Source organism: Dromiciops gliroides, chromosome 3 (genome assembly GCF_019393635.1).
Source record: "Dromiciops gliroides isolate mDroGli1 chromosome 3, mDroGli1.pri, whole genome shotgun sequence".
Lineage (NCBI taxonomy): Eukaryota > Metazoa > Chordata > Mammalia > Microbiotheria > Microbiotheriidae > Dromiciops > Dromiciops gliroides.
Genome location: NC_057863.1, coordinates 591,671,592 through 591,743,363, shown reverse-complemented (window position 1 = coordinate 591,743,363; position 71,772 = coordinate 591,671,592). Strand labels below are relative to the sequence as shown.

Below are 71,772 nucleotides of genomic sequence, written 5' to 3'. Positions count from 1 at the left end.
GGCAAGTCACTTAACCCCAACTGCCTCACCCCCCCCCAAAAAAAATGTATGTATTGGGGGGCCGCTAGGTGGCGCAGTGGATAAAGCACCGGCCCTGGATTCAGGAGTATCTGAGTTCAAATCCAGCTTCAGACACTTGACTCTTACTAGCTGTGTGACCCTGGGCAAGTCACTTAACCCTCATTGCCCTGCCAAAGAAAAAAAAGTATGTATTTTGAGTATCCTATAATGGATTATTTGCCTTTCCAATAAGAGAGGAGGAGAGGAGGAGGAAGGGGGAAAAGGAGGGATAGGATTTTGGAACTCAAACATTTTAAAGTATGAATGTTAGAAATTGTTATTACATGTAACTGGGGGCAAATTATTAAATGGAAAAAATAAATATTTTCCTACTATAATCATAGGGTCATACATTTAGAGCTAGAAAGGACTTTGGAAGCTACTGAATGTTGTTGTCATTGTTCGTTTGTGTCTGGCTCTTTGTGAACCCCTTTGGGATTTTCTCGGCAAAGATACTGGAGTGTTTTTGCCATTTCCTTCTCCAGCTCATTTTGTAGATGAGGAAACTGAGGCAAACAGAGTGAAGTGACTTGCCCAGGGTCATATAGCTACTAAGTGTCTGAGGCCAGTTTTGGACCAAGTCTTTCTGACTCCAGGACAGGCACTCTACTTCATCACCTAGCTGCCCCTGTTATTAAATATAACTCTCTGATTTTAGGTGAATAAACTGAGTCTGAGACAAGTTAAATGACTTGCCCAGTGTCATGTGGCCAGTAAGTGTCTGAGGCAGAATTTAAACTCAGGTCTTCCAGGATATAAGTCCAGTAGTCTAGCCACATACATACTCATACACTCCCAGCCCCACACTGGATCAATCTCTTGTAATAAGGAAAAAATAAACAAAATCAAACAGAAAACATTCCTGTTAATCAATAAGCATTTATTGAGTGTCTGCTCTGTACCAAGGGCTGTGCTAAGTGTGGGGCATACCAAAAGAGGCAAAAGATAGTCCCTGCCTTCAAAGAGCTTGCAACCTAATGGGGAAGAAAATAAGTAAACAAATAAGTACAAATAAGTTATACTATAGGATAAGTAAGAAATAATAAACAAAGGGGAGACACTAGAATTAAAAGAGGTAGAGGCAGCTAGGTGGCGCAGTGGATAGAGTACTGGCCCTGGATTCAGGAAGACCTGAGTTCAAATCTGGCCTCAGATACTTGACATTTACTAGCTGTGTGACCCTGGGCAAGTCACTTAACTCCAATTGCCTCATCAAAAAAAAAAATTTAAAAGAGGTTGGAAAAGGGCTTTCTGTAGAAAATAGGATTTTAACTGGGATTTTTAAAGGAATCCAGGGAGGCCAGTAGGCTGAGATAAAGAGGGAGAGTATTCCAGGTATGGGGGACAGCGAATGAAAATTCCTGAAGCCAAAATGGGATGTTTTGTTCATGGAACAGCCAGGAGGCCAGGTTCACTGGATTGAAAAGTTTATGTTGAAGAGTAAGGTTAAAGAAGACTGGAAAGATTGGAGGGGGCTAAGTTATAAAGGACTTTTAATATCAAACAGAGGATTTTATATTAGATCCTGGAGACAATAGGGAGTGACTGGTGTTTATTGAGGTAGGGTGGTGACTTGGTCAGACCTGCATTTTAGGGGAAATCACTTTAGTGAATGAATGGAGGATGGCTTGGAGTGGGGAGAGTTTTGAGGCTGGTAGATCCACCAAAAGCTATTACAATAGTCCAGGTGTGAGGTGGTAAGGGTCTTATACCAAGATGGCAGCAGTGTGGCAGGGTGCTATTCAAGAGATGTTATTGGAGAAGCTAAATCAACAGGTCCTGACAACAGGTTGAATATTGGTAGAGAGAGGGTGCAGAGGAAGAGTGGGGATGACTGATAGTGAAGAGTCAAGGACAACACCCAGGTTTCAAACCAGAGGGACTGGGAGGATAGTGTTGCTCTCTATAGTCTGTGAATACATGTGACATTCCCAACATTCCCCTATGGTTCCCCCCACCTCTCTATCTAGAAGATATGGGTGTGTTACTGAATACCCAACATTATTCATTGCAATTAATCTAAATTTAGAGGCCCTTTTGTATTTTTTTATTTACATTATTTTATTCATTGCATAGACTGTTTTCCTGCTTCTGTTGACTTCACTCTTCATCAGTTGATAGGTTTTCCCATGTTTCTTTGAATTCCTCACACTCACCATTGCTTACAGAATAATAATATTCTGTTATGATCACGTATTACAATTTGTTCAACCATTCCCCAATATGTACCTCTTTTGTTTTCATGTTTATTTTTACTGCCACAAAAAATGTTCTGCTATGAATATTAAGGTATTTATGGAGGGGCAGCTAGGTGGCCCAGTGGATAGAGCACCAGCCCTGGAGTCAGGAGTACCTGAGTTCAAATCCGGCCTCAGACACTTAACACTTACTAGCTGTGTGACCCTGGGCAAGTCACTTAACCCCAATTGCCTCAGTAAAAAAAAAAAAAAAAAAAAAAAGGTATTTATGGGATATTTCTTCCTATCTTTGATCTCCTTGGGATATATGCCCAGCAAATAGTTTCTCTGAGTAAAAGGGTATGGACAGTTTAGTGACTTCCACCCCCCCCCCAATTCCAATTGTTTTAATGAAGGGTTGGATCAATTCATAGCTCCTACAAAAGTGAACAGTCATTCCAGCCCAGCCTCCACTCCTTAGTATCCATGTAAAAAGAAAGGATGCTTTAGATTTCTTTTAGGATTACTTTTATCCTTTGTTCCTTTAGCCTTTGTTTGGTCGATCAATAATTGCTTAACTATACACTAGCCATTGTGCTAAGTACTGGGGATAGGAAGACCTGAAAAGTCCCTCCTTCCATTCAGCTCTTTTAAAAAATGTTTTTTTAATGCTGTGACCTTTTATATTTAGGCCATATATACATTTGGAGCTTCTAACGTAAGCATATGCATATATATGTATATGTAAATGTGTGTGTGTATATATATATATATATATATATATATAATAAGATATGCATCTAAATGCTTGTTGTTACCATGTTGGTTATTGTCATGGTTGTTGTTAACCTAATTTTATTCAAGTTGCTTTCCAGTTTTTCCAGAAGTCCTTGTTAAATACAGAATCCTTCCCCCAGGGGTTCAGATTCTTGGTTTATCAAACACTTGGCTACTACGTTCAATTGGGATGCTGGCTCCTTTCCAAAGCCTTCTCTGATCCCCCTTATTCAGCTGTTAGTATTCACCCCTTACTGAAATTATTTTGGCTGACTTTGTAGAGTCTTTGTATTTGCTTCACTGAATATGTGTTGTATTTATAGGAGAGTGTAATAGTTAGCTTGGGCCATTTACAAAAGCAAGCACATTGGTCAGGGCTCATGAACTACAGTCTTGTCTGGGTAGTCTTTATCACTGGATTCACAAAGTTCTGGCTTTGCAGAAGTAAATTTTGCAAATGTCTCATAGTGGGAGATAGCAGCTGGTTTAGACCATAAACTTGTTTATAAACTCTTACAGAGGAGGCTGGTGGGAAATTTTGAGTAGAATGGATCCATAAACCAGCAAAAAGCAGTTGTGGGAAAAATTAAATTTATGGAAAATTTGTTAAGGGGTTAAATGAAATCAGATCATTGCAAGGGCATTTAAGGCCAAAACTGATAGTACAACAAAGATAAAAGATGGAAAAGATTGAGTCATATGCTGGCTGGGACAATCTCACTTTGGGATACTGCAGCATCAATAGGACTAGAAGGCTAGGAAGAAGTGGAGCTCAGCTCAGTCTCCAACCCCAGAATCCAGAATCACTATGATACAGTGGTCACCAGCACTCTACTATCCACCAGAGTATAATGCTTATCTTTTCAATCTTCATAGTCACTTCTGCAACAAGGTCCTATGAATTCAGTTGATGAGATCATCAGGCTCAGGGGCTTCTGGGTCTGTGATGGCCTGAAGATGTACTCTCTGGGCATTGTGAAGGGTGGAGAGCAGGTAGATATCACCAGCTGGTGCAAAGACTGAGTAGACAATACACAGAGAAGATAGAAATATGAGACAAAGAAAACCAAATTCTACTGGTCTCCAAACATTTTCTCACAGAAACAACATAAAAAAGAAGTCACAAAGAAATCAAGAGACATTCTTGCTATCAGTATCTGAATGAAGGAAAAAGCTCATGCAAAGCTGAATGAGAAATGGAAGAGTGGACAGAACCACCCCATTTGAAGCTACACAGGACCACAGAGCCAAAAGTCACCATCAGATACACAAACATCACCAGTAGAACACTGTCAATGAGGTAGTGCTACCTTCTTAGCTACTACTGTGGACTAGATGGCCACCAACATATAATGAGCGCTGTTAAGAAAAGCATCAGGCTTTAGTTGATCAAAAGTTGAATGGGACCTGACTACTTTGGGAACTGAGTCATGCATACCTGTAGAGGTAAATTTGGCAAATATCCTATGCAGAGAGATGACAACTGGTTTAGAATATAAGCTTGTTTATAGAATCTTACAGAAGAAACTGGTGGAAAATCTGGGGATTCAGGCAATGTCTTTTTCTTCTGTCTTTTGCCTCCTTCCTCAGAAGCACTAAGCCCACATGACTCATAAAATCTCTTCACACTGGTATGTATTGAGGAACTGAACATAGGTGAGCTGAGCTGTCTTTGTTCCATCTGTTCTTTGCAGGGGCATTCCAAGACAATGCCCCCCTTTATGCATGTTTCCTACAAATATCTTCTCCCCATGGATGATGGTGTGTGCATTTTTTCATATATCCACATTAGTCATGTTGTGAAAGAAAATTAGAACAAAAGGGGAAAACCACAAGAAAGAAAAGACAAACAAACAAAAAGTGAAAATAGTATGCCTCAATCTGCATTCAGACTCCATAGTTCTTTCTCTGGATGTGAAGAGCATTTCCCATCATGAATCTTTTGGAATTGTCTTGGATCATTATATTGATGTGAAAAGCTGTCTATCACAGTTGATCATCACACAATGTTGCTGTTACTGTGTACAATGTTCTCCTGGTTCTGCTCACTTCACTCAGCATCAATTCATGTAAGTCTTTCCAGGTTTTCTGAAATCCACCTGCTCATCATTTCTCATAGCATAATCGTATTCCATTAAATTCATATGCCACAGCTTGTTCAAGCATTCCTCAATTGATGGGCATCCAATCCTTTGCCACCACAAAATGAGCTATTACAAATATTTTTGTACATGTGGGTGTCCTTTTCCCTTTTTTATGATCTCTTTGGGATACAGACTTAGTAATGGTATTGCTGGGTCAAAGTGTATGCACAGTCTTACAGCCCTTTGGGCATAGTTCCAAAATGCTCTCCAGAATGGTTGGATCAGTTCACAACTCAGATGGTATATGGATTGGAGGGAGGGTGTGCCCAAGGTTAATGGAAGAAATGTTTTCTTGCTACTTTTCTATAAATGCTTTTCACCAAATGCTCATACTTTGTCTTACTTATTTTGAATTCATTGTGCTGCCTAATAAAAGAAATCCCATTGTTGGAGGCTCATGAGCTAAGAAGTTGAATGGATACAGGCCCATAGAGAGCTTGAACCTGGGGCAGCATATTTGGGAAGCACATATGGATGAGTTGAGAAAGGCCCCAAATGTCAAATATATTTACAGTTCCTCTTACTGCCTCCAACAAACCAACGACAGATACTTCCAGATACACCGCTTGTCAATTTCCCATAGGCACAATAAGCCCACATACATCTCTGTTATTCCCCACCCTCCTTTTCTTCTTTCTCTTGATCTCTAGAATGTCTAGGGTGTAGCCTTCTGACTAGATCTTCACCTGAGTCTGCTACACATTTGCAGGCTTTTGCATTCCTGCTAACTCAGAATTCTTTAAAACCTCACGACTATGATTCCTAATTCTTTCCTTTAAAAACAAACAAAACACAACTTCCCTATCTTTTCTTTTGCTTAACAAAATTTATTTCCCATCTCCCACTGCCCCACCTATTGAACAATAAATAAAATAAAATAAAGCTATCACAACAAACATGCCTTGTCCAATGAAATAAATTCCCCCATTGACCATGTCCAAAAATAGATGTCTTGTCCTGCATTTTAGGTCCAGGTAGGGAGCATGCATATTACTTATTACTGCATTGTTCAGCTTTGTCTTTCCTTTTAAAACTCTTTCTTTGTACCCATTTCTTGACCACTGTTTTGTGCACACACACACATCTTGGCCAAATGATTCTCAAAATCTTTGACTGTGGGACAGCATTGGAAAATAGATATGGCTAACATTTATTATATATTTTGGGCAGCTCTTTGGTACAGTGGATAGAGTGCCAGGCCTGGATTTAGGAAAACTCATCTTCCTGAGTTCAAATCTGTCCTCAGACACTTACTAGCTGTGTGACATTGGGCAAGTCATTTAACTTCTGTTTGCCTTGGTTCCTCCTCTGTAGAATGAGCTGGAGAAGGAAATGGCAAACCACTTCAGTATCTTTGCCAAGAAAACCTCTCAACATTTATTAACTCATAGTGGAGTGGGAGGTGGATTGGAGGCCATAGAACATCTGAGTCTGAGACTTGAAATTCATGATCTCTAAGAATTCTGAGTCCCAAGCAGCAGCAAATAATTACTATGATAATTTGGTGCTTAGATGTTGAGTTGAACTCACACTCAGTGGCATTCCTGCCATCCCATAATGGTAGATTAGGAAGCAAGCCCAGGAAACATCCTGGAAACAAGCACTCATGCCTCCTGCATCTTGGCTCCGCTATTTACTGGTTGTGTGATGTTGAGCAAAGTCTTTATCCTCTCTGGACCTCAGTTTCCTCATCTACAAAACAGGGGTAATATGTAATATGCACTATGAACCTACTGTAAAAATCTGTTGTAAAAATCAAATAACAGATAAAATGATGTATAAACATCAGATTTCTCTAATTATTATAACAATATCCTTTAGAGAGAGGTCATAGCTACTATTGCTCCTTTCCCTCCATTTTTATTTCTTTAAAAACAGAAACCTGAGTTTGGTGGCAGCAGAGTCAGAGGAGAAGAGGACACATCAGCACCCATGTGGAGGTGTACACATGTGAGGGGAGGAGTCCAGGATCAAGGGTCATGGAGCAAAAGCCCAGGATGTAGGAATAACTTGCTGCTGACATTTTTCTGGTGGGTCAGGGGAAGCAGGAACTGCTGAAGCCCATAGGTTCCAAGGATACCATGATCAACAACTGGGAAGGATCCTTGAACCCAGGGTTCCTGGTCTTTGCAAGTATAGGGAATCCTTTTAATGGCAAAAAAATTTCTCCAAACTCCACATGATAGTACCATTAGTACTAAGTGTACCATTAGTAGTTATTGATTGAGAAAATACATAATGGTGAAAAGCTACTATGAATTCAATGATGCTTTTAAATGAAGTTGTATTTTATCTAAGTGGCTTAATTGATAGAGCACTAGAATTGGAATCAGAAACACCTGAGTTCATATCCTGATTCAAGTACTTACTACACTTGTGACCTTAAGCAAAGTATTTAACCTCTCTGAAAAATAAAGGGATTGAGGGAGGGGGGGAGGAGAAAAGTCAAATTTTTACTTATTGAGAAAGTAAATAACTTTTTTGTTTATTTAAAATTTTAGTTTCCCCCAATTACATGTAAAAACAATTTTAACATCCATTTTTAAACTTTTGTGTTCCAAATTCTCTTCCTTCCTCCCTCCCTATCCCCTTTAAGAAGGTAAGCAATTCAATATAAGATATACATGTGTAGTCATGTAAAAACATAAAATAAATAACTTCTAATAACATTTAATTTTTTTCCAATTACATGTAAAGACAATTTTTGACATTCATTTTTAAGTTTCGAGTTCCGAATTTTCTCCCTTCCTCCCCTTCCTCCTCTTTTCCTTCTCTTCCCCCTCTATAAGATGGTAGGCAATTTGATGTAGGTTTTATATGTGCAACCATGTAAAAGAGAAAATTCATAATTAAAAAAAAAATAAAATAGGGGGCAGCTAGGTGATGCAGTGGATAAAGCACTGGCCCTGGATTCAGGAGGACCTGAGTTCAAATCTGACCTCAGACACTTGATGCTAGCTGTGTGACCCTGGGCAAATCACTTAACCCTCACTGCCCTGCAAAAAAAATAAAAATAAAAATAAAATAAAATAAAGGGGCTGGACTCAAAGACCTCTAAGGTCCCTGCCAGCTCTAAATCTTTGATCCTGTGATAATTACAACAGTATCTACATGCATTTGCAAAATAATAATATATGTTTATGGGAGACAATATTCATTCCACAAATCAGACATTTCCTTACTTATCATACTGTCTTGCTGCATATTTTGTTAATAACAAATAATGAAATAATTATGATTAAATCAGATATAGATGAACACCCTCCCCCAACCCTGAAATAACTCTGTAAGCCCACATTGGTCTGCAGCTCAGAGATACAGTGGATAGAGTGCTAGACCTGTAGGAAGGAAGACCTGAATTCAAATCCAGTCTCAGATACTTGGCTGTATGATCCTGGGCAAGTCACTTATCCTCAGTCTACCTCAGTTTCCTCAACCATAAAATGGGGATAATAATAGCATCTACCTCCCAGGGTGTATGTTTCACTCAGTCTCTCTGTCTCTGTCTGTCTGTCTGTCTCTCCCCCTCTAGCTTTGTCATTCTAAACCTAGCAAGCCTTCCAGCTAGTTTAGAGGAGGGTGGAACCAGGAGCAGTAGTCCACTGGAGCTCCAACCAAGAACAAGCCTACAGTTGTGTTCCCCAGACCCAAATTGGGGTCAGGAGCTTGCAAAGCTCAGACCTAAAGGGCAGCATTCAAACTTTGCCCTGGACCAGACATCTGAAAATTTGCAGGTACCCAGTCTAAGCTTCCCCTGAGATCTCTGAGGAACACAACACCTAATACCTGGAGAAAGCAAGTGTAGGACCTCAGAGAATACAAATTAGGATCAAACAAGGCCAGACATTCCCTCCAGAAGTTCACAGAGCCTATCCCCCATACAAAGTCCCAATTCAGGAAGTAAGGTCAGAAGAATGAGTAAGCAAAAAGACTCTCACCATAAAAAATCATGAGGATGACAGAGATACCCAAAACACAAATCCAGAAGAAAAAAATTATTCCAAAACATATATAAGCAAAGCCTACAAATTCAAATAGAATTCCTGGAAGAAATAAAGGAAGATTTTAAAATTTTACTTTATAAATGAAATCAATGCACTAGAGGAAAGATTTGGGAAAAAATAAAATTCGGAGGAAAGACATAGAATAGGTAATTAACTAATAGAATAACACAAAAAGTATGAAACCTTATCCAATCAACAAACTCCTTGAAAATTATAATGGACCAAACAGAAGTTAATGATCGCCTGATAGAACAAGAAACATTTTAAAAATCAAAATAACCACGGAGACAAAAGGTATCGATAAAGCCTCAATAATAAAAAAGAAAAAAAATGACTTTTCTTGAGCTAGGAAAAGTAGTTGATTTTTCTCTCTGTAAAATGAAGCAAATCAAAATTCTTGGTCAGTAATCTCTCTGTGGTTTGGGAACACAGGTATCTTACCCATCCCTTCCTCCCCATTCCAGGCTAAAGTCTTTGTCTAGAGCAGGATTCCATCCTCTGCCTAAGCCAGAATAGGAGCACAAGGAGTGAGAAAGCCCCTCTAAGACCCCAATGTCTTGCTGGATAGGATCTGCCCCCAAGGCAGGACTGACCCTTCTGACAGAAAGCTCTCACTTGCTGGGCATAATTTGAAATCTGGTTTCTGGATCTCACTTCCAGATCCTTTAAAGTCACATTATTCTCTGGAAACTCTCCAAGATATTTTGTTAAATATTTTTTAAAGTGTTTTCCTAAGGAAAGGGGTGGAGGGAGGTGGGCAGGAGTGCCAGGGGGTTAAAAAAATTATACAACAATTTAGTCTCACGGCTTAAAAATCAAAAGGATAGCTTGACAGATTAATATCAATTGTAATAAGAGACACACTGATACTGGGGAAGACAGCTTTGTGTGGCCCTCCAGCCCTAATACAAGCTTAAATAATTACCTACAATTTGGACCTCTTTTTCAAGTTCTCACATCAATGTGTATTCTGGACCGATTTTCCCAGGCCCAAGCCAGGAACCTTGGCTTACACAAACCAGACCCCAAATTAGAGAGCTTGCTAATAGCTCCTTGGAAACTCACATGTTGGGTCTTAGTATGTTCAGGAGGGCCACAGGGATTCTGAGATATCTCACAGTCAGTAAGACTGCTGCCGGTTATTTTGTCAGAATTTGATCTTAGGGATCTTTTTGAAGAGCTCCTTAGCTGTCATGCGAAGCAGGCCAAGACTAACAGAGACTATTTTTCTCCCAACTTCACAAGCCTTGACCAGACCAAATCATAACCTATGGGGGAAAAAAGTCTCAATAGTCCAGAGGTGAACTCTCCAGTGTGTCTTCCTCATAAGAAGTAGACGAGCGTCTCTGCAGCCTGCCATAGCCTTGGACACAAACACCCCAGTGGCGTGGAAAAACTCAGATGTCCTTGACAGAGAACCAAGAGATGCTGGCCCATGAAGCCCCAATTTACCAGCACCTTGTTATTCTTGTATCTGCTTGCAAATGTAAACTCTTGGCACTTAGTTTTCCTGACAAAGGTTTCTCCCCCTCTGTCCTCCTAGGGATGAGAAAGAGAAGGGAGGGAGAAAAGAGAGTCCTGAAAACAGATACTGAGAGTGAGCTTCTCAGCTCTGCCAGGGCCCCAGAGTCTCCTGCCATGGGGCTGGGAAAGTTTCTCAGGGGCATGACTCCAAGCCCCCAGTAGGAAGGGGTCAGTTTATCATCAATTTGCTAAAGGAGAACCATAAGGGGGATGGATACACTGTATGAGTCTAAGCTCCCAGCTCTACTGGAGATGTGCACACCCACAAGCTGTCCCTAATTAAGAACTAATGGCCTGATAGTGGAACGTTGCCCAGGGATAAAGGCCCTCTGGCTACAACATAAAGCCAAGACGTGTATTTTCAGAGGCCGCATGTATGTGTTTTAGCTACTACCACAGTCTTCCTCTCCAATGATCCCAAGACTCTCCTGGGAAAATTTATTAAAGTCCCTAATTTATTGTGCTACTTTTGGGTGCTTGAGTTATTAGAATTACCCAAGGGTTGCTTGTCATCCATTGCTGCTATTGCTGAAGAGTAACCCTGGCCACTCTGTTAGCAGTGGAGGGAATAATAGTAGGAGTAATAATGATGATGATAGCCACCATTTATAGAGGGGCAGTGAGGTGGTGCAGTGGATATAAAGTTGGGCCAGAGTCAGGAAGAGCTTAGTTCAAATCCAGCCTCAGATACTTACTAGCTGGGTGACCCTGGGCAAATCACTTAACCCTGTTTGCCTTGGTTTCCTCATCTGTAAAATGAGGATTCCTGGAGAAGGAATTGGCAAACTATTCCAGTATCTTTTGTGACCCAAATGGGGTCACAAAGAGTCACATACAACTGAAACGACTAAACAACAATAACATTTACATAGCATAAACCTTAAGGTTTTGTTTTTGTTTTTTTGTTTTTTGCCAGGCAATGACAGTTAAGTGACTTGCCCAGAGTCACACAGCTAGTAAGTGTAAGATGTCTGAGACTGGATTTGAACTCAGGTCCTCCTGAATCCAGGGCCAGTGCTTTATCTACTGTGCCACCTAGCTGCCCCCAACCTTAAGGTTTTTAAAGTGTTTTAGATATATAGCATTCCAGGAGCACATTAATTCTGATTCTCACTTGCAGATCATGTCTCTTGGAACTTGGCTACACCAGGTTCAAGGTATATTTCTATATCAACATTCCTCAAACTAGCTCAGGAGCCCCCATTGATGTGTTTACTATTCACTAATCAGTCAGAGGACATAATTATTTCAATACAAAGGCCTTTAATGAAATAACATAATCAGAAGATGTTACAGTAGAACATTATACCTGGAAACTTAGGGAGTATTCTCCCAAAAACTCACCCTGCAAGGAGAGTAGACAAATATAGAGATCATAAGTACACACAAATGAGAAATGTGCATGGCTTGGACATGGACAAGGAAAGGATACATATATCAGATTACCTGCTGTCTAGGGGAGAGGGGAGGGGAGGGGGAAAAATTTGACTTTGGAAATCTTATAAAAACAAATGTTGAAAACTATCTTTACATGTAACAGGAAAATAATAAAATACTTTAATTCAAAAAAAGAAAAGAAAAATTATTTTTAAAAAAAGACTCTCATTCTATCCAAAGAAGGTTAGGATTTAAAAAGTAATGACCTCGCATACATGCAAGCACATGTATGCTATGGCCAGGTGCTTCTACTACAAGATGCCATTGCTAGTAGTGGAAAGAAGAGAAAAATCCACTCCACTTTTTTTGTACCCTACAAAAGGCCCAAGAGAAAAGGTCAAGAGTGAATCCTCGATGACTCAGTTCTTCCAAAAGAGACTTGCTATCTCCTAAGCATAAGGATCTCAGATCCAGACACTTTGATGTCTGCCCTTTTCTCAAATCTCTCCACTAGACACTTACTAGCTGTGTGACCCTGGACAAGTCACTTAACCCTCATTGCCCCACAAAAAAAAAAAATCTCTCCACTAGGGTTGGTTCCCCTGTTTTTAAACTCTCTTTCTCCCATTAATCCACATAAAGGAGTAGTCAAAGAAAAGAAACCAAGTCAATCCATAACCAGGTTATAAATCTAGTTTCTGCCAACCATCTTGACCCTTATATATGCAAACACAATTACTCAAAGCCTGACAGCCTTAAAGCTACAAAGGAGCCGTTCAAGTGTGATGAAATAATGAGATTTAGCAGATACTCAAAGACCCACCTGGAGATTAATCTAGACTGATTGAATCAAGTGAGAGTGATTAACTGCTGATTAGCCTACTTCAAGTTAACTGGATTGTAATCACACCTTGAGAACACCTTCAGAACCAATGGATTTGGATGATGCCAACCAATCAGCTTGAAGCAGTATGTAAGGACCACCTCTGTTCCAGACCTATAAAAAGCTTCCACAATCAGTTTGCTGGAGAGAATTCATGATTGAAGCAGGCTTGTGGCAGAGGACTTGAGGAAGAACCAGACCAGGCTGGAACTCTAGGCTAAATAGGTTTTTTTTCTTAACTTTCTGAACTCGGGCAGCTAGGTGGTGCAGTGGATAGAGCACCGGCCCTGGAATCAGGAGTACCTGAGTTCAAATCTAGCCTCAGACACTTAACACTTACTAGCTGTGTGACCCTGGGCAAGTCACTTAACCCTAATTGCCTCACTAAAAAACAAAAAAAAACAAAAAAAACCTTCTGAACTCCATGGGAATATCTGTATGCTTTAATAAATGTTTAATGCCTAAGGACTTGTGCTAAAGCTTCTACTTTAAAGCAACCACAATTTAGATTTTAAACATCACACAAGGAATGGCAAAGCCTAAAGGAGGTTTTGCTCCAAACTCTTACATGATCTTACATATGTGATACTTGAACTCATTTTATCCTCATAAAATCCTGTGATATGGCTACCATTGAGATAGTATAAAGAGGACTGGATTCATAGTCAGAGGTTCGGGCGTTAAATACTGCCTCTGCCACTACCTAGATGACCTTTGGCAAGTCACTTTACCTCTGTAGGCCTCAATGTCTTCATCTGTAAAATGAGGGAACTGGGTAGCCTCTAAGGTCCCTTCCTGCCCCAAATCCATGGGGATAATCTATAATCATCCTCATTTTAGAGATGAGAACACTGAGGCCCTTAGAAGGTAAAAGATTTGCTCAGGGTTACACAATAATAACAAATGTCTGAGAGAGAATCTGACTCCAATTCCAGGGCTCAATGCACTATGGTACACTGAATAAGGTAAAAATGGTGCTATGGCCTTTGTAGAAATACCCCATGTTTGGCTCTGATAAACCTTTAGCTTTGGGTTTCCTCAAAAAGGTGGTAGCTCTATCTGGTTAAAGTTGAAGTCTTTTCACCCAGACTCTTTTTAATTCTATTAAATGTGGTCATCAGGCCAAAGTTAGGTGAGGGACTAAGAAGTGTGGAATATTGTAGATAACATTGGACTTTTGTCATGTGTCCATTGGTTTTGCTAGGTTGTTTCCTTTTCTTCTTCTTCCTTTTAGGAATTCCTTGTCATAAGAGGTGACTCTCTGGGAGGTGTGGGGAAAGACATTTAAGCAATATAAAAACCAAATATATTAATTATATGTGTGTATACATTTACAACTATAGTCATTTGGGACCAGATTACAGGAAATCAAGGAATTGGCATTAGGGTAAAAGGAAAGACTTTAGGGCAAGAATATATTAAAATATGAAAATAAATAGTTAGCAGCAGATAGAGTGCTGGGCCTGGAGTCAGGAAGACTCATCTTCCTGAGTTCAAATCCAGCCTCAGACACTTATTAGCTATGTGACCCTGGGCAAGTCTCTCAATCCTGTTTGCCTCAGTTTCCTCATCTGAAATGAGCTGGAGAAGGAAAAGGCACACTACTCCACTACCTCTGTAAAGAAATCCCAAATGGGGTCATGAAGAGTTGGGCATGACTGAAAAATGACTGAACCTGAAATTTTAGGTTTGCAAAGCCCTTTACACATATTATTTCATGTGATTCTCTCAACAAACCTGTTATCCCCATTTTACAGATGAGGAAAATGAGGCTGAAAGTGGTTTGGTGACTTGCCCAGTATCACACAGCTAGTACATTCATTCCTTGATGACATGCTCACAAGGTCATAAGAGCTACAATTGGAAGGAACCTTAGAGATTATTGTGTCACACTATGAAAGCCCAGAGCCAGGAAGGGATTTTACCATTGGTCACCAATGGAGTAGGTATCAAGAGTCTGGATTTCAACTGAGAACCATGCTTTGGACATTCAGACAACAGGAAATACTATCTGCATTTTTTTTTTAATTGTGTTTAGCAGAGGGCAGCTAGGTGGCACAGTGGATAAAGCACTAGCCCTGGATTCAGGAGGACCTGAGTTCAAATCCGACATCAGATACTTGACACTAGCTGAACAAGTCACTTAACCCTCATTGCCTAACAAAAAACAAACAAAAAAATTGTGTTTAGCTAAAAAAGTGGTTCAGGCCCTAAAGAATGGAAACTTCCTGAGGGCAGGGACTGCTTCATCTTTAGCTTTGTGTCCTAAGCACAGCTCCAGGAATAGAGTTGATACCTAATAAATGCTTGCTGATTAATTGATTGAGGAGAATAGGGGGCCAGGCCACAGCCACACCACAGATTGAGCCACCATTAATCATAGCTGATTGCTAACTCCAGTTCAAAATTGAAGACAATTCCTGGAGTTCAGAAGAGGCCATTGCAAAGGGCCGAGCACTATAAATAGAGGAGAAAGTTAATACGGTAAACCCAAGTGGAGTTCGAAAGAGGAGAGAAATAACCCGCCATATCATCTGGGAAAATGAAACTGCTTGGCAGGACTTCACAACAGCCTGATTCAAAATTTCATAATGAAATTATGTCTCTGATCAAAGACCATATGAGCTCACAAGCTGATTTTTGCCATCCGTGTTTATTCTGTTTTTGTACCAATTTGTAGCTTTGGACAGTACTTTAACCTTTCATCTCTCTGGGACTAATCTATTACAATTCTGATTCTAGGGGTCAAAAAGTGTTTTGGGGGAGCTTGAGAAAGTATCATCGATCCTTACAGACCATGAAGGAGTCCTCGCATTAGTTTTTTAAGGTCCTTACGATGTCAGCATTGGGGCTAGAACCTTTGGACTAGGGTTGAGTTTCATCTCAGCTCTGTCCTTGACCTTGGGAGAACAAGAGAAGAGAATATCTTTCCAGCTTATGTCTGGGATTTGGTCTGGTTTTGCTCTAAGAGGAATGTTTCCAGGCTCGGGTACTAGGTTTATTTGTTTTCTTTTGGACACAGGAAAACAAATAAAGCACCAAATCCCCCGAAATGAGGGTGCCTCCCTTCATAAAAAGTTATTTGTTTTTATTGAATAAGTGGTAACTTAGGCCCAAATTTGCCCTTATTCTGGCCCCGCACTCCTGCTCAACAACCTTTTCTCTGAGTCTACCCTGATGATACACAGGGGTTACTAAAAAGGTGGCTCAACTGGTGGAGGCAATCTTTCGTGTTTGGGATACAAAGAACAATGACATAATACTTTCTGAAGGAAAGGTAGATGGGAGTCAAACTGTAAAGGGCTTTAAATTCCAGACTGAGAACTGGAGGTGCCAGGGAGAAAATTCTGAGCCATCAACAGCTTCATCACATTTCACAGAATTTGGAACTGGAAGGGACCTGGTACAATGCCTCTTTTTACAGATGGGAAAACTGAGGCCCAGAAAATGAACATTTGCCTGTTTCCTAATTTCCTCTGAAACCTCAGATCAGTGGAGGCAGAATTCTGTTTTACACAGAAGGGGAATGGCCTGGTATTCTAGTATTCATGTAGTTCACTTGCCTTTTTCCAATTGAATTAAACAAGCATTTACTGAGTACTTATTATGTGCAAGGCACTGTGTTCTTACATTGGGAATACAATGACAAAACCAGTGACACAGTTTCTTCCCTTGAGAAACATATGGTCCATATTCTATTAATTGGGGGGCAGGGAGTAAGGTGAAGGGGGATACAAAGTGTATACGAGTAAATTCTAAGTAATAGGGCAGCTAGGCAGCGCAGTGAATAAAGCACCAGCCCTGGATTCAGGAGGACCTGAGTTCAAATTCGGCCTCAGACACTTGACACTTACTAGCTGTGTGACCCTGGGAGAGTCACTTAACTCTTACTGCCCTGCAAAAGAAATAGTTTTTTTAATTAAGTAATACAGTTATTTCCAGAGGCAGAAGGTGCTAATATTAGAGGAGGGGTAAGAACTGGAAAGGCGTTGTATAGGCAGTGGCAATCGTATTATGTTTTGAAGGAGGCTAAGGATTCAGAGGCAGAAGTAAGCACGGGGAGCATTCCCCATATAGGAGACCATTTGTGGCAAGAAGCAGGGAGATGGAATGTCAAGGACTGGAAAGAGTGATAAGTTGACTTTGACTAAAATGGAGAGTGTATGATAGGCAGGAAAAGCAAATAAGAATGAAAAGGTAAGTGGGAGCTAAATTGTGGATGGTTTTGAATATCAGCTGAAGATTTTGTATCTCCTCCTAGAGGCAGTAGGGAGTACTTTGCAGTGGTGTCATGGAAAGAATGTTGGATTTGAAACCTGGGTTTAAATCCTGATCCTACTACTTACTATTTGTCTCAGGCAAACCCTTTAACTTCAGTTTCCTTTGCTTCAGTTTCTTGTCTGTAAAATGAAGGAAGTACTTCACATTGGTAAAGGTGGTAAAAGTTGAAGATAATCAGTGTTATGCTGTGATAAGACAGGAACACTAAATACTATGTCATTGATGATATGACTTGATCCAGGCATTCTGAAGTCACTTGCAGTTATGCAGGAAAAGTTTCTAAACTATCTACATACTTTGTTCTACCTATCTTCATAGTAGGAATTTACTCACAAAGAGTTCAAGGTCAGAAAGAAAGTTTCTAGATATTCCAAAATATTCATAGACATTTTCTATAATTGCAAAAAACTGGAAACAAAGTAGTTGCTGATTGATGGGGGGAATGATGGTACAAAATGAATGTAATAGAATACTATTATACCTTAAGGAACGACAAATAAGAATTTCTAAAAACTTGTGGAATAATTTTATTACTTGATAAGAGTGAAGTAAACAGAACCAAGAGAACATCCAGTGCCTGGCACATAGTAGGTATTTAATGTTTATTGATTAACTAGTTGATCTACACAATAATGCAAATGAAAACAATACTAAAAGACAAAAGAATTTGGATCAAATACAATAAACAATGTTGGTCGTAGAATGGTGACTAATGTTAAAAACACATTTTTTAAAAGAAAAAAACACATTTTTGTCCTAAAACAGTGAATTAAAATGGGAATACTGCATGTTCTTTCAGTTACAAACAACATATCAGATAGTATTGTTTAACTTTTTTTTTTATGTGTGTGTTGTGAATGTCCTGGAAAGTGGTCTGTTTGTATCACAGGTGTTGGGTGTTAGGAAGAAACTGTTCTATAAAAACAAAATGCGTCAATGAAACATTTTTTTAAAAAAGGGATTGGGGGAAGGGGGTGGGGCAGCTAGGTGGCTCAGTGGATAAAGCACCAGTCCTGAATTCAGGAGGACCTCTGGAGTCATTCCCAACTCTGATATTCTATGTTGAGGACTCTCAGATCCCTTCCACTTTGTTGTTCTAAGTTTTGTGTTCAAAAGTCCCTACAAGTTAACATTCTAAGTTCAAAGGTTCCTTCCACTTCTGATAGTCTATATTTTTAGGTCTCTTCTACCTCTGGTGCCTCCCACCCCAGATCACCAGCTCAGCCCTCACAGCCACCATCCAGGGAAGCAGCTACTGTGGAGAAGAGGCCAGCCATCCCAACTGGTGGTCAGCTAACTGCAGCTCATGGGTAGGGGGGCAGGCCAGTTGAGGTGAAGGGTTGGGGGAAGCACTAGGGAGGAGAGAAAGGAGGCTGCATGTGCTAGGGAAGTCAAACCAATACCACCACCTTGACTCCCATCTCCCTGGACACCCTGATGAGGACAGCCCAGTATCCTGAGCCCCAAAGCCTTGGAATAGCAAACTGTGGAGATGCAGTCTGGCAACAGTTTCTGTAAGATGCTACAGGCATAGATATTAAATATTCAGAGAAGAACATTTTTACCAACCTTGGCATTGTCGAAGGGTTCTACATCAGCAATTGTTACAATTTACATTTGTGGAAATGCCATTAAAGAATATAACCATCAACTCTGCCACTGGAGAACCTTGAGATCTTTCCATCTGACTTGCAGCTGAAACCTCCCATAGTCTCCCTTTAGAATGTGAGCACCTTGAAAGCAGGGACTGACTTTGTTTTCTATTTGTATCTTGTGCATGGTCCGGTGCATTATCCATTTATTCATTCATTCTGAGGTCCTGTGTAGTTCTGATACTCTACACTCTCAAATCCTTCCTTGTTAGCTCTGACATTCTATGTTTTATGTTCTGAGTACCCTTGAAACTGGGATATGCTGGAGCCAGCTCCAACCATGAGCATTTAGACCTCAGAAATCAGTAAATGTTTCGAATCAAGGTTTGTTTTATTGTTTTGTGTTATGGGGTTAGGATTAATGTTTAAACTGGCCAGCTAGACTATAAAGAGACTCCGGTTTGGAGTAACTCTCCTTGAGAAGCTAAACTCAAGGACAAACACACCTTGAGAAGCAGGAGAGATAAGCCCATTAGGTATGGCTGCTGCTTGAGTGGCACCAGGGGCACAGAGATAGCTCCAGAGATGGGAGCAGCGACCCCTCACCCGATTTCTCCCAGCCCACCCCCAATAAGGGTTCAGGTGATCACCCCATGACCATCAATAAAAGACATAGCCTTTCTAGTGCTCCAAGAGATAGGTGTCTGTGCCATCTCCCCTCCAGGCTACTCTAGAGGTCTCCTTTCTTTGGTGTTTAAATTTTTTAAAAAATTGTATTCTAATTAGATTTGTGTATGAGAGGGTGTAATTCTTTGTTTGTTTGGTTTTTTTAGTGAAGCAATTGGGGTTAAGTGACTTGCCCAGGGTCACACAGCTAGTAAGTGTTAAGTGTCTGAGGCTGGATTTGAACCCAGGTACTCCTGACTCCAGGGCCGGTGCTCTATCCACTGCGCCACCTAGCTGCCCAGAGAGTGTAATTCTTTAAAGAGGAATTCCTAAGGACCCCCACTACCACCATTTTCCTGTGCCATTTTTATTGTTTAGATTTAAGAAAGATAGGGCAAATTGTTGATACTGCAGCTTAAGCTTAAAGGTGCATGGTGATAACATTTTTTTTCAGAGAGCTGGTTGCTAAATACTCACCAGCACAGGCATTCTGCATCCTAAAGGTCCTTGTCAGCTCCAGCATTCTCAGCTCTGAGGTCCCTTCCACTGATTATGTCCACCCTGTACCTCCCACTGTGCTGCCCACCTCTCCTAGCCTACGGTCTGAAGTCCCTTCCAGAGTTTTCCTTTTATGTCCCTTGTGCTCTAACTTTCTAGGTTCTGGGTTCTAAGGTCCCTTCCAGCCCTGATATTCAACCTCTAAGGCCAATTACTCCTTCATTGCTTCATTGATTCAGTGGGCATTTGTCAAATTCCTGGTATGCGTGAGTCCCTCAGCCAGGGTTTGGAGGTACAAAGCACAAGGACAAAGAGCAAAAAGCCACCCATGGGACCGGCCCTCGTGGGCTCGATGAGGGACCAGGGTGAGTACACAGACGCAGAAATACGGAAATGTGAGCAGAGGGAGTAGAAATGAAGGAGGGAGGGGCGCCCAAGGTCCTGTGCCTGATATAGTGAATGGGGGATTTTAGAGAAATGACAAACGTCGTGTCTCGATAAGAGGAAGGCTGTCCATGAGGTGGGAAAATGGCCACGGTGGGGTGGTGGCCGCCGGACGGAAGGCTACGCAGGCGTCACGTGCTGCGGAGCTGTGGCGCAGGGCCAAGAGGAGCGGGCCGCCCTGAAAGTGAGTGCGATCTGCGCATGCGCGCTGTCCGCCGGCCGGAAGTAATTGCGAGGAGGAGGAACGGAGGGGGAGGGAGTCGCGGGCACTCAGGAAGTGACGTCTTTCCCAGCGCGCTGGAACTGTCGTGGTAGTTGCTAAACTTTTCCGGAGGTCACCGGCTTAGGCCCGGACCCCGAAACTTGAGTCCCCTTCCCCACCAGGCTCCGGCCCCCGACCTGCCGACAGGATGGTGAAGCCCAAGTACAAAGGACGGAGCTCCATCAACCCGTCCAACTCCAGCACAAACCCGGGTACGGGAGCAAAGGGAGATTTGGGGAAGGGAGAGGGGCGGAGGAGGCATCTGGTGCTGGGGGCTCTGGGGAGAAGGGACGCTGAAGGGGGAGAGGTGAGGCCCCCCGACCCCTTGGCAAAAGGCTAGCCAAGTGTCCAGCCAGCGGTACAGCGAGAGCAGGTTCACGTGGTGTTTTGGGAAGGGCCCTGGGACTCCCGGATTGTCGACCCAGGACTTCGCCGGCAATTCGTGAGCTTCTTTGGACAAGTCACTTGCCACCGGAGGCGAATGGCGTGGGGATTCGGGAACCCGAGGCCCTGGTTTGGGCAAATAGCTCTCTGAGCCTCAGTTTCTTCCACTGTAAAATGGGAGGAATTCGGATTTGATGACTTTCAGGAGGCCTTTTCGGTCCTACATTTATGAACCTGTGCACATTTATTAGATGAGAGATCTTGGACTTGATGATCGCCAATTTTCTGTAGATGTAATGATATCTGACATTTATTATGTATTAAGGTTTCAATAATGGCTGTGGGGTGTTCGTGATTTCATCGGTGTGGGGAACTTGAAATTGTGGGTCCACCGTTACAGATTGCAACTAATCTGTAATTTGCAGCCTTACAGAATTGCTGCAGGGGGGCTCTTAGGGGCCAATTGACTCACCTGCTTTTACACAGTAATGTTTGGGAGGTGCGACTTTAGCCTGTTCTTGCTGACATCTGGCTCTAAAGAATTTTATTAAAACCTTAAATTTAGACTCTAGGTAGGTAAAAGTGGAAAGGCACATTTAAAGCATATTTGGACATCTCTAGGTTATGGACTGAGTAAAACTGCAGAGGGCTGGACTTTGGAAGCGGTAACTAAACTTCCTAAGTTTCATTTGATATAGTCATTTAAATTTCCAGCTGAAGGATTTGACAGCAGAAGTAGGAACAACGTGTGCAAATTGCAAAGACAGATTTTGGCTGGGTATAAGGAAAAACTTCCTAACAATCAGAGCTGCCCAAAATTAAAATAGCCTGCCTTAAAAGATAGCATTCTTCTTCAGTGGAGATTTAAAGAGACCTTGGATCAAAAAATTGAATGACTGTTTATTGGAGATGCTGCAGAACAAACTTTTCAGATACAGATTGAATTAGATGATTTCCGAGATTCCTTCCAATTCCAAGGTTCTCTGCTTTTGTGATTTATAATCTGTAAATTAGATGGGTATTATAATCTGCGAGTTAGATGGGCATAAAAGCAGGATACGGTGCTCATTAGGAAAAAATACAGTAGATCTAGTCCCTAGCATCATCTGCTTTTTTAGTACCCTTAAAAAAAACTCAGAAGTTACAGAGACATGGATCATTTAAAGCAAGAGATTATGATGTTTACTGTTGTAGTAAACTTGGTGGTTTTCACTTGTCATCTTAAATTTGTTTATTCTGAAGACTGTAGAAGTTGTAATTGCAACATGGCAGCCTCTTTGGAAGAGTTCATCCATAAGTGCAGCTTCATTTCAAGTCATAAAATCTTGAGTGAACACTGGAAAAGAACTTAGAGACCATGTAAATCCAACCACCTCATTTTTACAGACAGCTTAGACCCAGAGGTGGAAAGTGGCATAGACATTTTACAGTTATTGAGGACACCAGTCCTGTGCATAAAAATATGTCACTACGTTCTTTAAAATGTTGGCTTTGAGAAAAGCTGTATAATTTGGAACTGTGCCCTAAAAATTTCTAAACTGCATACCTCTTGACCTAGCAATGTCACTGCTAGGCCTATATTCCAAAGAAAAAGGGAAAGCCCTATATATACAAAAATATTTATAGTAGTGCTTTTTGTGGTGTTGGAGAACTAAAACTAAGAGGCATCCATCATCTGGAGAATGGCTGAACAAATTATGGTATATAAATGTAATGGTGTGCTGTAAGGAATGAGGAAAGACGACTTCAGTGAAACTTGGTAAGATTTATATGGACTGATGCAGAGTGAAGGGAACGGAAACAATAGAGCAGTTATAACATCAGCATTCTGTAAGAACTTTAATTAAAATGATTGATCATGATTCGAGTAGATCAATAATGAAGACCACTACCAACCTCCTGACAGGGAGTGCTGGGCAAATATACAGAAAAAGACACGATTTTGGACATCACCACTTTGGGAATTGCTTTGCTTGACTATACTTATTGATTTTTCTTTTTCTTTCTCATGAAAACGGATTAAAAAATGCTTGATATTGGAAGAAAAGGAAAATGTAATGAAAAAAAAAGTCTGTTTACTCAAAAAGTCCTTGAATAGCGTAAGAGAGATAATAAAGTATTTTTTTTCTGGGGATTTTATAGAAAATAGATGTTTTAATTTAAAAAATAACTGAAGGCAGGAAAATTAACATGGTGGCCTTTGATGGTTCATTCATTCAGAGTATTTTATTACTTTATAACACCAACAATACTTAGTAACTCTGAAAATCCCTGATTTCTCATTGTCTTGAGGAAGAAATGTAAGCTAGAGTTGACCAGACAGAAAATAGCACATTGAAGATATTGAAGTCAAAATTAAACCAGAAATAAACATTACTCTAAAGTGCTTAAAAGCAAATTAATCCCTTTGATTACATTAAACACTTTTGGGTGTTTTCATGAAATGTTAATAATGAGACCAGAGACATTGAATATTAGAGTATAAAGGGATCATAGAGATTGTATACCCCAACCCCCTCATTTCATAATTGAAAATAGAGATCTGCCAAAAACAATTTCAAAGAATTCGAGATAGAAAATGTTCTCCACATCCAGAAAAAAGAACTGTGGATTCTTCTTCTTCTTCTTTTCTTCTTCTTCTTCTTCTTCTTCTTCTTCTTCTTCTTCTTCTTCTTCTTCTTCTTCTCCTCCCTTCTTCTTCTTCTTCTTCTCCTCCCTTCTTCTTCTTCTTCTTCTTCTCCCTTCTCCCTTCTCCCTTCTCCCTTCTCCCGGCAGTTGGAGTTAAGTGACTTGCCTAGGATCACACAGCTAGTAAGTGTTAAGTGTCTCAGGCCAGATTTGAACTCAGGTCCTCCTGACTCCAAATACAGACTGAACCATACTGTTTCTACTTTTGAGCTGTTTTTTTTTCCTCCTTTTTTGAGGTTTTTCCCTTGTACTCTGATTCTTCTTTCACAATATGACAAATGCAGAAATATGTTTAATGTCTTGGGGGGAGGGAAGGGAGGGTGTGAGAAAAATTTGGAACTAAAAATCCTATGAAGACAAATGTTGAAAACTATCCTTACGTGTAACTGGAAAATAATAAAATACTTTTATAAAATTTTTTAAAAAGGAAAAGATCTGTTTAGGACAGACCTTCTTCTTCACCTTCTTTGTACCATGGTCCCCTTTGGCAGTCTGGTGAAACCTAGGGACCCTTGGGTAGAGTCATGTTGTATTTCTTTTTAATCCTAATAGAAGGAACTGTTAAATTTAAGTTAGAATTCAGTGAAAATAGATATGTAATTTTTTTCTATCCAGGTTCATAGTCCTCTTCTCCCCCCCCCCCCCTTTATATCTAGCAAATGATCAGTGTATCCCAAGTTAAAAAATCCATGACTGTGATTCAGGTGAACTAATTGATTTGCATGAGATTAGACAGCTAGTTAATAGGGAGAATGGGGAAGGGAAGGGAAGGAAATAAGCATTTCTACAGTGCCTACTATGTGCCAGGCACTATGCTAAACACTTTGCAAATATTATCTCATTTGATCCTCAAAACAGCCCTCCAATATAAGTGCTATTATTATCCCCATTTTGTAGTTGAGGAAACCGAGGCAAAAGTTAAGTGATATAGCAGAGCAATTAGAACTGACAGATCTTCTAACTTTAGTGCTCTTGAGGAATTTTCCTTAAATGCTATTGCATCCTTCAGTCTATAATTTTTGAATACAAGATCTGATGGGGTTTTTAGAGATGATTTAGGCCTACTTCTATTGAAAGGGGGTAAGAAGATGATTTAATACTAGAAGGAATGGAATTTAAGAATACCTAGAAAAGACCAAGCTGCATCAATTAGTGTAGTATTTTTAATTCATACCGTAAAGAAAAAGATTGTATGATGAAAATTTTTATTTCAAAGGAAAATTATATATGTGTGTGTATATGTATGTATTTATGTGTGTATATTTATTTTGATCAATTGATGTGCCTGGATGTTCTTGTGTAAGGCACAGAAATGATTGCCAAGCTGGCATTTCCCTTACTCATCAATACCTACTTTTTTAGTTAAGGAAACTGAGGGAGTAAATGGTAATGTATTAAATAACAGATCAAAGTTTGGAACAAAAGTTGTTTCATTTCATGAGGCTTTAAATAATGATCATTTCATAATAGTGTATTAATAGGCTAAAAGGAAAGCTAATCTTTTGAGGGGGTGAGGCTGCTGTTTCATAAAAGTATTCAGTTCACTTATCTGGTTGTCAGTCAGGTATAAGAAGTGACTTGTTAGTTGGATAGTAAACCATCTAACTTTTTTATGTCTTAGATCGAGTAAAGGGAGCTGGAGGGCAAAACATGAGGGACCGAGCCACAATCCGGCGCCTGAATATGTATCGGCAAAAAGAACGAAGGTGAGCTCTATGTGCTGCTATGTAGTATATCCTTACCAAATCTTAGTACTTTAAGTTAACCATGCTTTGACATAAATAAAATCTGTGACTTTTCAAGAATTACTTTGAAATCTTCTATGTTTAAACTATCATGGTATTAGGCTGAAAGGCATTAGATATTTTTGCTAATGTTAACAGATTGAAAATTGTTTTTCTTTTAACAGAGAATATGAAAAAAAAACAGATTATGGAAGCACTGTTTTAGAAAAGCCCAAAACTCCCTCTCCTTTCTACCCTCTTAATGTCAAATTTTAAAATGAAAAAATTCTGACACTTGGAAAATAGTGGCTGTGATTCTGCTGAGACAGCGTTTACTACAGTGACTTGCTGAGGGTGGCATTTTACTAGCTGGTCCTAATTTGTTTGGTAATTAGATTCTCTGTCCATTCTTAAAAAAATGCATTATAACCAAAATTTTGATTAAATCAGTCTGCTTTAGTCACTCATTTTGCAATTCGGTTTAGAATTTTGAATTTTAGCATAAGTCAGCCACTGCTTAAAATTTATTTAAACCATTCCAGCCCGGACCAGAAATATTCAAGTATGTGATCTTTTTCCCCTGCCATCCCCTCCAAGTGTGCACCCACGAGAAATCATTATTTCCTGCTTTCTCATAGTGTAAATGGCTTTTTGGCTAGCTGATTCTGCTGAATGGGACACTTTGAGATGACAGAAATCTTTGTTATTCATTTAGCTTTCAAAATCAAAGGTTCTTGGGTCATCAGTAAATCATGCTTTTTATTTGCCATTTGACTTTATATCACCAACCAAAATATATTTCTTCAATTTAGAAACTGTCGTGGTAAGGTAATAAAACCTCTACAGTATCAGTCATCAGTTGCTTCTGGCACAGTGGCAAGAGTGGAACCCAATATTAAATGGTTTGGTGAGTATTTGTATTGTCCACTTACTATTTCATTTGTTTTATGAATAATGCATTGAGTGCTGGATAAAGTAAAATATTCAAGGTCTCTGATAGCAGTAAGTGTCTAGTTAGATAGCATAGTTCAGGGACCCACAACTAGGAAGGACAGTGATATGATTGACTTTAAGGTATGATGGTAGTGTTTCATCTGCAACTTCTTATTTTAATACATGCTTGTTGCTAATTACTTAAGTCTTCTAAAAACACATCTTTAATGACATGAAAAGCCTTTTTAACCCTTTCTGGTTTTTGGTTGACTGGAGAAGTTGTTGCTGTAGGTCCATGGGAATAGTATTACTTTGACAAACAGACTTTGACCGTGTTAGTCAAAAAATGATTTAGTCTAAAGTTCCTTCAAAACACTTTCTTTTTCATTGGCTATATACAGACAGCATTGACAATAACAGATCCCAGTGATGACTTTCAGTGAAAGGATAGTCCAAGTCAAAGCTTCATACAGGTTCCATCTTGAAACAGATTCCAACTTGAAATTAACATACTTCCTGTCTTTTAAGCCATTACTAAGCCCATGGGGTTAGTAATTACTGCCCTAGCTAGACTTCCTCATGTGTGAAACAGAGCAAATTATCCCTGCTAATTCCCTGGCTTGAGGGCCAAGGACCCTTTCATTTGCCTTTAGAAGAATCTTGGCCTCTTGTAATGGGATGCCTCATAGCACTCTTTGCATGGCACAGCAAGCTGTATAAAATTCTTTTCTGGGACCTGAATTCTCTAGTTATACATTTACATTATAGAATATGGCTTAATTGCATAGATTCCTCAGAATTTAAAACTTAAATAATATCTGTCCAAAGGAAGTTTAATGTTTGTTTTATTCCCTTGCATGGATATATTGATTTAAAACATCCTGTTAACAGTACTTAGTCATTCTTTTTAGCCTTCCCATACTTGGGGATAGTAAACGTGACTTTGTACTGAACCTCTGTTTGTTTCATGCTTGTTGGCCTGCTTCTGATTGAGTGCCAGTTCACTTGCCAAATCTATCAGAAAGGAAGTGTGTCAACCCCAGCTCCATTCAAAAGGATGTTTATTTTCTAGTTTCATCCCCACTGATGTCTTCCTCTGATGCCTCATCATAGTGTGGAGGAGACCATAGGTTCTTGAAGGCTGTGCCAAGAGAATTCAAGTTCTGACAGGGTTTACTAACCTGGAAAGCCTTGTACGAGCCCAGTGACAGACTATTGCTCCAGAATTACCCTGGTCAGGAGAAGATCCGCTGGGAGGTTGGCCACCAGGTAATGAATGTTTTTGGCCATAGCAATTCAGGTTTCTAAACCATATGGTTGTAAGCCCAGTCAGTAGAGGAAGTATTCACAGGAGAGGAATTCCAGATCTTTTGAAATGTTGAGGTCAGGAGATTAAAACTCATCATTTGACCAAGTAATGGGTGAGCTGTTGTTAGTGGAGAAACGTCTTTTAAAGGAAACAAACTTTGTCTTCTTATGGCAAAAAGTAGAAGTAGATGGGCAATTTCTTCTTATTCCCGCATGTTTTTGCTTCTGGTCGGTGCTTCATACATAGTAATTTAGTTTATTGAATGGCAGATCTTTAAGGAGTGGGAAGTTTAAAATCTACCATTCGCAATAGCATAGTCATTATATTAAATTGAACCATCCTTCATTTGTAAAACAGGAAATACACGTGTGATTAAGCAGTCATCATTACAGAAATTCCAAGAAGAAATGGATAAAGTTATGAAGGATCCATACCAAGTTGTCATGAAACAAAGCAAATTACCAATGTCTCTCCTCCATGACCGAATCCAGCCTCATGTAAGAATGTGATCTGCACCTTATGTGGAAATGAATTAGGTCTGATAAATCCATCCTTCCAGATTCTTTTTCCTTGTAGAGGAAAAGGGAATTTGCTTTTGTAGTAGGAATATTTCCAGTCTTTTTTCTTCATCCCCCTCAGGACTAGGTTGTTTTGGTTTTGTGAGTGTGGTGTGTGGGGTTTTTTTGTTTTGGTTTGTTTTGGGGTTTTTGTCTTTTGTTTTTTGTTTTTTTTGGTCATTTCATGTTTGGGTGTAGGTATATGACCTTGTTTCATTTGGAAGATAATTCCATCAAATGTCCTGAAGTAGGTAGATAGAAGGTTGGTTTGGGTAGGATTTGGTTGGTTTGTTTGTTTGTTTTTAAAGAAAACAATTTGATGGAGAAAATTCTGTTGAGTTGGATTGGGTACTTTCAGGTTCATTAGGTTTTGAATTAGTGACTTGGGCTGTATTCAGATGAGGATCCTCTCTTTTAGATGGTAAGGTAATAGTCTACCGAAGTGGAGCACAGTGAAAGCCTAAGCTTGCACTTAGATGTAACTTGTCACTGACCCAGAGAAATGAACTAATATTTTCACATTTGTACCTGCTTTGAATAAACAGTTCATAGAAATTTAGTTAGTACCTACAGTTTCAATTCTACTATAGGTTGTGGGGAAGGGGGGACACAAGTATTCCAAAAAAGTGTCTCTTTTTAAACAAAATAAGAATCAAGGCTTGGTTATTCCTTCAGATTCAGCCAATTAATGGAATGACTTTCTTCAGAGAAACCTATCGGTGTAATTCATGAGCCATGGACAAGTTGCTAATTTCCCTTGTTCTATTTTCTGATATCCTAAAGGTAGTCATTTAAAATTAGATTGAATCTAGCTTATGGGGAAGAAACAAAGAGGTTGTATTATGGGCTAATGGCTTTTTCTCAAATCCTTGTCCTTGTAGCTTTTGACACTGCTGACTACCCCTATCTCTTGAAAAGTTATTCTTTAGGTTTTCATGATATTGTTCTTTCCTGATTTTTCTACCACTTGTCTGATGATTCCTTCTTATTCTTACTTTGAGTGAGTGTAATCCAGAGCTCTGTCCTCTTCTTTCCCATCACTCTTTTCTTTGAAATCTTATCAATCCCCATGGGTTCATTTATCATCTCTATGCAGATGGATCCCAAATCTATCCAGCCTACCGAGCTCTGGGCCCAAATCATGAACTGCTTCATGGACACTGTTGTCTGAATGACCCATAAGCATCTCAAACTTAGCATATCCAAAGTAGAGATTCATGATTCCCCGCCCCCCCTCCCCCCATTCACCCCCTTCCTAACTTTGCTATTTTTATCAAGGGCCACTCTGTAATCACTCTGGTTCACAACCTAGGAACCATTCTCAATCTCTTTACTTCTCTCATTGTCCACAGCCAAGTCTGTTAATTCTACCTACACAACATCTCTTGCATCTAGCTCCTTCTCTCAATTCAGACTCATTGGTCTACCACACTAGTTTGGGCCTTCACCTCTTGCCTGGGCTGTTATTGCAGTAACCTCCTGTTTGGTGTCCCTGCCTCCCCTCTCTCCCATCCAAGCTGCCCAGTTGATGTTCTTAAAGCACAAGTCTGCCCATTTCACCCTTCCTCCTGTTTAGAAGGCGTCAGTGGTTCCTGACAGTCTCTAGAATAAATGATAAAATCCTCTGTTGGCTATTTTTTTTTAAACATATAAAACACCAAGAAATTTTCATGTGCCAAAATGTGTCAACACTAAAATGAATTTTGGTATGTAGTTAAACAATACATCTACACTTACCGAAAAGAATTAAACAGTCAATAAATATCAGTCACATAAACTATTATTCCTTTGCAGGAAAAGTCATTTGTTATGAATTTGTAACATTTGTAAATGTTATTTACCTATTTGTGGTATGATACATAGAATTGAACTTAGAATTGAAATCCCACCTTTAATATTTACTAACCATGAGCAAATCATTTAACCTCTTAGCCTCAGTTTCCTCATATGCAAAATGGGGATAACTATAGTACCAGTTTCAAGGATTGTTACACAAATGAGATAATGGATACAAATTGCTTTGTAAACTTTACAGTCTGATATAAATATGTTATATGTAATACATGCAAATATCCTCATTACTATGTGTTGATCATAACAAGAATTCCTATTATTATGAAGCATATTATCATGCTTTAAGGTTTGCTGAGTGCCTCGACATGCAGAGGATCATAGATAAGTTCCCCGGAAGGGAACTTAGAGGTCTAATCCAACCCTTTTGAGGTCTAGAGCAATTAAGTGAATATTCCAAGACCATCCAGATCAACCCAGAATTCTTTCTATTACATTGTGTGACCATCTAAATTTTCCTCATAATAGCCCTGTGATGTATCTAGTACCATCTGCACCCACAGATGAGATGACTGAACTCAAAGAAATTAAATGATTTATTCTTAGTCCCAAAGCTATTAAGGGGGGACAGCTAGGTAGTGCTGTGGATAAGGCACCGGCCCTGGTTTCAGGAGGACCTGAGTTCAAATCCAGCCTCAGACACTTGACATGTTCTAGCTGTGTGACCCTGGGCAAGTCACTTAACCCTTATTGCCCTGCCAAAAAACAAAAACAAAAACAAAACAAGCAAAGCTATTATGGGACTGAGGTAGGAGCCACACTTTATGTAAAGTGGGTAGTATTTTTGTTTGTGCTTTTGAAATAAAATATTCATGATGCACATCAATCCCCTGACTTATTTCTCCAGTTCTATAATAGGCTTTCCCTCCTTCATTTTAGATCAATGGGAACTTAACCTGCATAATTTCGATTAGCTTATATAATAAAATATAGTTATATCAAAGATTTAGACACTAGATTGTGTCTATACACTCTGTTGGCTATTTAGAGCCCTTCCCAGTCTGGCTTCTACCTGTTTTTCTGGACTTGTAATTTCACATTACTCCCTGTTACATACTCTTACGTTCCAGCCTCCTTGTTATTCCTTGTGACATTCTGTATTACTATATTCTCGTGTTAATTCATTCTGTCTCCCCCAGTCCATAACTCCTCTCTGTGTGTATTTGTTTGTTGCGTTTTTCTGTGTATATGTTATTCACCCACAGCAGAACATAAATGCTTTGAAGAAGAAGCTGCTTTGATTTTTTCTTTACTTGCCCAGCCCTTAGCCCAGTGTCTGGCAAATAATAGGCAGCTATTAAATGCTTGTAGAATTGATTGAATTCTTCCCCATTCCAAATATTCTGTATTGCTAAAGCATTTGGCACATATATTTTGATACAAAAGAGTATCTAGTATGGGCACAACTGTTGGTTAGTGTACACTACTTTATCTTAGAAGCAGTCAGGAACCACTGCAGCTGCCTGAGCCGGAGGGAAGGTGAGGTGACCAGGCTTTTGTTTTAGGAGCAGTAGTTGGGCAGGTATGTGGAAAATGGATTGGATGGTAGAGGTGTGAAGTAGGGGCACCAAACAAGAGATTACTGCAGTAGCCTAGGCAAGAGGTGATGGAGGCCCAACCTAGGGTAGTCTGAGTTGGGAAAAGGAGACAGATACAAAATATGTTGTGGAGGTAGAATTGATCCCTTGGATAAGGGGCAGTGAGAGGAATGAAGAGATTGAGGCTGGCTCCTAGGCTACTGGAGGTCTGGATGATCTTATTGTAACCTAATAAACACCATTTTCTTATTTTTCTTTAAAAAAAAATAAACCAAAAAAGCCCTAAACCTATAATTCAACCATTTCAACAAATATTTATGAAGTACCTACCATATACAGACAGTTCTTACTTTATGTAAGTGGACCATTCCACAGGCCTCTACATAAAACAATTTTTACGTGATGTGAATTTGCCCTCAGATGTGGGAAGGGAGTGAGGGATGCAGGTAGGGGACAGACTGTATGCCAGCATGTGGTTCAAAGACATAGAGAGTCCAGGCACAAAGAAGTGAAAACAGGAGGGAGAACATTCAGGGACTGGGGCCAGAACCAAGAGGAAGAAGACACAGGAGGCAGATACATGGGGGTCAGACACAGACAGGAGAGGATGGATGACATGTGAGGGCTGGGAACAAATACATGGTACCTGAGCTCGGACACACAGGAGATAGACACATGGGGGCCAGACACACTGGTGGATGGAGCAGGGCAAAAATCTCTTCTCTCGGTGACAGAAGTCTCAAGTCAAGGCCCCCCAGTTCAGCGGCAACAGTGGTCTCTCCCTCCACATGTGCATTCTTCTGCTTTCCCTTGGAGGGGTTTGGTGGGGGGGATGGTGTGGAATGGATCACTGGGCCGAGGAGCAGGAGAGAACAGAAGGAGAGAAATGTGGATTTCTTTCAGAATTCTTTACATAAAGCGAAAATTAGCTGTATGAGAAACTGTGCTAGGCTTTGGGGATATAGCAATGAAATAAGACAGTCCATGCCTCAGGAAGCAGATTACTGTCTATGAAATGTTCTAATGCTTAAATTTCCAAATGATTACAATTAAGGAGCTAAAAATACCTTACAAGGTACCCTCACAATTTAGCAGTATTCTTTGTTTGGTGCTTATAAAAGAACTGGAAATGATGTGCAGAAGACAGTTTGCGAGGATATTTGCTGCCTGCTGCTAACATCCTGTTACGTGATAGATCCTTACCAAAACAGTCACTTTCATCCTGCTTCAAAAATTCCTATGCCTGTAACCCCTTTACAGGCACATCAAGTTTTAGTTAGTATCAGGTTTCTTTTATCACATCTAAACTATTATTTTGGACTTTTGCTAGATGTTTTTCATCTGAAAAACTTTCCATGTGTATTTAATAAAAATGTTACCTAAATTAGGGAAAATGTTATTTGAAACTAAAATGCATCTTACAAAACAAGCAATTCCTTTTAGCCATGAAAGAAATGAACTTCCAAGAAAAAGTTGGCATTTACAGTTGGTTTAAAAAAAAACCCACAAATTTGAGTATGATTGTCCTTGACAAAATCTGTGAATTTGGCGAGTTTCATGCACTTGTTTTCAACCCCCCCCCCAAAGTGATCAGAAAGATAAGTTAATTTTCATCATTGTAGCTTTAATTACATTTGACTAACGTTTATGATAAGTGAAATAAAGCAGAATTTTTGGCTGATCTTCCAAAACTATTCCTATTTGCTTTGATTATTTGTGTTACTTTGGTGTTTCTCCAATGAAACTTAGAGGACTTCAGGATGGAAGAACAAGTGTTCATTCTACTTAATTAAGCATTTCTGATGCGGAAAGCCCCTTCAAGGTAGATTGCAATTTTTTGCTCTTCCTTCCTACCTTCATAAGTTTTTACTATGATTTATTTATTTTTAGCATTCCAAAGTGCATATTCTTGACACAGAAACTTTTGAAACAACATTTGGCCCGAAGTCACAGAGGAAGAAACCCACTCTTTTTGTGAGTGACATGCAATCTCTCATAGAAAATGCGGAAGCCTCAACTGAGACCTATGACCAAAAGAAAGATCGGGACCTGGTAACAGAAGATACTGGTGAGAGGTAAGACACTGGATGAAGGATTAAAAGTGGGATCTAATGAATGTGGGTTCTTTTTTCTTTTTATTGAGTTCTAGAAGCTAGAGCAGTGCCACTTTGAAAATCTCATTTGCTTTTTTCAACACAAATTCACTACTCCTTGTCTTAAACCAATCTGCTTTTTAAAAAGTTTGGAAGTGCTAAACTTGGAATCCAGTACTCCCTGTAAACATTCGTTTTCCAATCCATAAAATGGAAATAATCCTGCAAAAACATCTTAGTGTAGTGTAAAGAACACTAGATTGGGAGCTAGCGATCTGGGGTTGAACCTCAGCTCTGCTACTTGTATGACTTCTTCTGTAACTTCTATAGCTTGTATAACACTTAAGCTCTCTTGGACCCATTTCTAAATTTCACTGTAAAATGAGGAGGCAGGGCTAGATAACTTTTAGGGTGTCTCAGTGCTCACACTGTCAGTGTACCATACAGGGTTGTTATGGCTCTGTTGCTATAGAACAGGACCAACCATTTTGTCACCAATGGGCTAGGAAGCCCTAGAGCCCTGGAAGTGACAGCATCCCCAGGGCACTCATCCTGCTTACATCTTTGGCCATATTCAAGGAAGCAACCCCTGGAAATGTGGCCTGGCCATTGTTCCTAAGGGTGCTACAGCCACAGCTATAGAAGACCCAGAAAGCTCTTGCCACCAAAGTCCTTGGCATTATCAGGTGGTTCTATATGAGAAACTGCTGGAATTTTATGACTGGAAATGACATTAAAGCTGATGTATTACTGTCTGCTTTGCCACTGTAACCTAAAGACCATGAGACCTTTCCATCTGACTTGGAGCTGAAACCTTCCATGTGTGTTGGCTCCCCCATAAGAATGTGAGCTTGAGAGCAGGGACTAGCTTTGTTTTCTATTTGTTGTATTCCCAGCATTTTAGCACAGTACTTTTTCTCTCTTTCTTTTTTTTTGGCGGGGCAATGAGGGTTAAGTGACTTGCCCAAGGTCACATAGCTAGTGTCAAATGTCTGAAGCCACATTTGAACTCAGGTCCTCCTGAATCCAGGGCCAGTGCTTTATCCATTGTGCCACCTAGCTGTCCCATAGCACAGTGCTTTTTACATAGTAAGTGCTTAATAAATGTTTTTCACTTATTCATAAACAGCCCATGTACTCCTTTGGTATGGACACAATGTCACATGTTCTAAAGGAAGGCCCCCAGCACCTCAGGTGGGCCCCAGGATAAGAAAGCATGGAAGGTGAGGGGCAGCTAGGTGGCACAGTGGGCAGAGCACCGGCCCTGGATTCAGGAGGACCTGAGTTCAAATTCAGCCTCAGAAACTTGACACTTACTAGCTGTGTGACCCTGGGCAAGTCACTTAACCCTCATTCCCCTGAAAGAAAAAAAAAAAACACATGGAAGGATTAATCCATTGGGAGTTATCCATAAAAGTATCTGATATCTGCCTCTATGTGCCTTCCCCCCCTTACTGTGAAGCTCAGATAATGATCACTCTAATCTGTATTATTCTCTACAAATACAGAGTACATTAGAAATATGTGGGTAAAGACTTAAATTCAGGCTCTGCCAATTTTATGTTTGCACTCAGCCCATCATCACTGATTGATGAACACCAGATCATTGTTTTTGATCTCTCTCCCCTCTGCTATGTAGTTGGCATGTCTTACATCATTTTCATTAAGTTTAGAACATTCTACTATTTCAGTTGCTGAGCTGTGTCCTTTTTTATTTAGGAGTGAAGCACAGGAGGAAATATTTAAAAAGGGACAGTCCAAACGAATCTGGGGAGAGCTCTATAAGGTAAGGCATTAATCTCAAAGCTTTCTCAGTGCTGGGTTTGACATACTAAAATCTTCTTTGAGAAAGGTGATTTTTAATTTATTGAAGCATTGCCAAGAGGAACATACCCTTCCCCTACCTATCTTCTGTACCCCCTTATGAGTTTGAATGCAGCTAAGTAAGTAAAATACATAATAACTGGTCCAGGCAAATGTAATTCTTTCTCGTTTTGGTGTTATGTTACTAGTAAATTGCTAACAGTCATTGTCTAGGAGAATTGGAGGTATTCTGTGGCCAAGATTTGATTGGAGTACCTGCGATAATGATACTTCTACTTAGATTTATCTGATCATGGAATCTTAGGTTAGAACTAGAAGGGATTTAGAGATTGTCTAATCCAGGCCCTTCATTACAGATGAATAAACTGAGTCCTGCAGATGTAAAGTGACTTGCCCAGTCTTACCCAGTGGTAAGACTTGAAGTCAGGGATCCTATTTTGATGGTTAAGTCCATCTTGCTTCTTACCCAGAAAGTGATGGTTTTATTTAAATCGCCACACACATGCACATTTATTTGTGTGTACATATATGTGTATATATATATGCACATATGGTCGTAGATTTGCATGTATTGGCATTTTCAAACAGACCTAGTGCATTATCTTAGAGCATACATGTTAGAAACCATTGTTGAATAACATGTGCTCCCTTAATTTAAACTTATAATTGAGGTTTATAGTGTCCTCAGGCTGAAATAAGAAATTAAGAAAAGGAGCTCTGTTTGGTATTGCACCAGAGTCATACTGTAAGACCAATTACAGACAGTGATCAATTTGCTTTTTTAAAACTCTGCTATTGATATTGTTTGTTTTTTATATCACCTTCATTTCCCTCCTCCCACCCTTCCCCAGAGAGCCATATATTGTAGCAAAGAGTAAAAAAAGATTAGTTTCTCAAAACTAACCAATTTATCCATTGTTTGACATTATATGAAGCGTTCCATAATTTTCAGAGAAAGCATTCAGTTTTTTGTTGTATTTTCCATTTACATTGTTGTGGTCATTGTGTCTATTGTTTTCCCTATTCTTTTACTTCAATTTGTATTAGATTAAATAATCCATTTTCATTAATCCCCAAAGACCTATTTATTAGATTGTAAAATGTGAAGACTCTTTAAGGTATTGTTTGGCCATGAGAATAGGCGTCAGTTATACGTCTACTTGTTACCCACCCTCTCTTCTCACAGTTAGTTTTACTTGTGGATGAAAAAATGTAACCTTTCCCCTGGGAAACTAATCCACTGTTGGTGGAGCTGTGAACTGATCTAACCATTCTGGAGAGCAGTTTGGAACTATGCCCAAAGGGCTATAAAACTTTGCATAGCCTTTGATCCTGCAATACAACTTCTAGGTCTATATCCCAGTGACATCAAAAGTGGTGGGGGTGGGGGTTTGGGGGAGGGACCTTATTGGTACAAAAATATTTCTAGCAGCTCTTTTTGTGGTGGCTAAGAATTAGAAATCAAAGAGATGCCCATCAACTGGAGATTGGCTAAACAAACTGGTATATGGTTGTAGTGGAATGTTCTATAAGAAATGACAAGCAGGGGCAGCTAGGTGGCGCAGTGGAAAAAGCACTGGCCCTTGATTCAGGAGGACCTGAGTTCAAATGCAGCTTCAGACACTTGACACTTAGTAGCTGTGTGACCCTGGGCAAATCACTTAACCCTCATTGCCCTGAAAAAGCAAAAAAAAAATTTAAAAAGAAAAGAAATGACAAGCAGGATGATTTCAGAAAAACCTGGACTTACATGAACATATAGTGAAGTGAACAGCACCAGGAAAACATTGTACACAATATTGTAGGATGAAGCAATTGTTGTAAACAATATTGTAGGATGAAGAACTGTGAATGACTGCTATTCTCAGCAATACAATGATCAAAACAATCCCAAAGGACTCATAATGAAGCATGCTATCCGCCTCCAGAGAAAGAACAGATACTGTTTGAATACAGACTGAAGCATACTATTTTTGACTTTCTTTCATTCTTTTTCTTTTATTCAAGTCATGTACAAAATGACTAATATGGAAATGTTTTACATGATTGCATGCATATAACTTGTATCTGAATCCTGAATTCTTGGGGTGGGGGGAGGGGGAGGGATAGAATTTGGACCTCAAAACTTTTTTAATGTTAAAAAATTATTTTAACATGTAATTGGGAAATTTGTTAATTTTTTTAAAATGTCACCATTCCTTATTGAATTTTGCCATCATTCTGTGGTGAGTTGTGTTTGCTTCTCTGAATTTGCAGGTGATCGACTCATCAGATGTTGTAGTACAGGTTCTTGATGCCAGAGATCCAATGGGCACACGCTCTCCTCACATTGAGACTTACCTCAAAAAGGAAAAACCCTGGAAACATCTCATTTTTGTTCTTAACAAATGTGACCTTGTCCCAACTTGGGCAACGGTAAGTATAACCAACTCACTATCCAGATTCCTTTATAGTGGCTCTTGCCCTAGCAATAAGGAATTTTTGAAGTGGCTCTGTGGTTTGGAGGCATTTGTTGGAAGTATTACTAGTTTACCATTTCTCTGTTCTCTCTTAGTAAGTGGAGTGACACTATTGTAAATATAACCAATTTGTGACTGGAGTCATAGAAGTGAGAATTGCACTGTTTCCCTGGGGTTTTAAGACTAGAAACAGTAAAAGAGTTACCACAATACCTTACATTGTCATATATCCATTCAGTGTTTTCAAAGCCAGGCAGTTCTGTGAATCATGAAAGTCAGATGCCTTCATTCCCATTTTGCATATGAGTAAACTGATGTTCAGAGAAGTTGTGACTTGCTTAAGCTCATACAACTACACTAGAAGTCCAGTCTCCTCACTCCTAATAATAGCTCCTTCCATCATCCCATGCTGTCTCTCTTGTGTGATGGGACAACTAATTCTGGTGCTCCCAGAGAGTGGTAGATATGCAGACTTTTTCAGGAGACAGCCATCATAATCACTGGTCTGTTTTATATTTTGTTAATTGCGTTTAGCTAACAATGAAGGTATTTCTAGAGATTTTATAAAACAATAGACAAAACTTAAACTGTATATTTGAAAAACAGTCCTGTAATTCAAGCTGTGATCTTGCCCTCTACTGTAAATAAACAAGTTAGAGTTTAGGGTTTTTGTGTGTCTGCTAATTTACCAACATATCTTTTCTCTTTAGAAACGGTGGGTTGCTGTCCTCTCCCAAGATTATCCAACACTTGCCTTTCATGCAAGTCTCACCAACCCTTTTGGCAAAGGAGCATTCATACAGCTTTTACGTCAGTTTGGAAAGGTATTAAGATGTGATCAGTTTCTCTTGGAGTCATTTTGTGTGATACCCCTTTGTTACGTTAAATTGAATATCTTTTGATGGTGCTCTTCATAGAAGAGTGGCTGTTACCACTGAGTATCTGGCAAGGAAGCAAGTATTCAGAGGTGAATGATGTACAAATGCTCTTTATCTAAATTTCTCAGATGTCGTTTGCCTTGAAAAAGGTAGTGTGTGGTCTAGAAATACTGAAGCTATTTGGAGTTATTTTTCTTTGGTGTGTGGGATCAGAGATGAATGTGTTAGGGACTGAGAGGGAGGTCTAGTGGGTTGGTGGTGGGATGGACATATGATTGCTTCTAAGGATTCTCTGTCAGGCCCAGTGAAATGTCAGTGGCTATTTCTCCCCATATGTTGATGACTAATCCTTTCTCTGTGGTGTCATATTGGATTTTTCAAAGTAAATTTTTAACTAACCATAAAGATTTCCTATTTATTCCTGGGTTTCACGACCTACATGTTTTTAAACTTAAGACATACATATAATATCACATAGAAGACAAAGGAAATTCTTTAAAATCTATGTTTCCATTTGGACATAACACAAATGGCTTTTTAGCCTGGCTGTCCTCTCTGATCCTGACCAGACTAATTTTATGAGTTCTTGTGGCAGAAAAATGCATCACCTGGTGGCCACACTCTGGTGATTTTCCTTCTCAGGGTTGTTTGAGCCTCTCTTATCTGACCTTTGTACTGTTGAGCTTTCTTAGCTTGGGGGAGGACCCTTCCTACTCCTTCCCTTTTATGTTTTATGTTTTATTTATAGTATCTGGGATCGAAAGCTGGAAGGGTCCTCCAAGGGCATTGAGTCCAGTTCCCTTATCACCTTTAGGAACCTTGTTTTACTTCTGTAGTGATAAAAGACTAGGATAGGTCTTTGGTAGAGCAGAAATAATAAGTAAAAATCACCTCTGTATTAAGGGTTTTTAAATTGTGTATATAATTGATTGTGTTTTTCTAACAGTTGCACACTGACAAGAAGCAAATCAGTGTGGGGTTCATTGGCTATCCAAATGTTGGCAAGAGTTCTGTGATAAATACTCTGCGTTCCAAGAAAGTCTGTAATGTGGCTCCCATTGCAGGAGAAACCAAGGTGGGTCTGTTTGGAAAAAGAGTCTTGTGGTTGTATATCTCTGCCACCAAAAAAAAAAAAGGAGATTGCCTAGATCCCTGGGGATTCCTATCATTTTCTAAATAAACCCACTTTGGAGGGTTTAGCCTTGTAGACTTAGTCTGGGAGCAAGAGATCTGGCTCGTTGGTGTGTTGTAAGTTTTTGCATACTTTGATAAAAGTTCAAGAACATTCTATAGACCAGTGTGAGGCTTTGGCATGAGCAGGCACATATACTATTCATATTTGCCTGGTTTTAATTTTTCTTAACTCTGCTTTCTACCTCAAACAGAATTTAGCCTAAGAAAATGTGATATCTCTATTTGAGAAGGAAAAGCGCTGTTATTCCTGTGTCTGGGTTCTGGCCATTGGGGGTACTGGTCTTATCACAGAGAGGGCAGGTTTGCTGTTAAGATTTCAGCAGTTTTAAAAAGCAGGTGAAGGTTTACTTCTGAAATGGTTAGAAATTTCTCTCAGCATCATTTTTATTCTCTTAAATTATAGAAATTGGTTTACTCCGTGAAAATGTCTTATACATGACATTGGTAAATGGGGCAGCTAGGTGGGATGGGAAAGCTAGGTGGTTTAATGGATAGAGTGCCTCTCTTGGAGACCAAAAGACTCCTCTTCCTAAGTTCAAATCCAGCCTTAGACACTAGTAGTGTGACCCTGAGCAAGTCACTTGACCCTATTTGCCTCGGTTTCCTCATCTGTAAAATGAGCTGGAGAAGGAAATGGCAAACCACTTCATTATCTTTGTCAAGAAAATCCCAAATGGGATCATGAAGAGTTGGACACAACTGAACAACAACAATAATTGGTAGATCTGTTACTCAAAAAGTTGCTATTCTTTGGGTCTCACATGAGGGTGTGGTGGATCAATTGCTTGTTAAGGACAGACTCTAAGTACTTGGGAGAAGGAAGATTCCTGACTTGTTGGTCTGTCTTCAGGTCTGGCAGTACATCACCTTGATGCGTCGGATATTCCTTATTGACTGTCCAGGTGTGGTTTATCCTTCTGGGGACTCTGAAACAGACATTGTTCTGAAAGGAGTGGTGAGTATTTTTTGGTCACATTCAATATGACCATTGGAGGGAACTCTTCTATGGGGAGTCCTTTGGATGACTTTTGCTTTACTCACACAGAAGTAGTTTGAGGTCTGTCAATAACACGATGCTGAGCAGGATAACCTCTCCACTCCATTTTTCCCTGTCTGGGGAGTGGGTGAAATCCTAGGCATCTCTGGCCAGCATCATCCCACAAAGGATTCCTTGGTTTATACAAAGGATCCAGAAAGAAGCCAGACCTGTGTTTACTCTGGGCCTCTGTTCATACTTGTGGGTTTGAAGAGTTGAGTCATTTTGAGGTCTAGCTGTATCCTTCCTTGTTCCTGACTATAACCAAAACCAGTAAGTGGTTCTTTTTAGCCTTGAAAGGTGTCCATAATTGTACATCCTGCCCCATTTTCAGCTACACCTTCCTCTTTAAACCACTGTGGCCCTGCTGGATTGGCAGATTGCAGGGGACTAGCAGGAGGCACCAAGGGGCTAAGCTGTGTGGGAGAGCCGTACAGCTAGAAGTTTGTAGCGGAAAACTCAGTTCATGGCTCTTAGTCCTTAGGGCAGCTCTCAGTAAAGTGGGCTCTCATTGGATGGGGCTGAAACCTTTTAGCAGCCTCAACATTGCATTGTGGTTGGAACCATGACAGGTCTCGCCTTTCCTTTTCCTTCACCTCTCTGCCATCCTTCCCACATTGCCATTCCTGACTTGTGGTTCTGTTCATACATCACGCCATTGCTTGGCACTCTTCAGTCCTCATTCTGTATTGAGTAAAGTTCAGACATCTTTGCCTAAAACTCAAAGGCCCCCCCAATATGGCACTACCTTAACCTCGACAGCTTTTTCCTCACATGACTAATCCCGCTGGGGGAGAGTGCTGGATTTGAAGGTAGAGGACTTGGGTTCAGATCCCAACTCAGCCATTCACTGGCTATGACCTTGGACAAGTCATAGTTTCTTTTTTTTCTTTTTTTTTTTTAGTGAGGCAATTGGGGTTAAGTGACTTGCCCAGGGTCACACAGCTAGTTAAGTATTAAGTGTCTGAGACTGGATTTGAACTCAGGTACTCCTGACTCCAGGGCCAGTGCTCTGTCCACTGCACCATCTAGCTGCCCCAAGTCATAGTTTCTTTATCTGTAAAATGAAAGGTTTGGACTAGGTGCCTGAAGTCTATAATCATATGTATTCTGCAATCCAAACTGTCTGATCTGCCACTGTGCTTAGAAAATAGCCTCCTGGTGTACCTGTTGAACTCTTATTCATCCTTTAAAACCCAATTTTAAAATCACCTCCAGAAAACTTTTCCTGACTTACTCGAGTTGGAGATAATTTCTTTGCACTTTGGACCTATTGAACATATGCTAATTACTATAAGCTCTATAAGTCAGATACTGTGTCTTATCTAAACTTCCCCTATGAGGCCTAGCACAGAGCTTATTCTATAGAGTCTGATGTTTGGGTTTTTAAAAAGTTTAACTGGGGGACAGCTAGGTGGTGCAGTAGATAAAGCACTGGCCCTGGATTCAGGAGGACCTGAGTTCAAATCCAGCCTCAGACACCTGACACTTAACTGGCTGTGTGACCCTGGGCAAGTTACTTAACCCTCATTGCCCTGCCCCCCCCCCCCAAAAAAAAAAGTTTAACTGTGTAATAATGTGTTTAAGAACTATGATGAAAGGGAAAAGGACCCACATGTACAAAAATAGTTATAGCCACTCTTTTTGTGGTAGTAAATAATTGGAAATTGAGGGAATGCCCATCAATTGGGGAATGGTTAAACAAGTTGTGGTATATAAATGTAATGGAATACTATTGTGCTGTAAGAAACATTGAGCAGGCAGATTTCAGAAAAACCTAGAAAGACTTACATGAACTGATGCTGAGTGAAATAAGTAGAACCAGGAGATCATTGTACACAGTATTAACAACATTGTGTGATGATCAACTGTGATAGACTTAACTCCTCTCAGCAACACAGTGATCTGAGATAATTCAAGAGGACTCATGATGGGAAATGCTCTCCACATCCAGAAGAAAAAAAAAACTGTGGAATCTGGATGCAGAATGAACCACACTGTTTCTTTTTTTGTTTTGTTTCTTGAGGTTTTTCCCTTTTGTTCCAATTTTTCTTTCACAATATGACTAATGCAGAAATATGTTTAATGTGATTGTACATATATAACCTATATCAGATTGCTTGCTGTGTTGGGGAAGGGGGAGAGAAAGGAAGGAAGGATAAAAATTTGCAGCTAGGTGGCGCAGTGGATAGAGCACTGGCCCTGGAGTCAGGAGTACCTGAGTTCAAATCCGGCCTCAGACACTTAACACTTACTAGCTGTGTGACCTTGGGCAAGTCACTTGACCCCAATTGCCTCACTTAAAAAAAAATTGCAACTAGAATCTTACAAACACAAATGTTGAAAACTATCTCTACATGTAACTGGAAAATAATAAAATACTTTTATGATTTAAAAAAAACTGAGATGAAGCTTGCAAGTATCAATTTCTTTATTATTTTCTAGGTTCAAGTTGAAAAAATTAGGAGCCCTGAAGACCATATAAGTGCTGTGCTTGAAAGGGCAAAGCCGGAATATATCAGTAAGACATATAAAATTGATTATTGGGAAAATGCTGAAGACTTCCTGGGAAAACTAGCCTTCAGGACTGGAAAGCTTTTAAAGGTAAGTAGGAACATCCCAAAGTATAATGTTCTATATGCTGATAAGACCAACTTTGATGTGCTTCACAGTGTAATATATGGCACCTGAAAAGTGATGTCTGTGTAGGGGAACTTCGTGATGTACTGCTATTCTGCAGGCTAGTTTTGTTCAGTACTCCTAATGGAAATCCGTTATTTGACTTTTTAGGGTGGAGAGCCCGACCTGCAGACTGTGGGCAAGATGGTTCTCAATGACTGGCAAAGGGGCCGAATTCCTTTCTTTGTCAAGCCACCCAATGCAGAGCCCCCATCAGCCTCTGAGGTAGGAGTGAAGTAGAGATAACATTGGGAAATCTTGATACTGTCTTAACAGGCGTTATTCACCTGATAGCATTTGATTTCTTGTTGTAATTGTACAACTTATGTCCTGCTGTAGCGTCCACTCATCTTTCCTAGTCCATTAGGCACTTAGCATTTGGAGTTAAACAAATAGCATGTGGATAAATTTGGATTGGGTCTTTAGGGATTATTCATGACAGGTATATACTGAAACTCTACATGTTAGGGAAAAAAACCCCAAACTGGCATTTATATACTGCTCCCAGGTTTGTAAGGTGTTTTGCATTTGTTATCTCATTTGAACCCCAAAATGACAGCATGAAATATGTACTATAGGCACCATCATCATTTTACAAGTGAGAAAACTTGTGAGGCTCAGATAGCATAAGGCACTCAGCTGTGGTCATAGAACTACTGAGTGGCAATGTGGAGGTTCTGACTGGAGTTTGACATTCCACTAACAGCTTTGCTTCCTCTGTTACACCCACTCTGCTTCAGTCATGGTGAGGATGTGAAAGCATCCAAATGTGTTGATATGACAGGTTCAGATGAAAAACCTTCTTTGACAGAAGACGGTGGAAGATGCCCTTGATGCTTTCTCTTGCTGAATTCTGAAGGACCTCTGCTCACATTTGTTTCCTTCCTCTTTCGACTCTTCATGGCCTCTCTTTCCATCAGCACTTTGCCCTTCAGACATGTACAAGTCTCCCCTGACCCTGTAAAAACTCTTGTTGCCTGAAGATAACATTGTATTTCTTTCTTGCCTTTTATTGCCACACCTGATTTAGGATTTTGTGCTGCCTCCCTTTTTGTACCTAATTCTATCTCCTAATCCCCTCCCTTCAGGCTGATGAATGTTCTGAGTTCTCACCAATAATCTCAGTTGCCAAGTCCATGTTAAAGGGACCCTTAGCTCTAGGTGGGGCGGCAGATAGGCAGACCTGAAATCAAGAAGACCTGAGTTCAGATCTGGCCTCACACACTTAGTAGCAGTATGACCCTGGGCAAGTCACTTAACCCTATTTTTGCCTCAGTTTCCTCATCTGTAAAATGAGCCAGAGAAGAAAGACTAATCAACATCCATGTATAGTGAAGTGAGCAGAGCTGGGAGGACATTGTGCATAGTGACAGCGGTATTGTTCAATGAGCAGTTGTGAATGACTTAACTACTCTCAGCAATGCAATGATTCAAGACAATCCCAAGGAACTAGTGAGGAAGCTTACTATGCACCCCTATAGAAAGAACTGATAAAAAGAACACTTGTGGATTGTACATATATAACCTGGTTGCAGTCTTGTGGAGGTGGGAGGAAAGGGAGGGAGGGAGAAAAATTTGGAACTCTAAATTTTATGAAAATGAATGTTGAAAAGTACCCTTACCTGTAACTGGAAAATAAAATAAATGTTTGTTGCTGAAAAGACTAAAAAAGGAAAAAAAAGAGCCAGAGAAGGAAATGGCAAATCACTCTAGTATCTTTGCCAATAAAACCTAAAATGGGGTCCTGGAGAGTCAGACATGACTGAAGAATAACATTCCATCTCCCCCCACACACAAAACACACACTTGCACTGTTTCCCTGTTTCCTCTTCTCACTTACTGAAAGCCTGAATTCTTGACCTTGTGTTCTTCTGAGATGCTACCTCTGAGACTGTATTCCATGTGTGGACAGCCTAGTTTTCATGTTGGTTTCAGTGTTGAACTCATGATCTGTATTAGAATATGAGCACCTTGAGAGTGAGCACCACGTTTTTGCCTTTCCACCCCTGGCACGTAGCACACTGCCTAGAACATAGTAAGCGCTTGATAAAGGCTTGTGGACTGGTCTTGGGTTAGACTGGTTCTGTGCTATAACTCTGGATTTAGAGAATTTATGGGGTCTTCAGTGTCCAGGGAAAAGGCAGGTTTTAGATAGAGACCTTGAAGGTACAGTCTGAGTTCTTAGACTTTGCTTTTCCTTTTTCAATAGTTCCCAGCACCTTCTACTGTTTCAACAGCATCACCCCATGAAACTAAGGAGGAAGAGGGGGAAACTGAAGGTCAAGAAGCTACACCTGTGGTTGAAACGAAAGAGGAAGAGAAAGATAGCAATGACACAAATGCTGAAATGAGAGAGCTCCTGGCACGTGTTCGACAGAACTTTGGCAGGATCAATGTTGTGCCTCAGTTTACTGGAGAAGATCTGGTCCCTGTGGAGATCTCAGACAGTGATGGAGAAGTTGATGACTCCTTTGACGAGGAGGAGGTGGAGGAGGAAGAACAGCCTAAGGAAGAGCATGAGGAGTTAAAGCAGGCCTCCCAAGGAGAAGTGGAAATCGGCACCAAAGCAGTTATTAAAGCTTTGGATGAAAAAATTGCTAAATACAAGAAGTTCTTAAACAAAGCTAAGACCAAAAAGTTTTCAGCAATCAGGTAATGTGTTGTTGCATCTGACAACTGCAGTTGGGGTGTAAGGTCTACTTTTTCTTCCCAGGTTACATGTTATAAGGTCCTGGGAAAATACATAAAGTTTACTGTTATCTCCAAATAACAACATATTAATAACATTCACTTAGTAAGCAGAGGCTTACTCATTTGGTTCTTCAAATATAGAAATGATTTAAGGTATTTCTCTTTGTTGACATCCGAGTTTTCCTGATGGGTTTTTCTTTAGCCAGATGAGATTGTGTATAGCATAAGATGTTATTGTCTTTGTTATACTATACAGTGAGAGGTTCTGGTCTCTGAGTCATTTCATTGCTTTCCTTTCTCTTCTAGAATTCCCAAAGGACTTAGTGAAAAAGTGTTTTCCAAATCTGAGCCCAAATCCAAAGAGCAGGATGATGTAGAAGAAAAAGGTAAAGTAAAAGCCATTTAAACATGGTTTCCAAATTGAACCTGGCCACGTAGAGTAATGGAAAAGGCATTGATTTTGTAGTGAGAAGGCATTCTTTGTCCTCTCTGGCTTTGACTTGTGGCAGAAGTATGGAAGTTTGAGTTAGGTATGATTTCCATGTAATAGTAAAGTTAGTCTCTGTTTTGTCACTGGATTTTTTTTTCCTTGTGCATGCTGAAATTTCCTTGAGTGTTTATAGCTTATATTGACCTTCTTGTCATCTAAGGATATTATCTCAACTTCAGTAGCATATTCACTGAGATGAAATGGAAAATGCAAAGAAAGTTTTCTGATTTCCTTCTTTGAGAAGAGTCCAGTGTTATTCCCAAGCCAGTCCTTTTGTAGTTTGTTCAAGTTACCATTCCTTTTTCAGGACATACCAAGAAAGGAAAAAAGAGAAAGGCACATGAAGAGGAGGAGCCTGCAAATAAGCCTCCAAAGCTTACATCAAAGGCAGTAAGTTTTCTTCATCTTCCTCTACCCCTGGTTCATGATTATAAAGACCATAGCCGAAGCCCTCCTAGCCTTAATGTGACATTTTGAAATTACTAGTCTGTCAGGGAGCCAGAGCCCTGTCTTGAATTTCCCTTAAAGGATGGATAAGCTTGGGGGTGATTAGCATGTCCTAAAAGTAGATGAAGTTGCCAAAACAAGGCATGATCACAGGACAGACTTCTGCACTAAACTCACATCATCTAGTAGCTATGGAAGGCTGCTCAGGAACACCCCACTGACCAGGAAGAGGTGTCCTTTTTGTTGTTTTCCTGGTTTGACTCTTGACCTCATTCCTTCTTGCAGCGAAGGCGAGCAGACCGACAGAAGAGAGCCAAAAAGGTTGGGGTTCGCTACTACGACACCCACAACGTGAAAAACAAGAATAGGAACAAAAAGAAGACAAATAACCCAGGAGAACAGAAGCATCAACACAAACAGTTCAAACGGAAATAGTAACTTGTTAATTGGTTTATTAAAATTTACTAAAATATACCATTAGTTGTGTTGCGTTTCCAAGACCACATCACTGTTGTTCTGAAATCACTCATGGGGCCTGGAGAAAACACACAAAGAGACACTGTATCTTGACTAGTTAAAGTCGTATTTAAGTGATGGAAACCTTTGAGATTTTCAGGGATACTTCCAATAACCCTCTGGGTACTGCCCATCACAGTACTTAGCTGGCAGATGCAGAGGAAGCAGGGCTGTCTAATCACTGTTTTGTTCGGTCAGACGCACAAGAGGCCTGCAAAGTAGACTTTCAAGAACTACCTCGTGGAGCCCAAACTTGAGATGCAGCAGCGGGAGGTGTTGGATGGCCAGTCCAGAATTTGGAATTCAGTTTTCAGTGAGTAGAGTGCGGCGGATCCTCAGAGCCCCTGCAGATTCTTGTAGAACTGTCTGGTGCTGGGGAGGCCCAATGCCTTTTCTGATGCCTGAGCGTGGTGAACAAGTAGTACCTGCCTTAATGGAAGCAGCGGTTCCTGCAGCAGATGGCCCTTTTTCAAGCAAATCTCCCTACCCGAATAGTAGTGAGCAGGATTCTGAGTGTCTCCTGCTGGCAGGAAGGCCCACTTCACTAGTGAGGTTTCTTCTCCTTTAGGGTCAGGAGCCTGTAGAGCCTGCTATGTTAAAGACCTCTTTGCCATGCAGCATGGGAGAACTGGTTTGAACAGCTTCCTCCAAAGACTAAACCCATCTGGCCCCAAATAGAAATAAGAGAGTTAGCTTTTTTTTCCCTCTTAGCTTCAATTTTCATTTACCAGGCAGTAAATAAAATAACCTTTAACAGATATGGTGCTACAAAAAACAAACCAAACCAAAAGATAACCAGGAAACCTGATTTGGATTTATTTTACTTTGACTTGAAAGTTTACCCTCCTGAGCAAGAGCAGTAGCCATCCGTGGTCAGTCCTCACTGATTGGTTTACCAGTTGTACTAAATCAAGGTTCCTTCCTGGGGTTTGATCAGCTTTGAATAATCAGGCATGGCTATTCAGGGGATAGATCCTCTTCCTGCAGTCTAAGAGCAAGCCCAACAACAGACACTTACTGAAGTAGGTTGCTTTGGCGTCTGTAAGTGGCCTCCTTGTGCTAGACATCCGTGACTTAGCTTTCTTTCTGGCAAATGCCTAGACAGATCCATTAATGTTAATAATCTTACTGACTTCTCCTGAAGAGGAACAACTGCTGCTGGCAGCTTGAGACAGCAGAGGCTGTAGTGGTTGATGGGCTAACTCAGAGCAAAGGATGAAAACAGTTGGGTGGGGAAGAACAGACCCCAGACAGGTGACCCTTTGGAGGAGAGTGGAAAAGGTAGCAAGTATTGGGAGAAGCACTGATGAAAGGATAAGAACTATGGAAAACTAAAGTTCAAGGGAGAAGGAGCTGCTTCCCTTGGATAGAGGAGGGAAGGTGCAACAGTGGCCACTTCAACCCCTGAGCTGGACAACCCTTGCTCAGGGGTCTACATGAAGCAATGCCAAGTGGGCTTTTAGCTAATTCCAAAACTGGCAAGCCAAGTATGGAAGATACCCGGGAGGCATGAATTCCCATTGTCCAACCTTGGGCATTATTACTACCAAATCTTGAGGTGTTTTCAGGGCATTTAGACAGAGGTGTGAATGTTGCATGGTGCTTTTTCTGGAGGCCACGGGCTTGGGCTGGTTCACTCACTAAACTGTAGCTTTTTATTACAGGGGACTGTTTATATAGGGATAGTTCTCACTGGGGCCCATGTAGAAATCTTCACTTCTTTGGTGCAATGATGCCTTCCAGCTGGGCCTGTAAAGCAAAAAGGGAAGCAGTTAATATTTCAGGTGGAGCCTTTCTCCCAGAGTTAAGCACCTGAGGTAAAAAAACATCCCTGAGAAGAGGTAGTTGCAATAGTTCAGAGAGACAGGCCCAAAGTTTTTCGGGCTTGGTTGTTTTTTTTTTCATTCCTAATGCCATATTTTCTAAATTTGTTTCTGGCTTGGCAGCGTGGCCTGACTGCATTAGGAGAAACCAGAGCTGCCCTGGATTCCATACGATGGCCAGGCTCAGGCTATAATGTAAAGCATTGAAGAGGAAATTTAATAAAAGTTGTTGAAACCGTGGTTTGGGGCCTCCCATTTCAAGCCTGACTATGTCTGCTAAATTAAACATTTAGCCCTCCGGTTTGGGAACTCGGGAGCTGTGTGCCAGGTGGGACACGGGGAGGTGGAATACCACATTTTCCATCACTGAGACAACTTGATGCCCAATTAAAGAAAACTGCTACTAGTGTATAGGCTGCCTCCATTTTGTAAGTCAAGCTGACTGCCTGAGAGATGCTTGTTCTGTAAGTACATCTATCTGCCGTGGGGGAGGCAGGCGGGCAGACAGTGCCTTTGAAGCAGGCCAGCTTTAAGCTCATAGAAATAATTCGTGTCTAAAGAATCCTTCATCCTGCTGGGGATTAGGTGGTTGCCAGGATGTGTTAGAAAGATGCCAAGGTAGCTTCCTTTGCTTTTGTTATTGCAAACACCCTGGCAGATTAAGGGATACCAAAAGTATCTGGGAAAGATGAGAATGAATGGGTTTACTCTCAAGACTACTTATTTGGCTGTGAAGATTTCTGGATTAATTTTTTTCTTCTTAAAAAGAATCATGTTAAAATAGCAAATCAATTTTCAGCAACAAAGACTGATGTCCCTCCATTAGCAGAAAGCATCACCTTTGTTTTCAGATTCTGAGTATGTTTGGTGTGTGGAAGCCTGTGTCCCTGCCATCCCCAGAGCTACAAGCTCCCACTAGGTCTTCCATTGAGAAGAGAGGAGAGGTAGTGGGAAGGTCCTTCTTCCTAGAGTGCCCTTGTCAGACAAAGCCCAGAAAGCCCTCACTCTAGAAGATAATGCAGCATTCTCCCAAGAGAGGTATCAGTGGTGGGCAGGGGAGGAGAAGTAGCAGCAATGGCTGTCCCATACTCTCACTAGATGACATCTCATCTGGCTGTGCTCCAATGTAAGCAGATAAAGGGACTACAAGGAAAGAAGCAGGGAAATAAACAAATGGCCGGTTCTTCTGACAGCATACCAGGTGGAGACTTAAGAGTTACAAAGGTTTGTCCTTGACCCTTTCCTCGCTAGGGTTTTCCCTGGCCCAAAGGGACCTGTCTCAGACATCTGTGTGCAGTTGAGGCCTGTCCCTTCCGAATGGGAGTCTATAACATCAGGATGAGAAAGTACAGTGACTTGCCAGGGAGGACTTCTGAGCTGTTATTCTGGGGGAATGCTGCCAAAACCAGAGGCTCAAAGATGTAAGTTGGGTTGGAATGGAAACCTTGCTTTCTCCAACATGACTCAGGGAACAGATTTCTCCTGAGGAGGGAGCTATCTGAACCCTGAGAAGTAGGAGGAGGGAGCCACACCAAGCTAGAAGGGACAATGTTAGGCTATGATTGAGAATGCACACCCAGTCCCCAAAGTGACTAGCCTTAGCCATCCTCACCTTCAGCTGCTGATTGGTCCGCTTCAGGAACTGAATCTCTTCATTGTGTTTCTTCTCTTCAACCTGCCTCCTCTCAATCTCCCGCTTCTCAGTGGCCTCACACTTAGCCTTCTGCTCATTCACTTGCCTCTCCAAATCTTTCTTCTCTGTTTCCAAATCTGCAATCTGAGCAAAGAGGACACATGATTTCCTGATGGGGAGGGAGCTAGGACAGGGTTGTACATGTATTAGAGAGAGACACACAGAGAGAAAGGCCAGAGACATCAAGACACAGACAGAGACAGACAGACAGACAGATTGAGAGGACGTGTGTATAATGGGTTGAGTTAAATCTAAGTTTATGAAACCAAGGAGAAAATCCCTTATTTCCAGAATCTTTACTGCCACCCAGTGGAATTCCAAATTGTTGACACTGAAAGCCTAGCAAAGCAACCAAAAGCAAACCCCACTGTATGTTTAGATGGCGATTGTGATTTAAAACCAAGTGTGACCTGTTGAAATGCCAATGATTAGATTTCTATTAGAGAGGATTATCTGGTATAAATGATGTGCTTCCTGGGAACAAGAGAAGTGTCCCAAGGGGACTTCAGCAGTCTGGAATGGAGGGGGATTTCTACTACCTAGACCTAAGTTGACCAGAGGGGCACAGGAGATGGAGGGGACAAACATCTGTAGGCTTGGCCATGTGGAGCAGAGAGTACATGCCAGTCCCCCCATGCCACTCACTTTCCTCTCCATGTCAGACTTCCCTTGCTCAGCTTGGAGTGCCTTCCTCATGCCAAAGGCCACACTGCTTTCATACAGGGTCTGATAGGCTGCAATGGTCATGCGGATCTCATCCCGGACACGAAGCAGCAGCAGGCCCCGCTCCGCACAATTGATGGTCACTTCTCTGATCAGCTCATCTTCCAAGACATGGAAATACACACACACACACACACACACACACACACACACACACACACACACACACGTCAATGAAGACAGCAGGCTGGAAAAGACAACTTGGGTATTTCCAACCATATTTTCTCCCTGAGGAGAATGCTGAGAAGGGCAATGGTCTCTCGACTGCTTTTGACTCAAACTGAGGATGTTGTCCAAGGTCAAAAAAACAATTCAGGGAAAACCGGGGTGGCACTGTCTCCCTCATGGGACAGAGGGGAAGGAATGTGATGACTCACAGAGTCCATTCCCACCAGACCAAGCACTTCTCTGAATGCCAAAACCAAGGTTTGTGGAGTACCAGGCAGTCAACCTAGGACAATGCCCTGACAGGAGGCCCGAGTTCACCAATCTGGGCAATTGAGGAATTTCAAGACATATTAAGGATATAAGCCCCAGGACTCAGTATAATTGTTATTCCCATATATATATATACCTTCCAGTTTTCAAGGCGCTTTTCTCACAAAGATAAAGGGAAATGGAGAGCCTCCCAGAGAAACTAAGTGACCTGCCTTCAGTTACATAGCAGTGTGACCCAGGAAGTGGCTGGGCTAGGACTTGAGCCTACGTCTTCTGCCTCCAAGTCCAAAGCTGATGACTTTGGGGCTGCCTGGGGCACTTTGTGTCCTCACACCCCTCCCTAATCAGTAGCAGAGAAGCAGATGCCAGAGAGCCAACAAATGTTACAGCTGAAAGGGCCCCAGGAGAGCAGCTCACAGAATTCCACCTCCAGTCTCCCCAACAAGCTGCCTCCAGCCTTTGCCTGAAGCCCTCCGGTGAGGAGAGCACACTGCAAACAGAGGCCACCCATTCCACTTTGGAAACTGTCAACATTTCTCTGGGGCTTACTGTGGGGCTTGTTCATTTGTTGCTTTGTGTCGGAATGCTCAGTTTCTTGATCCTCTCCTTTTCTGTTCTGTTACTATATGTTTTCAAAGGAAATTTTTCCTCTGAGAACCATGTGAACTCTATGTCCCCTCAATTTTGAATTTTAGTGTCTTTCTCTTTTACACGGTGGTTGGTAAATTTTATGATTTACTCTTTGATCCTCTCATTCTATGTTTAGATCTCTTTAATTGTGAGGAAGCTTTTCCTTACATTGAGCCTAAATCTTCCTCTTTCTCTCCTCTCCACTTAACTGTTCCTGGCTCTGTCCTCTGAGGTGAAGCAGAAAAGGTCTGATCCAGCTTCCAAATGGCAAATGCCAATTCCTATCGTGAATATCATATCCACTCCAAGTCTTCTCCTGGCTAAATGTTCCTAGTTTCTTCCATTGATCATTGTAAGGCCTTGAAACTAGTGAAATAGGGGGCAGCTAGGTGCCACAGCAGATAAAGCACAGGCCCTGGATTCAGGAGTACCTGAGTTCAAATGCGACCTCAGACACTTGACACTTTACTAGCTGTGTGACCCTGAGCAAGTCACTTAACCCCCATTACCTCTGGGAAAAAAAAAGAAAATAGTGAAATAAAACCCCCCTCATGTAACAGATGAGAAAACAGAGGCTCATCTCAGCAAAAGGAAATAACTTGCTCAGGTCATACAAAGAGTCAATGACAAAGCTGGGATCTGAACCCATACTCCTGACTCCCAGGCCAGTGCTCCTTCCACCACAATTCATCATATATTACCCATCTATAACTATCAAGCAGATGCTGTGCAAAAAGAATCCAATTCCATGGTGTTAGAAAGTCATCCAGTCATCCTGTATAAAACTGGGAAGGCATCCTGTATGACCCTGGGTGGGGATGCTGGGTATCCCAGTTCTTCTGGGATTCTGAGGATGGAACTAATAATCAGGACTGAACAGCAAGCACCCATCCAGACACAAAGCAGCTAGAAAGAGGACAAGAAGTTCAGTTTTTGAAGGAGGCCTCTTGTTGTAGCCTTTTGGCACCAGTCAGTTTATCAACTAGTAAGCAAATTAATCTCTGAAATAAGTTTCTGGACTGTGGTCTGAATGTGGTTGGACTGTATATTTTCAAATCACCAAAGAGTTCTCTTTCCCCATTCCAGGCAGCTTCTAAAGGCAAGCCATGACTCCAGTTGTAATGAGGATGCTGAGTGGTGAGCTGCAGGGAGGCCACAAGTAAGAGGGGTTAGTTATTTCATGAAAGCCTTGGTCTCAATTCGAGGGAAATGGCCACCTGAAGCTGCCCAGTAAGAGCACACCATGGGGAGGAGAGCCCCAGGGCTTCCAGGGGCCAAACATCTGAACACCAGTATTAAGTGGGGTTCCTATAAGGAGATTTATGTTCATCACATAAACAAAAAGTAACACCCTGGACATGGAGTTGGGAGATTCTACTAGTAGAGCTGGAGGTGACCTGGGCCTATCACTGTAAAAAAACACTATTTGTTCCACCTACAGAGTATGGGTATTTTTTATCAAACAAATGGAAGGAGTTGTTAAGGCACAAAATCAGTGACTGTTTATCCACAGATTTTTTAAAAAAAGCAATTTCGTGTAACAAAAATACTTATAAAGGTAAAGAAATAGACTGGGGGCAGCTAGGTGGCACAGTGGATAAAGCATCGGCCCTGGATTCAGGAGGACCTGAGTTCAAATCTGACCTCAGGCACTTAACACTTACTAGCTGTGTGACCTGGGCAAGTCACTTAACTCCAATTGCCTCACACCGCCCCCCCCCCAAAAAAAGGAAAGAAATAGAGTGGCAGAAAATATTTTCGGTGCCTATATCAGAAAAATGATTGGTATTTTGAATATATAAGAACCCAGGATTTGTCTATAAGTTTAATAACGCTTCTTGGTGGTCTTGCACCTCTTATCATTCACCCAGCTTCCAGCTCTCTGCCTTTTCCCTGGATGCCCCCTCCTCTCTCCTGCCTCCTGCCCCCGCCTAGAACATTCCCCCCCCACATACACACCTTCTTCCACCTCTACTTTCTGGTTTCCTTGGCTTCTTTCAAAACACAGCCCTCATTCTACTTTCTGCAAGAAGCTTTTCCCAGTCTTTACCATGCCCCCAGCCCACTGCTGGTGCCAGTGCCTGCCCTCAGAGATTCTTACTCATTTACATTATGTAGAGTTGTCTCCTCCATGAAAACATGAGCTCTTTGAAGACAGACTGTTTTTGCCTTTCTCCATGTGCCCATCTGTGCTCAGGGCCTAGCCTACATGGGGAGCTCTTTATGAATGCTTGCTGACTGACTGACAACCCCTCTGGGTTTCACTGTCGCCAACTGGAAGGGCCACAGTCCTCCCGCTAGATGACATCTTCATGGTCAGTGAGGCCAAACGGGGAAAGCCTTTGAACATTGCAGAGAATGAAGCCCAGCAAGTGCCAGGTGGCCATGACCGTGAGCCAAGCACCCCCTCCCGGCTCCTGAGTCCACCCTGTTCCCCATGGGCTCCCTCGATGCCCCCAGGAGCACTTACCGAAGCACTGGGAGTACAGCTCCCTGCGCACAGGGCAGATCCCAGTCTCTCGGGCCTGGCGCTGCTGCAGCTTCAAATCCAGCTGCTCCTGGAGATGCACCACGTCCATCCTGGTGCTGGGGGTGCTGGACACCTGCTGGATCCATAGCTGAGTATCTTCCACCCATTCTCTGTGACACAAATGCACAATGCAGGGGCAAAGTCAGGGGCAGGGGTGGCAGGCACGCAGTCACCGCAGCAGGCAGGGCCCAGGACTGCAGCAATCACAGAATCACAGACTAAGCACTGAAGAACATCAAAGCCGGCAGGAACCTCCGAGACTATCTACTCCAACCCTCTCCCCTCAAAGCTGAGGAGGAGTCAGACATCGAGGTGACTGAGCTCAGAAGGCCAGGGAGTCAGCTAATAAGCACTTATCAAGCACCTTCCATGTGTCAGGCACCTTGCCTTGCTAGAACTAGGCATCCAGAGAAAGGCGAAAGATGGTCCCTGCTTTCAAGGAGCTCATGGTATGATGGGAGAGACAACGTGCAAATAACTATGCAAAAATAAAACAGATGAAGGAAAAAGTAGAGCTAATCAACAGAGGGTAACTTGGAAAGGCTTCTTGTAAGGTAGAATTTTAGCTGGTGCTTGAAGGAAACCAGAGCGGCCAGGAGACAGGGCTGAGGAGGGAGAGATTCCCAGGCCTAGGAGACAGCCATGTGTGAGAAATAGCCAGGAGGACAGTGTCACTGATCATGGAGTCTGTGAAAGGCAGGAAGGTGAGAGAAGACAGTAAAGAGGCTGGGAGGGAAGGTGGAGAAAGTAATGACAAGCTTTGAATGCTGTTTAGAGGATTGTATTTTATACTGGAAGTGATAGGGAGCCACTGAAGTTTATTGAATGGGTGTGTGTGTGTGTGTGTGTGTGAGAGAGAGAGAGAGAGAGAGAGAGAGAGAGAGAGAGAGAGAGAGAGAGAGAGAGAGAGAGAGAGAGAGAGAGAGAGAGATTATCACACTTGTGCTTTTAGGAAGATCAATTTGACAGCTAAGTAGAAGATGCCCTGCAGTGGGGAGAGACGTGAGGCAGGCAGACCCACTTACCAGAAGGCTATTACAGTAATCCAGGCGTGAAGTGAGGAGGGCTTGTGCCAGGGCAGTGTCAGGGTCAGAGGGGAGAAGGGGATGTATACAAGAGATATTGTTAAAGAATCTCAGGCCCCATCACTGGGGGTTCCTGAGCAGTTTCATCTTCCACCCCTCCAACTAACTGCCCCTTTCTGGTAGCAACCAGGCTGAACCCAAGTCACAGCATAAAGGGGCAAAGTTTATTTGGGACCCTTTTCATGCTTCTTTCTTCCTTTCCTTTCCTCCTTCTATCCCTTTGGGTGTTCAGATGCCACATCCATTGGGGCCACAGACAAGTCTAATTTTTTCCACTCTCACTCCTTGGTTGTTGAATGTCACTAAAGAAAGTCATAAAACGGAGCTAATTTCACTCATTATAAATTCGTTGCCTATAACCTCTACTGGCCCTGATTGTTTCTTGACAGTCATTCTATTCTACTATCAGGATGTATGGGGTGTGCAGGGAGGACTAGCACCTCTGGTGTGAGGGCTTGCTGAGCCCTTTTTAGGGCTGCTCATCCACCTTTGGTTTTTATCTGTCACCCAGCTCTCACCTGTGGCTCCAAGAAGCTGGAGCATGCTCAGCTGCCAGACCCTGGTAAACTGTCTTGGCAGACAGGCTAAACCAGGTTGAAGGTAACAGGCCTCAAACCTGTCAGTGAGATCGGGGGTCTCTGCCCCAAGCAAGCGAAGACTTCCCCTGGCAGAATGGGAAGATGAGAACAATCAGTTCCAAAGACCATGAGGGCAGCTGAAGCAGGTGCTGTGGAGCCACTAGAGCTTCGTCAGACACTGAAGACTCCAAGATCATCCGCTGCATCCCAGCCATCACCAGTCGTTGAGATTTTTGTCTCGCCACTGGATGTCAATGACTCTGGAAGAGAGAGTGAGGCTGACAACTTTGTGCAACTCTGCCTCACTGAAATCCAATTCATGTACAAGTCAAGACATCACTCTGTAATGTCACTGGTCCTCTTTGAAAACAAGGGACAAACAACAACAACTCTACTATCATCTACCTTTAAATTTCATTCCTTATAGCAAATTTTCCTTCCTTTTTTCCTTAAGGTTTCTTTCTTTTAAAAAATGTTTTGCCAATGCTCTTTTCCCACTCTTCTTTCCCAATGATTCCCCTCCCCACAAATAAACCTTCTCTTGTAATAAAGAAATCTAGATAAGCAAAATGAATGTTATACAGAGGATTTTACTCTTCTTACTCAAATCAATACATTGACCATGTCTGATAATATATGCCTCAATCAGCCCTGTAGTCCATTGCTTCTCCAGTAAGAGAGAAGCATCACAGTCTACTTTTCCCAATCTTCTCTCCTCCAACCCCCAATTATAGCCATGCAGTACCACTGACCACCACCACCCGACAACACATAATCTAGCCTTTTATTGAGAAGAGCAGAGGAGATACAATATAAGTTTCTTCAGGCCCTCTCCTCTTCACTATTGCCCTCTTTCTCCCATTTCTTTCTCAACACGAAAGCAGAGAAATATCAAAATATAGTAAGATACCTCAACAGGCACCTTTGAGCCCAATCCCTTCGATCTCTTCCAGAATTGCTCCAAAAGCAATCCCCTTACTAACCACACCCCATCCCCATGCATCTTTAATCTCTCTCTATCCATTGGATCCTTTTCATCTGCTCAGCCTTCCCCACTCCTGAAAAAGCCTTCTTTTGACCCTTCTAGTTCATCTAGCTACTGTCCCATCTTACCTATCCACTTTTTCCTCAATCCCCTGCAGTTCCACTTTGCCTCATCACTCTATCAAAATGGTTCTCTCCAAGATCACCAAGTACCTCCTAATCACCAAAAACCAATGATCTGTTGTTGAGGCGGCTAAGTGGCTCAGTGGATAGAATGGGGTCAAGAAGACCTGAGTTCAAATCCAGCCTCAGACACTTTTACTAGTAACCCTGGGCAAGTCACTGGGTAATCCTGGACAAGCCTCTTAAGTTGCTTTACTCCACTGGAGAAGGAACTGGCAAACCATTTAAGTATCTTTGCCAAGAAAACCCCATGAACAGAATTGTGTGCTCTGGTTCATGGGGTCACGAAGACTTGGACATGGCTCAGCAACTTTCTGTAGCTTTTAATGGTGTCAAAAATTTGCCCCAACTTCTATCCCTGTGCTACTCAACACTGTCATTTCTGGGTTTCAGAAACACCACAATCTTTTGTGGTGATTTTTAAAAAATTACCAAAGAATTCTCTTCTCACTCCAAGCAACTTCTAACTAGACATGGTGACTCCAAATGTAATCAGAATGTTCACTGGTGAGCCAGGAAGAGTTAAGAATCAAGACTATTTTGCAAAAGTAAATTGACTCTCCTGATTCTCTAGCTGCTTCTCCTCTCACTTGGTCCTCTTCTGTGATCCCAAGGGTCAGTCTTTGGCCCTCTCTGTGTTTTTTCCTTTGACCATGTCATTCACTCTCTCGATATCACTTCCCATATCTAGGAAGAAGATGCCTAAGTCTATTATTTCAGCTCTGATCTTTCTTCTAAATCCTAGCTGTGCATTTAAACTCATGGATGGTCCACCAACATGTACAACTGAACATGTCCAAGGCCAAACTGTTTATCTTCCATGCCAAACCAGTTCCTTCTGTGGTACCACCATTCACTTGGGCTCCCATATTCATAATGTTAAGTTTCTCATTCAATCTTTCCTCTCCTTCATCTTCACATCCAATCAGTTCCAAATCTGGTGGATTCTACTTTTGCCACATCTCCCATCCTTCTCTTCCATTCTATTCCTACTACTACCACCTCATATAGGCAGTCATTGCCACCCACTGAGACTATTGCAATACCTTTCTAAAAAGTATTCCTGCCAATTCATTCTTCATATAATTTTAAGAGTAATCTTGCTAAAGCATAGATCATACCACTCCCTGCTTAAGTCCCTTTAGTGGATCCCTATTGCCTGCCCAGTAAAGTCCGGACTCCTCTGCCTGACATTTAAGGACCTCTGGTGTTATCCATCTTTCCTTCCCGGCCTTATCTCATACTCTCAGTGCTACCATGAACAGCTGAACACTCTATGTTCTAGCAACAATCACCATGCTCTCACACCAAGATGCCTTTGCTCACACCATCTCCTGTGCTGAGCTTCCTCTAGGAAGCTCTCCCTAATCACAACCCCCAATCAATTATTATATTCTCCCTTCAATCTTACATTGAACTTTGTGTAAATATAATTTGTTGTCGTTGTTGTTGTTGTTTGTCCTTTGTCATAGAAAAGGACTGTCTTGACTTACAAGCAAATAGGATTTAAGTGAGGCAGAGCCATGCAGTCATCAGCTTCATTCCCTCCTCCAGAGTCATCTGAGTCTAGTGGTGAGACATAGGTCAGGATGACTGGAAATGACTCCAGGTGTAGTGGGAGACCTTAGTCTTTTTAAGCTAAGGTCTTTCCCAGGTCTCAGTTTGTCTAAGGCAACACCTATTCAGTGATTTAAGGCTAGGTAAGTAAAGAGACAAAAGATGGTCTAGTTTGCCTTCTTTTGTTAAAAAAGCAAACTGGGAGGGAAAGACCTTCAGAGTTTCTGGCCAGAATAGAAACAACTGCTATTTATATTCACTCTGAGGCATCAAAACCCGAACAATGACCAAGTGAGGCTTGGACTTGGACCTATTATTGGCCAATCAGTGAGTGCCATAGTGATTTAAATTTAAGGCAAGGTCAAATATCCCTATTTGAATTCCAATGGGCTTTATCAAAGCCTGGTTTTCCAGATTTCCAGAATAAATCATTTCTGTTAAACAAAAATTAAGTCTCTACTATGCTATGCTAATCCACTTTTGATGTGATATTGCATATTATAGTTATTTGCATATGTTGGCCATATCCCTGTTCCTAAACTGTGAGCTCCATGAAAGCAGGGACTGTTCTCATCTAGATATTAAAGCTTCTCTAGAGCCTAACACTCTTTTCTGCTCACAGTAGTGTGATAAAATAATGGGATTTGGCAGACACCCAGGGCCCCCCCACCTGAAGATTGATTTGGAATTGATTGAATTGGGTGAGACTGAGAGACTGACTAAGAACCTACTTTAGGATGATTAGATCAAGACCACACCTGGCTGGCCCTGAGTGGGGTGTTGTTCTCAGAGGCTGTGGACTACCATCAACATGAGACCACCCTCAACCAATCAGCTTGAAGGACCTCCCCTTCCAGGGAGAGAGAGAGGAAGTAGGAAGGTGAGGCTGGCTCCCTGTATCAGCCCTTTTTGTGCCAGGACTTTGGGTTGGTGGCAGACAGAAAAAAAGGGAGAAAAGTAGATAGACTTTTCTGGTGTTACGGGACTACATGTGTTGTCTTTACTCTTTAATAAATACTTAAAAGCCTAAACTCCTGCTGAATTTATCAGTAAATCTTAGCTAGTTTCCCCCCAAAACTGGGGAGGGGAAGGTAAGGACACACATTAGATTTGTTTGTTTTGTTTTGTTTTGATGGGCAATGAAGGTTAAGTGACTTGCCCAGGGTCACACAGCTAGTAAGTGTCAAGTGTCTGAGGCTGGATTTGAACTCAGGTCCCCCTGAATCCAGGGCCTTGTGCTTTATCTACTGCACCACCTAGCTGCCCCCAACATATTAGATTTTTTTTTATTTTAGTGGGACAATGGGGGTTAAGTGACTTGCCCAGGGTCACATAGCTAGTAAGTGTCAAGTGTCTGAGGCTGGATTTGAACTCAGGTACTCCTGAATCCAGGGCCAGTGCTTTATCCACTGTGCCACCTAGCCACCCCCCACACATTAGATTTTAAACATCACAGTTGGCACTTGATAACTGTTTATAGGGCTATAGTCAATGCAGAAATGAGTCAGGCATGGCCACTGCCCTCAGGAACTCACAGTTCCTCAAAGGAGAAGAGTAAAAAAGTAAATAATTTATAGTCCAAGGCAATGATCAGTGCTGACCAAGCTATAGCTGAAAGAGGCCTAAATTACCAGGGGCTAGGCCTAATTAGGATAGGCTTCTTAGGGGAGGTGGGACTTGAGAAGGGAAGGAATAAGGATGAATAGAAAGTACAGTCAAATAAGACAGGAGAGGACACTCCAGACAGGTAGAAGTGGTCTAAGCAAAGATGTGGAAGATAGAAGACACCAGGGGTATGCAAGGCACTTAACTGGCTGGTCAACCTTTCGCTAGTTATTAGCCATTATCCACATCTGAATCAACCACATTGTGAATTATCCACAGATAATTTTTATCCCTAGGATTCCACTTCACTACTTGCACACCCAAAACCTAGCATCCTCTGAGGCTATCGACTCATGCTGTGCTTCTCATGCCTTCAAGAAATGCACATTAACACTGGATAATGTCACAGAGAAAGTTTCAGTACAAAAATATATATATATATAACAGCTCTTTTTGTGGTGGCAAAGAATTGGAAATTGAGGGGATTTCCATCAATTGGGGAATGGCTGAATAAGTTGTAGTCTATGAATGTAATGGAATACTACTGTGCTCTAAGAAATGATGAGCAGGTAGATTTCAGAAAAAATCTGGGAAGACTTACATGAACTGATACAAAGTAAAGTGAGTAAAACCAGGAGAACATTGTACACAGTAACAACAATGTGCAATAATCAGCTATGGGTAACAGCTCTTTTCAGCAATACAATGATCCACGACAATTCCAAAGGACTCATGATAGAAAACACTATCCATATCCAGAGAAAAAATGGATATAGTCTGAATGCAGGCCAAAGCATTCTAATTTTGCTTTATTTTTTCTTGTTTTTTTTTGTCCTCTATTTCTTCTCTCACAACATGACTAATATAGAAATATGTTTTACATGATTGAACATATATAACATCAAATTGCTTACTGTTTTAGGGAGGGGAGAAGGGAAGGAAGGAGGAAAAATTTGGAATGTTAATTTTTAAAAAGCAAACATTAAAAATTGTCTTTACATGTAATTGGAAAAAAATAAAATGCTATTTTTCAAGTAATATGATTTATCAGTAGAACTGATATTGAAGAAGATACATTACCATCTGTTTGGCTGATGGACCCTAAGGACCTGGAGGCTTTCCATTTGATTTATTGATAAAACCTACGTGTATTATCCCTCATTAGAATGTGAACTCCTTGAGAGCAGAAACTGGTCCCACTTTTCTATTTATATATACACTTACACAGGTCATATGTGCTTAATAAATTCTATCTTACTGGGTAAAAAAGTCTCTACAACAGATCTTCAAGTCCCAAAAGAAAAGAAAAAATATAACAAGCAGAATCAGAGGCTTTTGGGATATTCTGTAATGGGTTTCAACCAAGGGTCACAGAATGTTATGGCTAGTCCATACCCTCATTTTATTTTACACATAAGAATACCTCACATTTTTATTGGTCTCATTAGTTTCAGTGCTTAGGAAGTTTATTATCTTCATCTTACAGTTACGGATAATGAGGCTCAGAGAGGTCAGTGGATATACCCAAAGTCACACATCAGAACAAGGAGTTAACCCAAGGTTTCTGATTCTAAGTTCAGTGATCCTTCCCCTAAACATACTGTCTCTCCATCTTCCTTTACACTACTCTGATTCCCTCCTTCAGTCCCAGGCTTTTGTCTATTTCTATCTGCTCAGTCCATCCTCCCTCCTATGATGTTGAAAATCTAAATGTGTGGTTGCCTTAAATTAGAAGCTTTAGCACCAGTCTTTGGGCATTAAGCATTTATTAAAGCATACTAGGTATTAGTAAAAAGTGGAGTTCAGAAAGTTAAGAAAAGGCCTATCTAGCCTACAGTACCAGTCTGGTCTGGTTCTTCCTCAAGCTCTCCACCATGAGCCTGTTTCAACCTCGAACTGCCCCTCAAACTGAGTGTGGAAGCTTTTTATAGGTCTGGAGCAGAGGCTGTCCTTACACACTGCTTCAAGTTGATTGGTTAGCATCATCCAAATGCATTGGTTCACTGGACTTGAAAGTGGTCTCATGTTGAATTCAAAGTCCTCAGATTCTGAGAACAATACCTTCTTAAGGGCTAGCCAGGTGTGGTTACAACCTAATTAACTTGAAGTAGACTAATCAGCAAAGTCAATCACTTTCATTTAATTTAATCAGTTTAGATTAATTTCCAGGTGGAACTTTGAGTATATGCCAAATCCCATTATTTTCTCACACTCCACCATGCTGAAAAAAAGCTTCCATGACTCCTTCTAGTCCACCCCAGCTACTGTTGCATCTTTCATATTCCCTTGATGGCAACACTCCTTGAAAAAGCTGTCTACCTCTCCATCTTCCACCCCAGCCCCCACTGTCTATTTCTAACCAGATGATGGACACCCAGATGGATGCTGATCCCTTCACTCTCCTGCCTCAACCCTAGGGCTAACTAAGTCTTTTCAAACAATCACTGAATGGGACATGGCCACTCAACAGCATCTATGATCAATAAGTCAACAATTACAACCCTTCTAGGGACATGCTACATTCCTGAGCCTTACTATCTATGGTTGGTTGGTTGGTTGCTGCCCATTCTCAAAGAAGACCAGAATAACATCACTATGTTAGAGTCATGTAATAGTATGTCCAACTGTGGCTGATCAGGCCAATATGAGCTCGGAATGCTCTACCACAGGTTGGACACAAATTGTCCATGTGAACATTTGGGGTGGATTCTCTAAATTTGCACATCTCATATTTCTTTTGAGCTACTTCACTTCTGCTTTGCCCATAGAGCACAGCACCTTCTCTACCGGGTGGTCCTGTGCCAATGTCTCTGTAAGGAATTGTGATTTGGAGTTTTAATAACCCCATCTTTGCTTTCATCATGATCAGACTGAAAAGATGCAAGCTTTAAAAGCCTAAGAGAAGATGGGTGTGTACTTTAAGAAATTATAGAACAGGGGGCAGCTAGGTGGTGCAATGGATAAAGCACTGACCCTGGATTCAGGAGGATCTGAGTTCAAATCCAGCCTCAGACACTTGACACTTACTAGCTGTGTGACCCTGGGCAAGTCACTTAATCCTCATTGCCTCACCAAAAAAAAAAAAAAAGAGAGAGAGAGAACCAACAACACAAAGAACATTTATTGAATCAAAGTATCAAACTAAAGTACCTAAACCCTACCTGGGAGTTCCCCCACGCCTCCATGGGCCTGGCCAAATTATAATGGGGACAGCCCAGGGGGTATTTTGAACCAATTGGAGACTCAGCGTGGCTATAGAACCAACCTTCTCGTGAGAGAGGCAGGAAGGGGGAGAAAGTACTCAGGGAGGGACAGAGAGGAAGGTTGAGAGAGAGAGAGAGAGAGAGGAGCTGGTGGTTTTGATGTTCAGACCTAAGCGGGAAAGACTGCAAAGTTGATTCTAACTGGAACTACAGATTCCAGGTGGTGGTGAGTTTGTGTTATTGAAGCGAGGCTGGCCTGTTAAGTCAGCTGAGCTGGAAAAAGTTTAGGGCTTGAGTTAGTTTTTACCAGACCCAAGCTGTTCTGAGTAGCTGAGGAAACAGAGCTTATTCAAGGTACCTGGGGCCTTTTTTCCCTAGAGATTTAGATTCTAACCATCTGAGAAGAGGGTCATATTTTTTCCTTTCTCTATCCCCTTTCTCATTGTTCCTGGCTTTATTAACTCCACTCATGTTGTATTATTGTTCCCATTAATAAAACCTGATTTGTTTGTGGAAAAGAGGCTGTTAATCTCCTATCTTATTAGTCTGGGAGACTTAACTGAAAAAAAAAGGCAGTTTGGATAAGGGGAAACTGGACCTAGAGGTTTCTCATTATTTTCTGAACCCAATATTATGGCGAGCCACCCAATTAACTCTCCCCATACTATATTTGGCCCGACCATCTCCCATGTAATGCAATCAATTCCAAAGTTCTTCAGAGAGACCTTGAGAGTGTCCTTGTATCGCTTCTTCTGACCTTGATGTGAGCACTTGCCTTGTGTGAGTTCTTTGTAAAATAGACTTTTAGACAAGTGTACATATGGCATTCTAACAACATGGCCAGTACACTGTGCTCTCTGAAGTAGAGTTTGAATGCCTGGCAGTTTAGTTCAAGAAAGGACCTCACTGTTTGATATCTTATTCTTCCAGGTGAACTTCAGAATCTTCCCAAGACAATTCTAATGGAAATGATTCAGTTTCCTGTCATGGTGCTGGTAGACTGTCCAGGTTTCACAGGCATATAACAATAAGGTCAGCACAATGGCTCTGTAGACCTTCAGTCTGGTGGGGAGTCCAATATCTCTTCTTTCCCACACTTTCCTTTGGAGCCTCCAAAACACTGAAGCTAGCTTTGGCAATGCATGAGTCAATTTCATTGTCAATATTAACATCCCTGGAAAGTATACTGCCAAGGTAAGTGAACTTATCTACAGTATTCAAAATTTCTCCATTTGATGTAACTAATGTATGGATGGTATGGTGTGAGAAAAATTATCTTGAGGGATACCCAGTGATTCTCTCCTCCTTTCTTAGTCCTGTGATAAAATAATGGGATTTGGCAGACACCCAGGGCCCCCCACCTGAAGACTGATTTGGAATTGATTGAATTGGATGAGACTGAGAGACTGACTGAGAACCTACTTAAGGTTGATTAAATCAAGACCACACCTGGCTGGCTCTGAGTGCGGTGTTGTTCTCAGAGGCTGTAGACTACCATCAACAGGAGACCACCCTCAACCAATCAGCTTGAAGGACCTCCCCTTCTGGAGAGGGAGAGAGGAAGTAGGAAGGTGAGGCTGGCTCCCTGTATCAGCCCTTTTTGTGCCAGGACTTTAGGTTGGTGGCAGACAGAGAAAAAGAGAGAAAAGTAGATAAACTTTTCTGGTGTTACAGGACTACATGTGTTGTCTTTACACTTTAATAAATACTTAAAAGCCTAAACTCCTGCTGAATTTATCAGTAAATCTTAGCTAGTTTCCCAAAAAAACTGGGGGGTAGGGAACAGGTAAGGACACACATTAGATTTTTTTTTTGTCTTTCTGCAGGGCAATGAGGGTTAAGTGACTCACCCAGGGTCACACAGCTAGTAAGTGTCAAGTGCCTGGATTTGAACTCAGGTCCTCCTGAATCCAGGGCCTTGTGCTTTATCCACTGCATCAACTAGCTGCCCCCACACATTAGATTTTAAACATCACAGTCCTTTCTTCCCTACCCCACTCCCCACTCCAGAGTCAGTTCTCCTTGAAAGTAAGATTCATCTGGGTTAAAGAATCTTGAGTGGAGACAGATCTATTTGTCTGGATAGCTGAAGAATTCTGCTGATGTGATCTGACCTGTTCAAACTACATCTAGGTATAAACTACTTCCCCATCTTTTCCACAAGAACAGCATGAGAAAGTGTCAAATGCTTTGCTAAAATCTAGGTGAGGGGGCTGCTAGGTGGCGCAGTGGATAGAACACCGACCCTGGATTCAGGAGGACCTGAGTTCAAATCCAGCCTCAGACACTTGACACTTACTAGCTGTGTGACCCTGGGCAAGTCACTTAACCCTCATTGCCCCACCAAAAAAATAAAATAAAATAAAATAATATGTTATAGAATTATGCCAAGAATCGAAGGCAACAAATAGTGGCTAATTCCAGTCTCTTCCTTTTTTGAAAATCTATCCTATAGAATCTGTCCTGTTTCCCACAGTCTCTATCCTTCCTCTGTACCCATCTATTCAATGAAGTTTAAGTACTTACAGTACAATAAGCAAACTGCTGTACTAGGAACTAAAGATACAAAGGCACCCCAACACCCCTCCAATTTCTTTCCTATTTTGACAGCAGGGTGGACCGTGAAGACCATCCCATGTAATGCCAGAGAGGAGAAGCGGCTTGTCTATGGTTCCTGAGCTAGCTAGTGGAAGAGCCTAGATTACACTTCAGGTCTCATGACCTTTTTTCCACTATACCACTCACATCAACAATAACGAGTATTTATTAAGTGCCTACTGTGTGCCAGACACTGTACTAAGGGCTGGAGAGACAAAACAAAGGCAAAACACAGTTCTCTGCTCTCCAGGAGCTCATAGTTTGATAGGGGAATGACAGGCAAAGAACTAAATACAAACAAGACATGGACAGGATGAACTGGAAATCATTTCAGGGGGAAAGCAATGGTGTTAATGAAGATCAGGAAAGACTTTTTGTAATAGGTAAGATTTTAGCTGGGAGTTGGAGGAAAGTCAGGAGATAGAGATGAGGAGGCATCGAATTCCAGGCATCAGGGACAGCCAGAGAAAATGCACTGAGTCAGGAGATGGAGTGTCTGGAGGGAGGCACTGCAGGAAGATCACTGACAGTAGCCTAGTCATCAAATTGGCCAATTCTCTTACCACCCTGGACTGGAGGTCATTTGGCTCTGGGACTTGAGCCAATCAAGAGCAACTAGATGGCTACTTGTTAGATCCTTACATATTATCTTCAGCTCTGATTCCCTAACAGCCATTTTCCCCTTGTCCCAGGCCAGAGAACATTATCCTTGGCAGAGAAAATGGAAGTAAAGTGAGATTTTATTAGCTCTGCCTTCTCTGTATTCCATCTACCCCCAAGCAGTGGTCTGATTCCTCCTTGGAGCTTCCTTCCCGTGTGACCCTGGGCAATAATAGTAATGATACTCATAACTACCATTTATGTAACATTTTAAGTTGTTTTTGTTATTTTGTTTTGTTTTGTTTTTTCAGTGAGGCATTTGGGGTTAAGTGACTTGCCCAGGGTCACACAGCTAGTAAGTGTTAAGTGTCTGAGGCCAGATTTGAACTCAGGTCCTCCTGACTCCAGGGCAGGTGCTCCATCCACTGCATCACCTAGCCACCCCTATATAACACTTTAAGTTTTGCAAAGCACATATATTATCTCGTTTGATCCTCACAATAACCCTATGAAGTGCTATGGATTTACATTTTACTAATGAGGAAACTGAGATTAAATAACTTGCCCTGGTTCACACCACTAGGGAGCGTCTAGGCAAAATCTGAACTCAGTTCTTTTTGAAAAGAAGTGACCACCTCCCTAGCCTCACTGTCCCTATATGTAAAAATGAAATGGCTGGAGTTGGATGGTTTCGCGGTCCCTTCCAGTTCTTGTATTCTATGATTCCATCAGGGTAAAAGTCATGACAAAAGGCATATGAAGGACCCTGAGCTAGAGACCCTTGGGTGCTAAGACTAATTGATCTTAGACTAGACTCTGGACTCAAGTTCCTTCTTAGTAGTTGGATTAAATAACATTTAATGCCCCTTCCAGGTCTGGCATTCTAGGATACAATGAGTCTATTAGGATGATAGATGGATTATAATTAGAGGACCCTGTGTGAGGAAACTCAGAACCTTAGTTTCCAGAGCTAAGTCACCTTGGAGGGGAGAAAAGATCCTAATATCTTTGGGACTTAGAATTCCTATGCCTCCCTCCCCCACTTCCCCCTGGTGCTTATCTCTTTGTATCACATAGCACTGTCTTTTAGAGTCAAAGGACCTAGGGTTGAATCCAGGCCCTCCAACTCACTACCTGGCTCTGTTTCCTCATCAGTATAGTAAAGGGGGAAGGGGAAGTTGGACCATATGACCTCTAAGTTCCCTCAGCTCTAAATAAATGTTCAATCTGGTGATCCTTTCCCCACCCCTGGGGCAGGCAGGGAGAGACTGTGGGACTCTCTCCAGCATTGCTGACTGGTCTAGCCACAAGGTGCTGATATCAGAACTTCAAGAGTCTATTAGCTCATCAGTGTGCAGTTCACTGCAATCCCTCTACATCTTGGTAGAGTTGCTATGGTCAAAAACCTCATTGCCCTGTAGCCAAACACAGGATAAGCTTTTGCTAACTTGGCCAAGCCAGTCTTTGGACCACAGTTATACAATCCATCCCAGGACTTTCCCCATCTTTTTACCTGGGAGGCAAGATGGAGTTCAGGATCTCTTCAGCCTGCTTGGTGGGGTCTGCAGCAGAAGTAGAAGGGGTAGCCTTACTTTTGGGTGGCTGTGGGACTGGCCCTGTAGACAATGGCTGTTGGGGGCTGACCTTCAGGGGACGGGCCTGGGAAGAAGGTGACAGGGAAACTCAGAGACCTAGCCCTCTGGGCTCTTCTCCTGTATTCTTTCCTTTCCTTCTTCCCACCTATTTCTCCCTCTCTAACCTCCCATTTTCTGCTATCTCTCTTCTCATGATATCCCTCTTCTCCTCATTCCCTCTCCCATGCATCTACCCTCCCCTTTTCCTTCCTTCCTCTTCCTCCTCCTACCATCTTTTCCCTTTTCCTATCTTCACTTCTGTGATCCCTCCTTTTGCCTACTCTCTCTCCTACCCTCCTCTCACTTCCTCCCCACTTCCTTTTCATTCTCTCTCTTCCTTCCTCCCTTCCACATCTTCCCTCCCATATTCTCTTCTTTCCTCTTTGCTCCTCCCTTCTAAAGTTTCTTCCCTCCCTTTGCTTTCTCCTACTTTTTTTCTTCTCGATCCTCTTTCCTTCCCTCCTTCTTGCTATTCCTCCTCCCTCCTCCCAACCATATCTTCCTTCCTCTTTCCTATTCCTCTTCATGCTTCTTCCCTCCTCCTGTTTTCCTCTTCCCACTTTCACCCCCTCCTCAGTACTTCCAGTACTTCTTCCATCCTCCCTCTCCCCTCTTCCCCCTTCCCCTCCTACCACATCCTCTCCCCTCCTACTTACTACTGCTCTTACTACTTCCTCTTCCCTCCCACATTCTCTTCACCTCTCTTTCCTCCCTACAATCCCAATTTCCAGGCCCTGGGTTCTACCTTGGGACTCCGCTTCTCTGTGTTCCGGCTCACTAGCACGGGGGTGTCATACTTAAGCAGAGAGTCAACTGGGGGAATCATGGTGGCTGCTGCAGCAGTGGCTCCGCAGCCTTGTTTACTGTCACCATGGAAACTGAGGCCCCACCCCCACCCCCATCCCTATCACTCGTGCCCGGCTGACTGCCACTAGCGGCGGGGCGGGGCTAGCCGTGGGGCGTGGCGATAGGAGAACTGTGAGATTGGCTGGAGCTCTACCAGCCCCAAGTTCTTTTCTTAGTGCGCTGGTGTGGTGAAAAGAACCCTGAACTAGGCACCCACCCAGGAGCAACCACAATGAACTTCATTTCTGTCACTTAGCTAGCTGGTTGTGTGACTTTAGGCAAGAGACCTCCTGTTTCTGAGGCACAGAGGATGCTTGGGAGAAAAGTGCTTTGTATAACTTAAAGCGCTATAGAAATGAGAGCTATTAATTACCATAGTCTTCTTTTTATCAGGCAGGTGTTCTTAACCCTGGGTCTGTGAACTTGTTTAACATTTTGATAGCTGCATTTCAGTATAATTATTTTTTATAATCCTATGTATTTTATTTCAGGCAGCTGGTGGTACAGGGAATAGAATCCTGGGCCTGGAGTCAGGAAGACCTGACTCATGCCTCACACCCTTACTAGCTGTGAGTGACCTTAGACAAATCATGTAACCTCAGTCAGACTCAGTTTCCTCATCTGTAAAATAGGGATAATAATTACCTCCCAGGGTTGTGGTGAGGATCAAATGAGATATTTGTAAAGTAAATTTGCAAATTTTAAAGTGCCATGTAAATGCTAGTTATTATTTTAAAACATAGGCTCTACTCAAACTGTTAAAGGGGTCCTTGACACATACAAAAAAGGTTAGGAACCTCTGTGAGCATCTTCTGTCCTGCTAGGACAGGGAATGAGCTGCAGCAATGATCTGGGTTTGAAATTTGCCTAAGACACTTGCTGTATGACCCTGGATAAGTCACTTCTTATTCATTCACAAATGAGAAGTTTTTTTTCTTTCCCTATTGTTATTTTGGGGTCTTATTTGTTGGACATGAAATTTCATTTATAAAGAATTCCTGGTAGTTAAAGTCTTTCCAGCAGTTCAAATGAGCAACCTTTCTGTAACTTCTTCAGACTTAGAGAGAACTGCCTGGGGCACT

General features: G+C 41.5%; 2 protein-coding genes across 2 annotated transcripts; one reads left to right on the top strand and one right to left on the bottom strand.

Annotated features, from left to right (window-relative positions):
* The first annotated feature begins 20,689 nt into the window (after positions 1-20,689).
* Positions 20,690-47,938, top strand: GNL2 (G protein nucleolar 2). The gene is made up of 16 exons (XM_043996769.1): positions 20,690-20,901; positions 25,383-25,467; positions 26,298-26,392; positions 28,085-28,224; positions 33,564-33,748; positions 35,486-35,552; positions 37,847-38,005; positions 38,760-38,873; positions 39,874-40,002; positions 40,972-41,076; positions 43,603-43,761; positions 43,948-44,061; positions 46,046-46,488; positions 46,834-46,913; positions 47,325-47,407; positions 47,750-47,938. The coding sequence occupies exons 1-16, from the start codon at positions 20,838-20,840 to the stop codon at positions 47,897-47,899; spliced, it is 2,172 nt and encodes a 723-aa protein (XP_043852704.1). The 5' UTR covers positions 20,690-20,837; the 3' UTR covers positions 47,900-47,938.
* Positions 47,939-47,966: 28 nt separating this feature from the next.
* On the bottom strand, positions 47,967-70,699 carry DNALI1 (dynein axonemal light intermediate chain 1). Its single transcript, XM_043996770.1, has 6 exons — positions 70,590-70,699; positions 69,724-69,869; positions 55,758-55,927; positions 52,142-52,320; positions 51,416-51,580; positions 47,967-49,729 (listed from the first exon to the last, which is right to left on the bottom strand). The coding sequence occupies exons 1-6, from the start codon at positions 70,668-70,670 to the stop codon at positions 49,694-49,696; spliced, it is 777 nt and encodes a 258-aa protein (XP_043852705.1). The 5' UTR covers positions 70,671-70,699; the 3' UTR covers positions 47,967-49,693.
* Between the last annotated feature and the right edge of the window lie 1,073 nt (positions 70,700-71,772).

Excerpts from the sequence above, each read along its gene's own strand:
- DNALI1 (XM_043996770.1), bottom strand. The coding sequence starts at position 70,670 with ATGATTCCCCCAGTTGACTCTCTGCTTAAGTATGACACCCCCGTGCTA. Across the intron at positions 55,928-69,723 it reads AACTCCATCTTGCCTCCCAG|AGAATGGGTGGAAGATACTC; the intron begins GTAAAAAGATGG and ends TTTGTGTCACAG. Across the intron at positions 49,730-51,415 it reads GGACCAATCAGCAGCTGAAG|GCCCAGCTGGAAGGCATCAT; the intron begins GTGAGGATGGCT and ends TTTGCTTTACAG.
- GNL2 (XM_043996769.1), top strand. The coding sequence starts at position 20,838 with ATGGTGAAGCCCAAGTACAAAGGACGGAGCTCCATCAACCCGTCCAAC. Across the intron at positions 20,902-25,382 it reads CAACTCCAGCACAAACCCGG|ATCGAGTAAAGGGAGCTGGA; the intron begins GTACGGGAGCAA and ends TTTATGTCTTAG. Across the intron at positions 26,393-28,084 it reads ACCCAATATTAAATGGTTTG|GAAATACACGTGTGATTAAG; the intron begins GTGAGTATTTGT and ends TTTGTAAAACAG.